Here is a 61,651-nt window from a genome sequence, read left to right as displayed (position 1 = left end):
AAAATGGCAGCCATATTATCAATGACACTCAGTTTAACTAACTATTTACATAGCCTTACATTGAAAACAAGTTAAATTGCTTATGACTTGGTAAAGATTATCTGTCATGCCCAGACAGTGTGGAGAGAGGAAAACAGAGAATGTATTTAGATCAGGTGAAGTTCAGTGTTGTGTCTCTACAAGACCACAGGACTGTCAAGGCTGTGTGAGGGTTTTATGGGCGATGCCTGGGTGAATAAGAATGCTCCCAACACTGAATTAAAAGATGACTCCTGCTCTCCAGAAGCTTGACAGGAGAGGAATTAGATGAGGATGCCAAACACACTGCAACAATCACATCCAGTGGTTTTTATAGGAGAGCTGGTGGTTTATTTTCTTTGACTGGAATCCTAGAACCCCCTCTGTCATAGAGCAGCTGTGAATAATCATCTAAAGGACAGAAGAAATCTCTACATTTTAACAAAAGAACACTGGTCCATCCAAAACATGTCATTAAAAATAAAGGAAAACTGAGGACAGTCCATATGTAGAACATAGAGCAGAGGTGTCACAGCAGGTTTTAATTAAAAGTTTTTTTTCAGTCTGGGGAGCTTTAAGGGGGCTGCTTCAATGTTCTGGACTGAATCCCATTTAACACATCACCTCTACCCACACAAAACCCACACCACACACTGAGCCACAACAGTCAATGTGGGTTAAATAACTCACTATTTACAAGACAAGAAGACAGACACTGCCCCTGTGGGAAGCCAACTCAGTCCCCAGAGTTCTTGGTCATAACAGAGCTATTTAAGCAGTTTGAATTTGAGTTTTTATGTCCAAGAAATGCTCAGCTAGACTGCAAAAATACAAAATGAAAACAGAAATGGTTACACCGAACAAACCAGGTACAGAAGGGAGCAGCCTCCAGGCAAAAATGTGTTGACATGTGAGTGGAGGCAAGTGAGATCAAAAGGTTCCCCATCAAAAAAAATGATTGTTCTCCTCAGTGAATGGTTGTAAATGTATACAATAACACTGAATGAGCTGAATACTATTGGTTAATTATTCAAACTGTTCAAACAAATTCATTTTTTTAAAGTGGGCTCTGCCTCATGTTTTGGTCCACAGCCTACTCCTCCTCCCCTCCTTTACTTTGCAAACGGTAAGACATTATTAACACTCAGTAAGTTAAGCGGCCTGACTAGTAAAGCCTTTACTAGTCCCTAAGGACCCCAAAGTGCTTTACACAACCAGTCATCCACCCACTCACACTGGTGACAGCAAGCTACATTGTAGCCACAGCCACCCTGGGGCGCACTGACAGAGGCAAGGCTGCCGGACACTGGCGCAACTGGGCCCTCTGACCACCACCAGTAGGCAATGGGTGAAGGACACAACGACTGAGACTGTCCAAGCCAGGGCTCGAACCAGCAACCTTCCGATTACAGGGCGACCGCCCAACTCTTGAGCCACGATCGCCTCTAACATCAGAATAAGTTAATCACATTTACTGTTCTAACTAGGCTGCATTTTAGCTTTGATAGGTCTCCATTAAATGTTGTGCTTCGGTTTAGGTGCCATGTTAATCTTAATGCACGTTTATGGCAGCAGTTGGTGTGTGCAAATACAACTCACTGAACTGATTTTATTTGGTTTTAACAGTTTCCTCAATGTCCCCCACGCCAGCCTTTTTTTAACAAGCCTGGAAACACTCCTGCTGCACACCTGCCAGCAATCCTGACTATTCATTACTTTGTGTCCCAACTGCCTGGTCCTCAGTGTTCCTATATTAGAGTCATCCCAAGAACACACATTTTTGAAATGTATTCAGTATTTAAATGAAGCCTCCTCCCTCAACACACAAACACCTCTAAGAAAGATAAAATCCTTCAGCGACCAGACAACAAAAACTCAAAGTGGCTGAAATCCCCAAATGACATCCTGACTGCACACGGAGCACTTTGTTTTCACAAGGAAACAAAAGGAGGAACATTTCCCAGTAAAAAAAACCACACAAAAACAAAGACGAATCCTCTGGGTAGACACCCAAGTATCTTTTACTCGAGTCGCACATACAGCAAAAAAGCCCAAAACAAACTCTGATACGATTCTTACCTGTTCCACCTGTTGCACTTTGACTGTAGGCTCTTTGTTTCTGCATTGACATCTGACTTTTTCATACACCACCACAGCAGACCACATTAAACACTGCAGGAGCTTGCTCTGCCATCTTTTTTGTAAATTTTCACTTTAATGTGAACACAAACTCACAGAAACACACACACAAAGGTTGTTACCCGACACTGCTGGATTCAGGTTTGGTAGTTTCTGCTCTGTAGGTGCAGAATCACATTTCGTTTTTGTTCTCTGAGTATGAGTCAAGGTTTCTGTTTGAAACAAACCCAGAACACAAAACACATTTTAATCACTGAGTTTTATTGGCACTGTAAAGCCGCTTTGGTTAAAATGTTTATTTGGATATTAAAAGTACATAACAATACTTTCAGTAGTTTTTCACAGTGAAACTATCACACAATAACAGAGTTGGTACAGTCACTTTATGAATGACATTATTGGCACAGTTAAGACAAATATTTAAACACATTTAGCCTCCAGTGATGATCAAAAGAAAGGATTTAAAGTTTAGGAAATACTTTCATTTTCACTTTTCACATATATTAAACCTTTAAAATATTGGAAACCGCAAAAATACATGATCATGTTTTTTCCTGGATGTTTCATTTTAATGCAATTTGAGCAAAGTCATCTATGACAGCATAACGGGAATAACATGCTGTGGCAGATAATTTCAAAAGAAACTTTTCTAACAGCTCAACAAATATCAACACAAACTGTTTGCGGGCAGTGTGTGTGCTAGCTAAAGCTGCCCAGAGATGGAGAACGACGTAAGAAAGACAGGACAGAATAGGAAGAACAGGGGTTATATTTAAAGGTAAGGACTGCTCAGTGATATTTGAAAATTGTAAACTGTTACTATCATGTTTTATAGTATCATTTTTAATCAAACAGTGGGTCTGTTTATGATGTGTTCTGATAAATTATACACTTTCATATTTTTTGAAACATCCTGCGAAACACACTGAGGTAAACTAACTAATTCAGATTTTTCAGTGTTACGCTGATGGATTTACAGTGAGGCAGTGTGTTGGACCAGTGTTGGACTGTTGTGTTCATGGTCAAATTGGGTTACATCCAGTGTAGCAAATTTGATTTTAGGCAGATGATGATGTGTCCTACATAACAGATTCAAGCTGACTACATTCATTAGAATTGGAATACAGATTGGAATTTTGTTTGTAGTCTCACATACTAACATAATTTTATGATGATGATGATTATTATTACTACAAGCTTCAGTTAGCTTTGCACAAAAATCGCTGGTAGAAATATCCTCTAAAAGTACTTTTAGTACATCTCAGAGCCTGCACTTTTACCGGAGTACTTTTTAAACACAGGTTTCTGTACTTCTATTTACATAAAGAATACTTTTGCCACCTGTGATGATACTGGAAAAAGAACATTTTATGTATATTATTTGCATAACTGGGTCTTAATTAATAATTTCTAAAAATATGTGAAAATCTTTCATGCTGCAGAACTAGGATATATCAGTAATTCCATTTTATTTTAGAAAATAGTGACGAGAAGTTGCATTAAAAATGGGTTGACCTTTTCAAAGACATTTTAAGAAAATTAAACTTCATGGATTTGATTTAAAGACTGAAAAGCACAACAAAGACCATCACAGTGCATCATTTTCTAAACTGACTGTAACCCTCAGAAGTGTGGAAGCAATTATAAATCTTTAGTCAGACTTATTTTAGTATTGAAGAAGAAGAATCTGGTCAGCCTTGTTCCAATACACTGACAATAACGTGTGATAATCTTGTGATGTCTTATTCATCACTGCTGATCACCACAACCCTAACCCTACGGTAGAAGAATATGCCATTTTTGCTTCTTTTTTCATATTCTTTGCAATCGTGGGAACAAAAAAGTAATTTTAAGTGATGTGTATAAACTATTATTATGTAAGACTATTATATAGGAAAGAAGATCTTTTTATATATCTCCAAAATACAGGTGTATGGTCACAGCTGGAGCCATTATTTAAACCTCACAGGGCTAAAATTAGCTGTGATTAAATAAAGTAAATAAAGAAAACAATAATTTGATCCACAGTCAGCTAATGCTTTATGAAACATTGCTTCCGTACTGATGCACTTTGGTTCATTTTTTGCGTTCCTCGATCTCCTCCACCTCGCTGGACTCATCGACTACTTTGCCATTGATCATTGTTTGAGTGACGACTTTCACAATCTTCCTAGTCCTCACATCGGGGTCTTCTGTAACACAGGAGCGAACAATGGTTAGTCACACTAATGCTGCTAATCTAAAGCCACAGAAAGTGTCATTAACAGTGTAACAACAGTGCTATACTCAGATAAGAAGTTTATATTGAGGCTACGAAGCCACACTGACCCCGAGAAAAGGGATTCCTACTTTCCCCGAGTGAGTCATGTACTATTTTGATTTTTTTATGATCCCGTGTGAGTATCAAGTGAACACATGTTCACAAAAGAGTTTGAATAGCAAAGGAAAGGATCAGATTTTCCTGCATTGTTGGCCTACTGGAAGAATTTAAGATGACTAAAATTACCCAGCTTTACAAGAGAAGACTGTAACAGACATAAAGGACAACAGCACTCAAGTTCTTTTTATACTGACTTCCTATAGAAGCCTGTACTGAAACATGGGACCCTTTTGCAGTAGTGATGAATTCTGGCCTCTGGTATGACACTGGATACCATTCAACAATGGTTTTCAAACTTTTTTTTGCCCAGAGCGCACCAAAGTTTCGAGGCACACCTGTATTCAAGTGTGTAAAAATAGATTCTGTGGCCTCGATCATGCCTGCTTGAGGATAAGCTGCAGAAACTGCTGATGAGTAAGCCTTCCTTTTTTACATTGGTTGCATTTGAGTGATGTACATTTCATCACCAATGAGGTGAAAACGAAGCTCCGAACTCTAATTATTTGTCCAAGCAAAGCTTTACTAAAATTTTACCAAATAAGAGTGTGTTGCTCAGAGGGACTCCATAATAGTGACAAGACGTCCCACCTCTGCAAGCGATAATATCCAGTTAAGTTGGCCTTAAAATGCATTGCGATTGGTGGATTGTAGTGTGACATTGTGCCGCAGTGAGTCACAAAACATTTTCAGAAACCCGAACATCTGCATCGAGCCTTGAATTTATGTCACTCTGTCCCAAGTCGCTTAAATTCTCAAATGTTTGGAGCACAGACAGCAGCAGACACCGTGGATAAATATCTATTCTATTCTCTTGTAAAGTTCTCTAGAGTTCTCTTGTAGATCACATTTTTAGTTGGTGCGTTGTATTAAATGACTGACAAGTGGACATCTGCAACGAGTGTCACGATCACTGTCTCGTGACAAGTGACATCCCCCTGACCCAAGCAGACCTTAGCACACCTCTGAATGCAAAAACTATAATTATAAAAACCATAACTGTAAGATTAAGGTACTTTTAGTAACTTATTGGTGCCATCCGCCTGTAGTATGATACCCACAATATTGTATTTATAACGGTTTCTTTTGCTCTACTAGCAAATAACTTCTGTTATGAAAGAATTTAACACAAACCGTCGACAGCCTTTATATCTCTGGTTTAAATTCAGCAGTTTTAAAGCATGTCAACTCTGGCTCGGAAAACTTGTTGGATTTCAAGTGCTTCTCCCAGACTAGCATTATCCAACCTAAACTTACAGATGACACGCTCAGATTTGCAACAGATTTGTTACATTTAATAATCTGAACTTACTTTTAAGAGGTGGAGGGGGAGTTTCTTTCACCCTGTAGGACAAAATTATAATCAGTGAAGGCAAAGCAGAAAGCACGTTCAAACAAATACAGTTCTGCATTGTGGGAAAAAACACTTTGTTCTCATGTTTTCTTTTGTCTAATTATTTATTGTATTTTATATCTATTCTTTTTTTCACTGTAGTTATGGGTATCATTTATTACACCTTGTCACTAATATTCATACCATTTAAGGTCATTAAGCTTGTTTATTAAAAAGTAAAGTACAAACTAAAAGTAAAAACATTTTAGTTAATGATTACATTTTTTTTAACTAACTGAAACATTTATGCTTAGTGTAGTAAAAATGTTATTACACCTTGCTTGATGAGGCATTGATGCACATTTTTATTGAGAGTCTGACCATCGGTCAGTTGCTTTTAAAAAGTTATGTGTTTTTATTAAATTACCTGCACTGATTTTTCTAAATTTGGTCTCAGAGACATGCCCTCCATACAGTAATTAAAAAGACTAAAACAAAACAATGAAACTAATAACAACTAAACAAAAACTAAACATTTTCAAATTCTGAAAACTAAACTGAAAATAAGTAAATCAACTCTGAAAACAAACTAAGAAGAAACTAGTTTAAAAACAAAAACTCAAATATGAAATAAAAATACTAACTAGAAAGCACAAAGCTATAATAACTCTGATATGAACAATCATAGTGAACTGAATATGATGCTACAGTTGCTTCTGGGTAGCTTAATTTTAACTCTGTCCAAAGTTTAGTCTATACAAACGTATGTGCAAAAGTAAATAACCAAATAAAATATAAGGTGTTAATAAACTTGAGATTCCTGGTACGCTGATTTTTCCGTGTAAATGCGACCCCTGTTTCTAATCTATGCTCATCTAAAACAAACTGTGGTTAAATTTACTGGACGGACATGATAATCTTATTTCTGCTAAAAACAAAATGCACATATGTCCCAAAATGGAGAACAAGTCCTTTAATTCGAAGACTAATAAATGTACAAATGCCTCCTTCTTGTAGAAAGTATGAATAACTACAAGAGTCATTTGTTTTTTTGATAATATTCAAGTAAAAAAATATGCATTTGAAAAGGAACTGGTCCTGTGACTGTTGTTATTTTGGGACTGTGCATCCCTTAGGCTTAGATTTGTTTTTCTACTTGCTTACATGTCCTCTCCTTCCAGCAGCCTCCTGTAGGTGGCGATCTCCATCTCCAGGTTCTGCTTGATGCGTAGTAGCTGCTCGTAGTCAGTCTTGTTGCGCTGCATGTCCAAACGCAGCTGAGACAGCTCATCCTCCAGCTGTGTCAGAATGGCCTGAAGACGGTCCATGTCCACAGAGTACTTGTGTCCCGATTCTCCGAGATTTCCCTCTAACACGCTAACCTGTAAACACAGCATACTGATGCTGAATAGCCACAACAGATAACATATTCTCCTCTGTGTTACATAATTACTAGAGATGGCACGATACCACTTTTTTATGTCCGATACCGATACCGATATCATAAATTTGGATATCTGCCGATACCGATATGAATCCGATATAGTGTTTTTTAATCAACAAAACTGTTTTTTTAAATATCTTGCTGCATTTTGTATAAGTTCATACTCAAGTTTAAAACAACAACTACACTAAAGCTATTCTGTTATACCTGTATGCAAAAAAAAATATTTCATAGTTCAGCAATACTGATCAATCTAATAAACTTAAACCTACACCATCCTCCCTATTCTGGTATTTTAAAGAGTACTTAGCGTAAATATTAAGCAACCTAACTAATAGAGTTCCAACTCCCAGCAACAATAAAAATAAATAAATAAAAAATAGGGAACCACCCCTCACGCTCCACCTCATGACGCTTAATCGACGTAATCAACCTTAATTTGATGCAGTGTGAAAAAAAAATGCACAGAAATCAATTATTTTTCAAGAAATATTAAATAGATTCAACATCTTTCTTCAACAAAATTGCAGACTGCACAGATGGTACCTTCCCAAAGGAAAAAGTACTATAGCTTACTAGGGTATATATATTAGACTTAATAGTTACTATATACAGTAATTGACTTCTATTCATTTTACATCAAATTAAAACTTTGGGTGTCAGATAATTATTTATTAAAAGCTAGACATTTTAAATGAGAATAAGAAAGAAAAGTATGTCTTTGTGCCCCCTTTTCCCTGTTCATGCCCTATCGGCCCCCCTGGGTAAACTTTGCTAGATCCGCCCCTGCACAGTTACCAGCGTCAGCTACGTAGAAAAAGATCCTGGAGTAGAAAGTAATATTAAATACATTCTAACAATAGCTTATCAAGCTTAAACGTGCTGCTGTTGTTCAGCCGCTGGTTTCCTCTTTCTGGTGCAAAGTGGGCCAAAAGCAAACTAGAGTCACGGACTCGCGACAGAAAAGCCAATCAGCTGATCGTTAAGCAGTTTCATGATTGAAGTAGCAGCCGGAGAGCGAGAGGCAGTCGTTTGTTAAGCTTAACGCGGGAATGCTTTACAAACATTCAGAGATGGACTTACACACTTGCTTTACTTCTCTCGGGATAACTTTATCGGAGATGAAATGCCGGGTTGCTAGCGAAGCTCCACATGCAGACCACCGACAGGTCCCGCATGCCACAGCCGCTCTATCACGTGATGCATACTGCTCCAACGTGCTAACGTTCTGAGGTGAGTTACGGCATGTTGCAAGTTTTGTGAGGTGCTTTCGTGATATTTAATGGATCGGATTACATTTTTTATTTTTCTCCGATATCCGATCCAGTAATTTAGGTCAGTATCGGACCGATACCGATACGTAATATCAGATCGGTCCATCTCTAATAATTACTAAAGCTGGCTTGAATATTCAGACAGGTCGCCTCCTTCGCTATATGTCATCAAGAACTGCGTTTAAGGAACAGCTTCATCCTGAGAAGCACAGATAACAGTCTGAGCATGCATGGTTAAAAACACATAATGTCTTTGGGAACAATAATCAAATTTTGAGTTAGTTGTCTAAAATGTCGTCCTTTGCTTACTTAAGATGGGACTGCTCACTCTGATATTAAAATATATATATTTTTTATTAAAGTGAAATAATTAATGCTCTAATGTCTGTGTGCTAAAGATGAAGCATCAATAATGAGGGTGCTGGCTTAGGGTGAAAGTAGAATAGACTTGCCTTTTGGGGAATTAATTACAGAGGAATCACAAATAACAAAATAACAAAACAGCCATTTAAATATTTAAAACTGCATGAACATTTTTTTTGTTGCTCTTAATGGCATTTAAATTGTCATCGATTGTGTACACAGTGATTTCCGACAGTCAGAAAATTTTAAAATGACACGTTATTCTTGATTTTCTGACTTTCTTTAAATCTTTAACTGCTAAATCTCATCAGTAGTGCAAATAGCTAAAATGAGGCACTGGCTATAAGAAGCTGAAATGAAGCCGTTACTGTAAAGGATGCTCAGCACCAGGAAGTAAATCTTTAGGAGACTAAAATGAATCAATTAAAACATAAAGAAGGATCAAAGCTGTGTTAAAGGTTTGGCTTTGTTAAAGGTTTTCACATTTCAAAAAGTAGTATAGCAGTCTTAATTTTGGGAATGGCTAAAAAAATATTAAGTTGTAAATTTATAGTCTGATACTCCTGCTCTAACGGGCTGTATGGTCTTCATGCAACAGTAGAAACTTTGAGGATGGAGGTAAACACAGTGAGGATGAAACGGTAAAGCCTCCATATTAACTCACTGTTCACACGGACCATAAAGAGTGTCACCACTGTCAGAAAATCAGTCAAAAACTGCTGCTTTGTAATTTTACCTATTAAGAAGTTTTCCTGTCAGCACTATAATACGTCTGCATTCATTACTGTGTGATCAGGCTGAGCAAATATCTGAAAGCTACATTTGCCTCCAGTGAACATGTCTGCATGCTGTACATTATTACTGAGTTCACTGGAAGTGGAGACAAAACACCAGGTTTTTGTGTCTTGTCACACTGATTGAATGTGGAAACATTATTAACCTGCTGTGTACATTGTATCTATACAGCAGCAGCTCTTAACTGACAAAAAGAAGGCAGCTGTTACCTATAGCTAGTCTCGACAAGTGTGCGGGGGAGGATGTGAGGATGGGGTGAGGACCAGTCATTCATGTGCCCTCATACAGGGTTTCTAATGTCTCCGTCTCACGGAAACCTCACCGCTGAAGAAGATAAGTAGTCATTCAAATGTATATGAACAAACTGTACTGTACCTGTTTACGAACGCTCTCAAGCTCAACTTCTAGAGCCTGAAGGAAACGCCGCCTCTCACTGAGCTCACTTTGGGCACAACGCAAAGCCTCGTTGCTTTCTTTGACCTCCGACTGTACTGCCTCTAACTGTAAACACATAAAAACATAACATTCAAAACAATTCAACACAGCACTCAACTCAGGGTGCTTCATACTGTAAAGTAAAGACCCGACAACATTAGGTAGAGAACCCCCAAAATCAGGCAATCCCTTATGACTTGGAGACCTTGAAGAGGACGAACGTGCTTTAACAGGAAGAAACCAGAACCAAGATCAGGGCGGAGCAGTTATCTGCTAAAACTGATTTGGTGATGACAGAGAAGGGAAGGGAAAAGAAAATTAATGTAGTAGCATAAAAATGCTCGATGAGTAACAAGAGGTGAAGTACTTGATTACTTTCTAGCTGCCTAAGCTGGTTAACTAAGCAATGTTTCAGGTCAACCTGATGCAGCGCTAACTATAAGCCAAAAGTGAAAGTTTGAAGCCTAATTAGTATATCATTGAACCTAGTTAGGGAGGTGGTTCTGGTAGCTGAAGGCTTTGCTTCCAGTTCTATTTTGAGAAACTCTGGGAACCAGACGTAGGCCTGCAGTCTGAGAGTGAAGCGCTCTGATGGGATAATATAATGCATTAAGGTCTTTAAGATGTTATGTGGACTGACCCTTCAAGACTTTCTATGCAAGAAGGAGGATTTTAAATTAAATGATGAGCTTAACAGGAAGCCGGTGAACAAACAAGGGACAAATATGATCCCTCGCTTTCTCTCTTTCTCTACTCGTTTGGACCAACTGACAGCTTTTCAGGGAGTTTTTAGGACATGCTGATAAAAAGGAATGGCAATAGTCCCGACTAGCTGTAACCAATGCATCTAGTTTGTTAGGATAGGATAAATTGTAATTTTTACAATATTGCAGAGATGAAAGAAAGCAGTCCTACATATTTATTTACTGTGGGGAAAAGACAGAAGAACAAGAGCTGGTTTGTGCAGTTACACACCTTCTTCAGGTACCAAGACTCGGCCTCCTCCTTGTTCTTGCGAACAATGCCCTCATATTGGACCCTGAGTTCAGCCAAGATGGCCCCAAGATCAGGACTTTGAGCCGCATCCACCTCCACGTTCACCTGCTCATTGTCCAAACGGGCCTTCAGGGAGTTCATTTCCTGCAGACATTTAAAGAAGGAATGGAGAGAAAAAGCAGCATCTTACTGTAGATGCACTGTAATGTAAATCATGGTTATAACAGAAATATTTTGATGTCCACCTATTAATCCACCAACTTCAACTTCAAGTGGTTTTACTACACTTAGTACTGCCTTTTGATAGAGACATTGAGCAAACAAAAAGAAGTTGTGTGCTAAAAGAGCTGCTATATTAAATGAAAACCATTAAATGCCTCTGGTGGATTAAGCTTGTAAACTGAGATGTTCAGGGACCAGAGCTGAAATTTAGAAAAAGGTCTGATGTTCAGATGGAAAAAACCTGTTGTCTGCTTGTTTTGTTTGTTTGTTTTAATAAAGGAAGAGCTTTTAGGCTTCCTTTTAACTGATGTGAGACTGTTTCAGCAGCGTGAGACTGAAGGTGAAAGTCATGCCATCAGCGCGAGAGCTGGTAAACCTGCTTTAACATCATCCATGTTGCCTAATTGGCTGTTTGTTTTCAATGAGCTAACCTATTGTTACAGCAGATGTAGGTTAGAGTCAATCAAAACTCTAATGTACTTTGTTAAATTAGCTTTACACGTCTCCCCTGTGTTCCCTGTGACTTCTTGTGAAGTCAGTCTTGTTTTGGTGCTTGTTTATCTTTCTGTCTTTGTGTCATGTCTGAGTTTCTCTTTCCGTGTTCCGTTTCTTCCTGTTTCATTTTGGTGGTTTGTCGTGTATTCAGTTCTATTTGCCTGTCACCTGTAATTAGATGCAGCTGTTCTCACACCTGTTGCTTGTTTCTCGTTATCCTCTGCATATATATGTGTTGTCTCATTCATCCCTTGCCCTTTATCACATCCTCTCTCATGGCCGTGTCCTTCCTCGTGCATTTCCCCAGATGAGTTGTACTTTCAGCACCTGACCTGCTGCTCTTTGTTTAGTTAAGAGTTGTGCAAAATAGTTGTTCTGGAATTTTAATTCTCGCCTTCCTACTTTGACACCCATAATAACATCAGCTACATGTGCAGGAGTAATCCCACAAAATCAGCTCAGCTTTCATATCACAGAAACTTCACAGCTCTCCGATAACTATTTTACGCTACCATTTCTCACTTCCTTTAAATCTTTACAGTAGTTGTAAAGTTTTTATTCACAACATATGAAGCCTCAAGAAAAAGCCAGTGCCAAGTGATAATCTTCAGAGGACTAGCCAAATATAATAAGGTTTTTTAAAGAAAGAATCCCACCGTGAATTAAAAGTTATTACTGTATTGTTCATAAAGCTCACAAGATAATTAAAGTTTAAATGAGTGATCACTGTAGCTGCCTAAAAGAGTGCAACCACAGGTTGTGTGTCAGAAGGCTTCATCTACTTCACCTTTGCTACAAATTAATTTCTGAGACATTTATATGGTAGCTGCATCAACACCTCTTGGGTTTTGTAGTTCTTACTGGCTGCAACAATTATGAATTTTGTTTTGTTTTTTAATTCTCGATTTAAGAAAAATTAGATGTGTTGAAAAATAACAAAATAAAAAAGCTGCACTGTACAGTTATGATAACACTCTAATTACAGTCAGTCAAATTTTATACATTTTTAAGACAAAATAAAAAATTCCCTCTGTGTAAAATTCAGTCTACATCCTGGACACCACACCTGACTGCCTAAACACACACAGACTGTTGCGATGACTGGGCTCAAACACTCCTGCTTTGTGTACATTGGAGTTACCTCGTTATCTTGAAGCAGTCTGGTTACAAAGATGAAGGGTGTGTCCCTGTACTTATATTATCGTATTTCAGACACCGGACACTGTTTAAACCTTGTGGGAGAAAACACAAACTGACCTGGCAGAGAACTAGTTTATATGAACTTGTGTCTTGTGAAGAAGATAATAATAATGGATATGTAAACACTGTTTAACCTCTTGTAACCTTCGTTTTGGCAGCAGTCTCACCTCCTGGTGATTCTTCTTGAGGAAGTAGAGCTCCTCCTTCAGGCTGTCCAGGTCTCCTCGGAGAGTGGCGATGATCTGGTCGTGGTCTGACTTTGCTCTCCTCAGAGCCTGACAGTCCCTCTCCACTGACTGGCACAAGGTGGCCTCTGCCTCCCATCTGCATTTAAAAAAAAAACAGCATTAAAGACAAGATTAAATCAAATAAATGAACTTTCACACTTGTGCTGTAGCTCTGCACTTGAGAACAGAAATATCTGATGTAGTCAGGTTGGATATGAGCAATCAACAGAATAACAGCTGTGACTTTATTTCCAAAAGACCCATGTGTTGTGTTGAAGAGATTTCATATATAGAAATATGTACCACAATTTTGTGGCAAGTCAGCCAGGCAAATCAGTAAGAATGCACACATACATTACCACAACATTCTGGGAAAAGCTAAAATTTCTTGAGGAAATGGGGGTAAATGCAGAAAGTAATCACAGAAATTACTTTTAACCTGCCAGCTCTTCCTGTACACTATATCCAAGTAACCACGTTACCTATGGTGCATAGAGCATTTCTAGTTGTGTCAATGTGTCTGAAGTGGCTACTTCCTGCTGTCTGTACATGTGGAAAATATCCCAACACGATTCCCTGTAAATTCTCACAAGTTCATGTTAAGAGAAAAGGAGGTCATCAGTAAACATGTGCAATTTTAGGCCAGGTTTGTACCTTTTGTGTACATTATTGAAAAATACTCATTTTCATGAGATCTGAAAATACTGCAGATTATTTAATACAATCTTTCTGTACCTATAGATCAAAAATATTCCTGCTTCTGCATAAAGAAAAAGACTTTTGAACAAGTACCAGAAGTGACACTTCCACGCTATTTTCATTTTTCCTCAAGTACCTCAGGAGGCAAGTAGCTCTTAAAGAAAATCAGTTCCCATGAACTTCTACATTAAAATATCCAACTTTACATCATTAAATAGCAGATTTACAGCCTGTTAACTCCTTCGTGTGGATACTGGTGTTAGGGGTGTTGACACTTTGATTAACAGGCACCTGATAAAGGCAGCTGGAGCTAATTAGTAACTCTTCTGTGAATTTGGCACTGAGGCCACTCAGGAATGGATGCACAAATGTGAAAAATCGCATGCAAACTCCTGCAAAGCTCAAAGTTATTAAGGTCCACACTCACTTTGCTGTAAATAACATGAATCACTGTCAGCTGACATATTACTCCCTCACATTAGACCACAAAACATACTATCAACACACTGTGAAAAACACCAGCAGCAGGTATTTCCTGACTCTGTCACCTTTAGCTTCACCTTACCAACTGTAGAATCTCCGTAAGGGGACGATTCTCTTTCTGGCCTGCACCATCTATCATATTCCCCTCTAACTGATGTTGCCATTGTTTGGTACTGGAGCACCCACCGTGGGAATAAGGCATTTATTTTGGCCCCTGACAGAAAGGTCATTTATTCATACTGTTTTGCAGTCTGGCGCTCCCATGTGAACACTCACAGCCAGGGAAAAGACTGCAGTGTGACACTCACTTGACCCTGAAGTCATCAGCCGCCAGCTTGGCATTATCAATCTCCAGCATTATACGGGCATTCTCCAGTGTCTTCTTTCTCACCTAAGTGAAAGAACACAATGCACAGCAAGTTAAAATTATGTGTAGTTTTAATGTGTCTAGTTAAATATTAATTTGTTAAGTTGAGTTCTTCCACCAAAACTGCACTTTAAATTAGAGAATTCATGACAGAACATCATGCACAAATATTATTATTTTTTTCTCAAGACAGGAAGTCTTAAAATGAATTGTATAGTCTAAAGCACTAGACACTGACCTCCTGTCCAATGGCATGGGCCTGTGCCATCATCCCCTCAATGTCGTACCCTTTTGGAGCTCTGTCCAGCATAAGCTGCTTGATCTTCACCTCCAGCTCAGCATTGGATTTCTCCAGTGACCGCACCTTGTCCAGGTAGTTGGCCAGCCTGTCGTTCAGGCCCTGCATGGTCTCCTTCTCGCTGACGCTGAGGCCATTGGAGAGGCTGGAGCCCAGCACGTTGAGGCCATTGCCCAGAGAGAGGGAGCGCGACAGAGTGGCGATCGAGGAAAGATTGGAGACAGAGGGTTTGGAGCGGATGCTGCGTCCACTGCCCCTCACAGAGATGTTGGAGAAGGAGGGCTGCCGCACTGAGCGCACAGAGAGAGCAGATGCCATGGTGTCCACTACACAGATAGTTAGATACATTCAATAAGGATCAATAAGGAAGACAAAAACACACCTAGAGGTTTTTTATGCCTATCATACACCAGGGCTAAAAGTCAAGGCACCCTGTCATATCTTAAGGTAGTATGTCATTAGGCATTGTTCAAAGAATGGAGTCACTATTTACTAGGTTATAACTAGTTTCCTTTTGAGATGATTTCCCATCAAGAAAATAAAATAAAAATATTAGTAGATTGATACATGAACAGGCTGTCATGGCCACTTCTGTCTTATTTTGTTCTCAAAATCACCCAAAAGGAAAAAACAGAAAGTACTTCAGAATAGACAACAATGGTTAGGAAAACAGACAGTGCACACCTATTGGTTCTTAAAGTCACATGATTAATCCAGCAAGATCAGCCATTTGATTTGTCTTGTTGGATTTGATAGATCTGAAACAACTCTGAGTTTTATGACTTTCTACTAAACGATTGCCAAAAATGTAACAATAAATGATTTTCTTGAGATCCTGAAAAACTTAAAAAGTCACTTGGATCACCCTGTAACATTTTTTGTCATCTTTTGTCTCCCTTTTCCAGGTTTCTGTTGAACATTCAAGCAGGAAATATTACCAATCATGTTTCTGTTCTACTAAAGAAACACTGTGTTTGAAATACAAGTGCTGGATACCAAGCATCATCACTCTTTCCTCGTCACAGAGTTATTTAAGAAGAACAGCAATGACGTTCTAGTAAATTTCAAGTCCTTGAGAGCTTTACATCATCCAGAAAATGTGTTCCCTATTCAGCTACTCTGAGCTGTAAATTGATGAACAGAAACAGAGGAAAGGGACAAAAACAGTATTTACCTGGAGCTCAGTTGTTCAGTTGGTCTCTTCTTGTCGCTGATGGTGAGAGTGATTGTTGTTGCTTTAGCAGCTTTCACAGGTGAGTCCGGCTGTAGAGGATCAGCTATCCTGGCTGGGGAGGAGCCAGTCAAGTAACCAATCCCACAACAACAAAGGAGAGGATGCAATATGACACCTTGTGGAGGACTGAAAAAATACAGAGGTGCACATGAGTTTAAATCAATGTGTCCTTTCATTTGAGGAAAAACTGTACTGCTACTGTCAGTATAGTTTATAGTTTAACCTGCTTTTTTCAGGTAATATAAGTATATCTAAGATGAATATGGCAGAAAAATCGTTCAAAAGAGAACAAATGTAATAGGTTGTTGGGGGAAAAAAGTTGCATTCACTCAATATTGTTACATAAAAAACAAGCCAGTCCTGCCCAGCAGAAAATTTGGCCTTTACTTCTATATTTGTCCTCACAATAGCTTCCTCAGACTTGAATCTGACCTGTCTCTTTCCACAGTGGTTGTATTGAGAGCAGACACAATGGCTTTAGAGTGATGTGAGAAGGCTTCACCTGAGGACGGCCAGCCAGGATGGGAAGAAACGAGAGGAAACGGGAACAATGAAGAGAAAGAATGAAAAGAAAGTGAAGACCCCTGAGAAATACACAAAGAAATGCAGGGCGTAGTTGTGGATGAACTGGAAACCTGGCTTATATTTACACACTCACAGACACACACACCCACATCAACACGCACAGGCACCATTTTATAAGGGTGAATTGTCTCTCAGCCCTCTATTTCCATCTTAGAGCATATAATCCCTTGTTACTGTTGAAAACATGTATGACTTTTGATTTCTTTGGGCTTTATCATGCCAAGAAGATCAGAGCTCTCAGTGACAGTGACCTGATTTAGTGCTGTATGAATTACATCTCACTGCAGCCATCCCCGCCCAGCGCTCGTCTGCATTGGCCAGCTACATTCTGGGACAGCTCACGGTGGAAACTTTCTTTTGTGCCGTTTCTAAGCTAACCGTAAAAGTCACCTATAACCTGTCTGTTTCTACAGGCTGCAGGCACAGTAACATTAATGACTTAAAGCTGTCCAACTTGGCCCAGAATGAATCAAACAAATGGATATTAACTTAAACTGAATGCAGTCTTAACTGCAGGACAAGTGTGTCTGTATTACAGTGTCACTACATTATAATGTAATACAACTGGATGCATACATGTTGTACAAATACACTTGTGTTGATATTCGTTACATTTTTCTGATGTATGTGTGGGATCTTTGTTCCTTAGTCAAAGGGGAAAAGCCATAAAACTGATTCTCACAAGCACAAAAGCAAGACATAGCAAGGATACAGCGACATCATGTGGCTTAAAACACATACTACAGCAGAGAACTTAAGTATTTTTAAAGCTCAAATTTTCAGACACAAGTTACTTGAATTATGAAGAGACATGGTATGAAAATGAAACGTTATATAGAAATAAAGATTTATATTCCAATAAAGTGCAAAACCCTTGAGCTACTCCTGATTTCTTTATGACCCAGACGTTCTTGTAATTTTTTAAAGCGGTCTTGAGCTGTAGGTCTCTAGGCTTTCTGAAAGGCACCGGCTGCTTGTTCACTCATTTTTCAGTCCAGTCTTTGTATTTGACCATTTTCAGGGGAATTATGTTTAAGTTACTTAGAAATGATTTATAAATCATTCAAGCACAAAAAGGGAACCTATAACTCAAGGGATGAACCAGTGATGTGTCTACACACAACAGACAACTTGAGGATAACTTTAAGTATTCTAAGGATATCTCAGCATGTTCAGTGTCTCCTTGAAAAATTAAGTAAATATGACAAATGGAGGTTGTAGGCTTCAAAAACGCTATCTACAGCAGATGAAAAGCATCTAAAAGTCCTTTCCTTGAGAAATATTGGGAGAAATACAGCAAATCCCTGACATAGGTCCAGTCCAGGTCAGGGGAGTGTCTAAAGCCATCTGTGAGCTAGCCTCTGTCATGGGTTGGGTCTGTATTTCAGACAGTGGTGTTGGAGGATCTTGTCAAATTTAATGGAATTATGAATAATCTGATCAGCATACTTTCGCAGTAAAAGCCGTGCTGGTGGCAATACTGTCAGTCATAGATCAGCGTCCCCAGAGCCCAGAGCGCAACATCCCTGAAGCAGTGTAGGATCAGCTTGACAGAAAACGGAACAAAAAGCAGTCGACATAAAAAAGCTTCTTCTTCAAGAGGCCTTCAAGACTAACTAGCAAAATTCCAAGAAGGCCTACCTGAGAGTGTCCATAAAAGTGAGCATACCAAATATTGACTTTCAAGCTTACTATAAATTGGCCTTATTTGCTTTATCCCATGTAGGTTTGCACAAGTTTAAATAAATCACTTAAACTATTTCCCATTTTCATGTCAAAATATACAAAAGTTCAAGACAAGTTTAAGCTCAAGACACAACATCTTTTGATAAGGGTAATGATTTATGTGATGTTTCTGTTTAGCTCACAATGCTGAAAAACTGGAGAAAAAATGGAAAAACTGGTTCTTAACTTGCAGACTTTAAATTAGACTACAGCCAATATAACCTATAAATAACGTATAAAGTGATTGCACATGTTGTCCTCATGCTTTTGATATCCCATGGCCTGGAATAAGGACAACTTTAGCCTTAGCAGGCATCTCATTCCAGTATGGCAGAAGCTCGAACTGGATACGAAACAAATATAACTTTTTCATGTTGTCTTTCCTATATCGTTATCAGGCCATTACCATGAGACTGATAAATTATTCTAACTGGTGATAGACTTTATATGATCAAACCTTTAAGTGTACTACTACAAGACACACAAATAAGTGTACTGGGTGTACTTTTGTAAAGTTTGGGTTTTTTTTGTTAAAGGGGAGGAAACAGCATTAAGCCCACTGGTCACTGTGGCCCATTTTAAAGTCTGAAAATTTCATGGTATCCAACAAAACCTTTCTCTGATCACCTCTGAGCTGAAAATGAAGCACTTTCTTCTTTGTGTTTTTATCAATTCACTTATTTGGGAATCTCCATTAAAACAATAATCTGTAATTTTAAAGTGCAGTACCTTCATCGCCCACAAGGGGCCGACAGACCACACTTGGGGAATCACTGCTCTAACAACTTTTAAACAGCCATCATTAGCAGCCATACGCCACATAACTGACATGGAAATGGTTGTGCAGAGATTAAAAACATTTAGATCTTTATTGTAATACACTAAAGTGACTTCTTCTTTACTTTATGTATTTAATATTTGTCCAGGACTGAATTATAGGAGAATTTGAAATTTCTGAATGTGTCTGTGAACCTGTGGAAATGGAGGAAGCTACATGATATACAGAATCATTTGATTTAAGCTAGTCTCCATCTGATAGGGTGAAATGTAGTAATTCAACAGCATTCTCAGCCTTCAGGTGTGCTTTAGTGCCACTGTCTTTATATGACATGCAACACCTAGGCATATCAGTCTCAGGAGATTGATTCAGAATCTGCTCCAGCTTCTCATAAATCAAACTTAAGTGCAGTGATGTTTCAAAACCAGTTGTCATTTCCCCAAAGTAAACACTATCTGGGAACCTGCTGTGGAGTCCTATGTTTATTTTTGCATGGTGCGTGGTTGGCCGTCAGCCTGGGTGAAGTGAATCATAAGTTTCAGCTATTTCCTTGCCTTTCGTCAGGGCCCCTGCTCTCATGTGCTACTGTAAGAGTTATCGGTTACACACACAAAAAAAGGTTCTTTGTTTATTTCTATGACTTTCTACAGCGCACTATGCAACGACCCAAAATCCAGAGTCAAATAAATTCCTGTTGCTTTGTTTTGACTTTGTTTGGAAACACGATACCAAATACAGTTGTGCAGTGCTTTTATAGCCAGGGTTAAATGGTAGGGCTGTGCAGTATCTATATTTAAACAAAACACTCTAAGCCATAAAGTAAATTCACTGTGGTCCAGTTTTCCTAAAGAAAGGACATTTCACCTAAAAATGCTCACTGGTGTAGTGTTAACCATCATGCTGTTTGTCGACGTGGTCTAGCTCTGAAGCCTCAAATAATCCACTTTTGAGGTACACATTTAGAGTCTTAGAATAAAAAAAGATGAAATTGTTGATGGTTGATGACATTACATTTACAAGTGAGGCCTCTGCAAATAAACACCTGTTTTTGGGAGGAAATTAGCAAAGTCATTGCTGTTTGGCTGACAGCTGGAGGACTGCAAAAGATGAGAAAAGAAAAGAAAAGAAAAGAAAGAAAGAGAAGGTTATTATAACCAGATCTAGGTTCTAGAAAGGCCTGTAAAATGTTTTCAAATTTTTAAATTCTTATATTTTTTCCCCGCCATAGCAGCCCTGGTTGCAGGTAATAAAAGCTAATCTAATCTAAAAGGTGATCATAAGTTTCAATCTTTAAAAGATATTGGGGCTCTTAGACACTCTGCAACACTTTTGATAACACCCAACTATGCTAAGGCTGAGCAGTATCAATAGGTTTACAACTGAAACTTTGCAATAAATGTAGCTAGCAGCGGAGTAGCTACCAAACCTGTTTTCCTTGTAACGCTATTGACAAAACTGATAATAAATAATAAGAATATAAACTGTTATTATATAAAAAATATAACAAAAAACCTAACATAATGCATAACTGAAAATAAATAAATACAAAAAAAGTCACATGATGAAGTATCTTCTCAATTATAGCTGATTAGCTGCTTAAGCTAACATTAGCTTAAAAGGAAAGTTTAAACATGATAATTGCTATATAAATAAAGTAAACTGTCAACATAATAGAAACTTAATTTGAAGCTTCTTATGCTAAAATGTAAGAAAGGCTACATTTTAGCATAGCAAAGGCTAGTTGACATAAATCAGTCAATCACCAGTCAATCTTCCAGTTGTAGAAGGAAACATTAAATTGAATAACCACTTGTTACAAAAGAGACATGAAGAACAGCATCTCCAAACAAACCTTGAAGCAGATCGGCTGCAGCAGCAGAAAACCACAGTATGTGCCACTCTTGTCAGCTAATAACAGGAAACTGAAGCTATTCACTGGGGCTTAACAAAATTGGACAATAGACGATTGGAAAAACACATGTTCTGGAGAGTCTTACGTTTGCTGTAACATCCAGATAGTCGCTCAGCGTTAACAAAATGAAAGCATGTGAGGGATGTGGAAGCATTCGTGGAGGGGGTATTTACTTGGAACTTTTTGAGCCTCTTGGTACCTATTGAGCATCATTTAAACTGTCCAGCCTAGTTGAGTGTTGTTGCTGTTATGTCCAGCTCTTTATGACCACAGTGTATCTGTCTTCTTATGTTTCCTTCCAGCACATCTCAATCTGGTCACCTTTGGGACGTTGTGGACCTGGAGATTCCTATCATGTAAGATGTGAACACTGGGAATCATCATTTACATTAAATTCGCAGTTGATATAGTCTGATTTTATTATGTCAGCATAGTCAAGAGTCTTGTAAGATGTTTGCAAGTAAGGAATTTAACTTATACTGAGTCAAAATTAAAAACAAAGGTTTTAAAAGCTTCATGTAAGAATCAAGAACATAATGAAAGCTCAAAGCTGTGATGCCCTGTCTTGCATCTCCTCAGTACCCCTGATCTGAATGGTGGAGAAGGAGAAGCAAAGTTAGAATGACTTTTAGAGCCAAAGTAGCAGCCTTAATGGGAAATACATCTGATTGAAATACACCAGAATGATCTTTTAATATGCTTAGCTGATGTTTTAACTGGGAGAGTCTCGTGCTGCTCCAAGCTGTAGATAGACATCAACTGTGAGTCACAGAAGACTTTCTGTGGGAAAAAATAATTGTCTTCCAGAATAAGGGACATCAGAAAAAAACACTCTTTGCTCATAGTAACTATGACTGGAAAAAATGTCCTTCTTCTGGGATTGAGTTAATAATTACATGACTAAGTACACGAAGAACAGAAAAAAAAAACATTAATAAAGATATTAGGGATACATGACTGAACAACTTAAGCAGAGAATCTGCATTCATGTGTAACTAAGGACAAGGGTTCAAAGAAGCAAAGAAGACCCTAATAAACTTTTGGGTACATTTTTCTTCCATGTTTTTACAAACTGATACACAAGGCTTAGCAAATAGCAGTAAATCAAAAGACAGCTGAACAAAACTGTACTGAATTTGTTTAGAGCCTGATCTGCCAGGCTACATCAAGAGGTTTTGTCAAGTTTGGATGCTCTGACATGGAGAAATGTCAGTTTCAGTTTTACCCAGAACATTACTGAATAGATGTGTTAGTTTCATCACTCTGTTTCATGTATGCACACGGATGTCTCCACAACCAAGTATTGGTTTACTCAGCGGGAACTTCATTAGGGACACTTTACTAGTACAACTGCATTAGTTCTTCATGCCACAGATTCAAGAGAGTGCTGGAAAGATTCCTCACACAGCTGCTGCATTTGGTTGGGTGTATATGAATTTCCCATTCCACCACATACCAAAGGTGCTCTACTCGATTGAGTTTGACTCTGGTGGTTGAGCACAATTAACTCAGTGACATGAGAAACCAGTTTTAGATGATTTGGGCTTTGTGATATGATGCGTTATCCTGCTGGAAGCAGCCATCAGAAGTGGGTACACTAATTACAAAGGTATAGGCGTGGTCAGGAAATCATTTAAACAAGCTTAGTTGATACTAAAAGACCTAAAGTGTGGCATGAAAAACCACCAGCATCCTGAACCACTGATACCGTGCTTTCATATTGTTTATGCCAAAACTGACCTTACGATGTCACTGCAGAAAGTGAGACTGATTTGATCAGGCAATGATTTTCTTGTATTGTTCAGTTTTGATGCAACTATATTGCAGCCTCAGTTTTCTGTACTTGGCAGACAAGAGTGGATCTAGGTATGTTTTTTTTTTTTTTTGCTGCTGCAGCCCATCTGCCTCAGGGTTTGATGTGTTGTTTATGCACTTCTGCATACCGTGCATGTAACCATTGGTTATTTGAGTTACTGTGCCTTCCTATCAGTTTAAAGCAGCCAGGCCTTTCCACTCTCTCCTCTGGCATAATTTTCCCCCAAAGAACTTCTACTCATGGGATATTTTCTCTTTTTCAGACCATTATTTGCAAAACCTAGAGATGGGTGTGCAGGAAAATCCCAGTTAATCAGCACACTCTGAAATACTCAGACCTGCCCACCTTGCATAAACAACCATCCCACGTTCAAATTAAATAAATAACCTTTGATCCCCATTCTGATGTTCAGTTTGAACTTCAGCAGGTCATATTTGCTGTAGCGAACGATTGAACAGCACTAAAAGAGACATATTACTGTGGTATTAGGTATTACTACTGTACCTAATGAAGTGGCCAGTAAGTGTACAATTTCATTGGTTCAGGTTTTGTACATTCAATGAGAACTATTATTAATGGGATATTTTAACATGCTTAAAAAAAAACATGGAACTTCCCAGTCAGATCCAGGGTCAAAGAGGAGGTCAAAAGGTCAAAAGTAGAGATAAATGTTGAAATTTGAAAATGCAGTTTTATACTTCATAGAGTTTTATTGAAATTGGATAAATAGTTAAGGAAGAATGATTAAATGAAAATTACCTTGACTTATGCTGGCAATTTTTTGGCCAAATTTCAGTGGTCAAAATGTATTTGAGTTTTTTCTGGTTTCAATTAAGAACTGACTCACTGACTTAGGTGCATGTCATGAAATCAGAGCCAACCAACAATTTTAAGCATCATTTTTAGTTTCTTGTAAAATTAGCAAAGTTTGACTACATTTATTTGTAATGCATTTGACTGTAGACCACTGAAGTAAGAAAAAAACACAAAACATCTAGCTTCTTTATTTAAACTGAACTGAGCTATTATCATGTTCATCAGCCTTTCAGTTACTTTGTATAACATCTTCAGTGCAATCAAATAATATAATCTAGTGAAGCAGGAAAAATAACACACACAAAAAAAGACCCTGCCAGCATATGGCAGTCTGATAAAAAAAAAACTAGAGGAGGAGGAGGGTGCTGATGAAGATGGCTCATGTTGCAATCTTCCACAGAGGTTTTGTTGACTGTTGCGCAGGGGAGCGCTCATCAGCGTGAAGGAGAGAAATGTGAATACGTGGAGACGAGGGGCACTGCAGTGTATCTGCTCATTAGGCGGCCGACGCTGTAATTCAGCGAGCGAGCAGCTCTGCAATCAGGGGCCTATTCATTAGCATGGGGGGCCCGCTTTCATCTGCAACCACTTGAGGCTGCCAATCACAGAGGCGGACGCATGACAGCATGACAAAAATGGGTCGACTTTAGCGTTCGGGGATGCTTGGCATGGAGAGAGACATGCCTAAACGCTGCCTTAAGCGCTCGCGTCTGAGAGGGGAAGAAATGTGCGTTTTTACAGTGTAGTGCTGGCAGGTGGCCCAAGCTGTGTCAGCCTGATAATCATCTCTGCTCAGCATGAAGACAGCTTTTGTTCTGAGATTTCACAAGGAGCAGCGTCGTGTCAGTGAAAAGGTTTCCTCCTGGATTGAATTGATTGGAAGCGATTGATTAGAGGAAAGTTTGATTTAAGCGCAAAGTTTAGGAAAGAACAAGAGCGCTGAGATAATACAGCACTTATATATACATTAAAATCAACCTAAATAGACACTCAAACACACCTGGCCCAGCCAACATATGGACATCTTTAATTAAATCTCTGAGGAGTATGAAGGAACCATTGTGTGTGTGTTTATCTGCTGTCTGCTTAAAGGCAGCAGGGGCTCAAATGGACTTTCCTGCTTCTTTTTTACAAGCAACAGGAGGAAGACTACCGTCAATGGAAAGTATGTCAGTTCACTGATCCCGGTGTTTCTGGATTTTTGTGCAAATAGCTATTTCATTTCATGAGATAAAATGCAAACTAGGAATCAAAATAAACAGTTATATACTGTGCATTTGTCCTTTAAATGGATCATTCTTTATGCACAGAAAATAGCTTTTCACTTTGGTTGTAAACAGCTAGCTCAATTTCCGTAGGTCTTCAAAACTTACTACTTATCTGAAAACGTGCTAATGCCATCCTAAATATATCTGTATCTATAAACCACATCAGAAAACTGGTTTAATACAATAAAAAAATCTCGAGTAAATCAATACGCACCCTATTCTTTTTAACTGTATACTGGTCACATGGTCACACATGTGATCTCTTATGTGGTTTGCTAAACTCTACAGAACCTGACAGGGGTCTTCCTTAGCAGGAATGTGAAATTGCACAGGTGCTGCACTCTTGGATTTGCTGTTAAAAAGCCCCCACATTGATCCGGTTTGGAAAAATACACATGTAACGATATGCTTTAGCTCGAAGTATCCCATTCACTCTTTGCCAATCACGGCGCCTTAAGTGCTGTCAATCAGTATAACAGCTGTAGATAATCTGTGCTAGAAGAGCTCATAAAAGCCGACAAACTGCCCAATCGATGGCCACGCTTTGAGTGAAAACGGTTATAATCGTTTTCGCAGTGGGATTGATCACAATTCCTGTAAAGTACAGCATGTAAATTGGAGATGATGTGCAGGTTTGTCGTGGGATATTGCTCTTAATAACAGGTTACTTTAGGTACTTAGCCTCTGACAGGTGACCTTTAGATTTAGTGGTTTTGAGTGTAAAAATAGTGTCCTCATACAATATCACATTTTTCTACTCCATCTTCGAGAAGCTGTTGCATTTTCAACCACACACACACACACACACACACACACACACACACACACACACACACACACACACACACACACACACACACACACGTATAAACACTTTACTCCTTGCTCTTCAAGTCAGCCTGATTGTCTATTATTCAAACACTAAAACCTTCATAAGGGATCTGATACATTTTATTAAACCATGACCGTATTTACAATGTACAGTAACTGAATTTTTCCATTTCAAGACACATTCAAAAGTGCGTTTTTAAAAGTGAAGTTTTGCTCTGAATAAATAAGAGTTTCCATTTTCTGACAACAATACAACAACAAACAACAATAAAGCTGCAAATGTGCTCATCACCAGTACAAAATGTAAAAAAGAAAAATGCTGAGGTTTTACTGTAACACTGCTACAACCACTCCTCTTTTCTTCTTTTCTTTAAGCTCATGTTGGAGCAATTAAAATATCTTGTTTGAAAGTGAAAACCATTTCCAACTTGATGCAATGTTTCATGTCCCGTGGAAAAAAAAGGAAAATAAAATAAAAGTGGTCTTCTGCATTATATAAAAAAAAAAAACAAGACAAAATTAAAAAGTTACTCCTGTGTTAGCCTGAAGGCTTCACCACAGTTTACTCAGCAGTCTCACAATGAGAAACCCGACTGATTAAAAAACGCGGTCCTGCCGTCACCCGAGGACTTGACTTCCAAACGGAGCAAATTGCTGACAGGGCGTCCCAAAGGATTTTTTTCCCTCCACAACATCATCAGCGTGTCGACGGTGGAAAAGTAGACACAGCAAGTCAGCGGCTGATGGGAAGCTGTGGTAAAGAGATGGACGGGTGGGTCAAGTGGCCCGGAGCAGCGAGGACAGAGAAGGGATGAGCTGCACAAAGAAAGAGAAACAACATGAGCTTGGCAAGCAACAGGACCACGTTATTATAATGAAGAAATATGCTACTGATGACTGACATAAATACTTAAAGCATCAAAATAATGAGATAAACCACAGAGAAGAAGGCTCAGAGTGAATGTGAATACTTCAAAATCACAAAATATTCCCATATAGGGTGTTAAAACCCATAAAGCACACCTTGTACTATTACAGCATTTTTATAAAAGTGTAACTTCACTGGATGTAATCTGTACCTATGAAATACCTACATAGTGTACAGTGAATGTTGCTGGTTTTGTCACCAGCAACGTTCTGCACAAGCTGTTCACAAATAACTTCCACCCACCAGCAAATTTGTCCTGTGGTCAGTCTGAAGAACCTGGACTGGGTGGAGATGAGGTGGGTGGATGTTTAAACTGTAAAATCCTCCCAGGAGTGATTAGTTATTTATAGCTTTCTTCTCCCAACCTACACTTTTGTAAACAACATGTTTCTAGACTTGAGTTTTGGCATCCAGTTTTTACATCACCATTCCTAAATGTTATTATTTCTAAACTTTATTTCTTTATTATTGCTATTGTTTTCTATTTTACATATGCAAATATAAAGAAATTTCAAAATCAGAAAGATTTTTTTTTAATTTTTACTCAAAACAAACATTTAAGTCTGTCATTGTTTTAAAATGCGAAGCTGTTTTGGGTGCAAATATTTATAGCTAGTGTTTTTTAACATTCACTTTAAGTTCAGTGCACAAATAGAGTAATACATATTAAAAATCAGTTGAACACGAAAGAAATTAGGCTCCTTGTTATTTTTTATGTAGTAATCTTTGTGACCACAAAGATGTGCAGGCTAAAAACTTTCTTTACTTTACAATGCTAAAAAACTAGCACAGTTTTCTCTTTTAACTTATTTTCTAGTACAAATGTTTAAACAATATTCTAAGCCACATATTATTTCATGGTGCTTGAACAGAAAGTTGTTTTTGTTTTGTTTTTTGCTCAGCTAGTTTAAAACTTGTGTACAAAGTGATTCCAGTGAACATTTAAGTACCATCAACACAAGTGGAATTTACCAGCAATGACTGAAAGTCTGATGAATACATTTTTCTGTTTTGTTGCCAGAAATCAAACCAAAATTCTGATGAGAAAAAACAAACGAAACAGACAGGGGATCCCTCCTTCACAGTCCTTCAAATTTCCATGTTAGCAGTCAAATGTTTCCATCATATTACTTTAAAGCTTCCCTTAGAGCTTCAACACTCTATGAAATTTTCAGCTTCCACCCCAGAATAAAGCACCGTTTATCTCTCATGTAAATACTCATATTGCAAACATGAAATTTGCCATTATTCACAAGAGGTCACCAGAGTGGATGGCTCCCCATATTTCATTTGGCACGATCCCAGAGTGATTTGTGTCTCCTCCAGGTCTCAGACCAGGAATTGTTTGTGTGTGGGTGATTGCGTAAACCACTAGAAATATTCTTCTTTTTATTCTTATTATTTATCAAACATGGACACATTTAACAATCCACTGCACTAATCACTGCACTAATCACTAATAAGTAATAGTTAAAATTAAGTCCTGCATTAAAAATAGTGTTAACTGAACTTAATGAGACACAAATATTATCGATCCATAACATGACACAGCTTCCTCTATGCAACATAATTTAATGATAATCACTGTTAAACTACTACTGGTGGTTTAACACTGCAAACTGCTATTTTTAATGCACAATCTGTTTCACATGTAAAATAATTACATCTTTCATGACTTTCCTTCCTTAAAGGAAGCACGAAGTAGCCTCCTTACATGCTTCAAGTTCCTACTTAAGCGCTGGACTTGAGTAAATTGGCTTCCACCTGTGCATAGTTTATGATATAAGAGAGAGAGATTGAGGTAAAATGTCACATTTAAGCATTGAAAGCTGAACGTTCACCTGCCAGCAGTGGAAAAAAGGGCCCTGCATTAAATGGCACTAGCAGACGATTAAAGACTTGACACTCACTGTCCAGGTATCCATGCAGGGCCAGCAGGTGTGGTCGGTCTGGGCTGCTGAACGGTGAATAGTGGATATCTTCTGGCAGCGACGGGGGCATCCTGGACAGCGGAGCGCTTTGAGAGAAGCTGCTCTGAGGCGGCTGCTTTTTGTGTCGCGCCCGGCAGTTCTGAAACCAAACCTGTAAAAAATATTACTGATAATGTGATCGTGCAAAAAGCAGGTGGATATGATCAAACACTACAACAACGCCGAGCAGGTCCTGGGTTCAGATTCCCCTCACCACACCCCATTAGTTTCTTCACCTAAGCCAGGTGATAACAGTTTGATGTGTGAGTGTTTTAGTCTGCAGCTTAATGGTGTTAGTGTTTAAACTGGCTTCTCTGTGAAGTACAACAATTGTAATTGTGTTTTATTGGTCTTAGAGTTGAAATGGAATCATTCCCAGAGGGGTCATGTTTTTAAAGCACTAACAGTGAAAAGAAAGGAAAGCTTTCTCAAAGATGTCTGCTTTTTCTTTTGGAAACCCTTAAAATCAAAAACGTTTGGATAAAAATTAAATCATAATAAGACAAAGCATCATCAGAGCAAATTGCAAGAAAAGTATTGTGAGGTATGAGTCTGTTAGCATGTGAAGTTTTAATGTAAGAATAATGGGATCACCCTTTTAAAACTCTGGATACTAAACAGATAATATTATACCCTGATTCCTCAGTTTCTTTAACTTATGATCCCAAAAGATCAAGTTACAATCACAACTTTGTGTTATTAAGTGTGATTATTAACCAGTTTCCAGGAGCCTGAAAAAGAAAAACCATCCTTCTGATCTTTTCTATCATGCTAATATTACACGAAAACTTTTTTTTTTAGTTTGATATAAAGTAGAACTTGAACTATATAGTGTATCACCAGATTTGACCATTGCCTACCTGTATGACTCGCCTGCTCAGTCCCGTCATTTCTGCCAGTTTCTGCAGCGTCTGAGCATCGGGGTTGTTGTCCTGGGCAAACTGAGTCTGCATCACCTGCAAACACACAAAGCCAGACACAGAGGGCATGAAATGCCAAGTAACACTGTGCTGTAGACACACACGTATTAGAATGGTGCTAACCTGCAGCTGCTCTGCAGTGAATGATGTCCGTGCCCTCTTGGCTGGTTTTGGTTGGCAGTCCTGATCAGAAGGTAGCGCTCCTTCCAGAGTCAGTCCTGTGCCTTAAGATAGACACAGTAATCATTCACTAATTAAAATGCAGTCATCAGAGTGCAAAGTTACACAAAGCGAGTTAAAGGAAAAGAAAATCTTATTACAGTGTCACAAAATGGAAGATTTACTCAGTAACATAATTAAAATGTTTTCTTGCCAGCAGCCGCACTATCCAAAGTATTTACACCACTATGGGATACGTTTGAATCACTGAGAGCACAGCAGAGTGAGAAATGAAGGAATTATTCCTCTATTTGTCTTTCATGTAAAGTCTCTTCCTTCTTTCCAGGCTCTCTTAACCTCTACACTCGCTCTGTTTTCAGACCCTCGCAACTTAATTTTAGTCCAACAAATTAACAGGAGGGAATTTAGATAGTCAAAGTAAAGCAAAAGCAATTCGGAAACTTTACACCAGTTAAAATGGTGCATCCAAAATCCAAAAACATCAAGAAAAACGTTCCTTCCAACTGATTATTTGCATTATATCACTGTTAAAAGGGGCTGAATAGCTTGAGAGCAACTGAAGTAGAAGAGCTTTAGAGCTTGAACTACTCCTTCTGTTACTTAGGCTTAAACCAAGGCTGGGTTACAAAACAAGTGAAGTCATAACTGCACAGGGGCCTCAAAAGCCCACTTGGTTTACTCCAAATTATTTAATTAATGACAAATATGTTCGAAATCTGAACCACTGAACCAGCATGTCAGCTATGTTGGTTCTCCAGTCTTGCAGCCCGATTCTTAACGATGTTTGGACCCATTAACACTCCAAAAGACCTGTGTGATCTTATTCCACAAACGGATCGATGATGACTAACTATCAGTAAGACTGATTTTTCTCTCTAATTACAGATTGTTTAGTTTACAAAAAGTCAGAAAAGGTCCATCATTAAGCCGTGCAGACCGAATAAAAATCTTCTTATATGTTGTTGTGTTTGACCAACAGTCAAAAACCACAAAAATGTTTCATTAACAAAAAACAAATCCCTCAGAATTGCACACGTGGACATCATGTATGATTAAAGTTTTGCCATTCATCAGTCATCAAACATCTGCATTTCTAGTGTGCCTAAATACTAACAGGTACTTTCCCCCCAGAGTTTTTAGCTGGTAATCCAACCTCAGACATTCATCTTCGGTGTCTGTGAGATTAACTCTCACTGGTTGGGTTACCGTTCTCTGCAGCTCTGCGTAGATTGTCCAGCATGATGTCGTAGTGGCTGCGGCAAAGCACCCTGCCCTCCACCAGGCCGAACTCCTCCCCGGTCGACAGCTGCCTCTTGCAGGAGAAACAGGCGAAACAGGCCAGGTGGTACACGCTGCCCCGAGCCCTTCGCACCCAGTCACTGGCGTACACCTGTCGGCCACACTGGGCGCACTTAGTGCCGAACCTACTGTGAAGAAGAAAGGCACGAGCAGGTGAAGGCTGGCTGCAGGTTACAGAGTTCAAGAAGGGATATTCTGGTGTCCAACCAAACTATTATATATTTGTTAAATTTTTTAACACACAGAAAGACTAAAAAAACTGTTGGACTAAATAGAACAGCAAAATATGAAATAATTAGTTTTACTGTTTTGTGTAACATCTGTGCAGAGGAGTCGTATTACTGATATGATCTTGCATCATCTGCTCTCAATAAAGCTTTAGGTTTTGAACATGACTTATCTTAGCATGATCCAACATCTCTGTTTGGGGTAATTAAACATTGCACACACAATACAAATTGCTTCTCCACCAAATACAGTCTGCATTTAGCCTGAAAGGTACAATCTGGGACAAAAACAGTGATTCAACATGATCTCACTGAGTGTATGAACATTTCTGGTGCAGAAAGAAAAGCCAGTGAGATTTTGGAAAACTGGAACCGTGAAAAGTGAAAGGTGGAGGCATTCCTCCCACCACTGGAAACTAAATGTCCTACGCAGAGATTTCTGTGAGTCACACGGTTTATAGTAACTGGACTGAAGAATAAGTGAGTGTAAGATAATAAGTGTCCTCTTTATCGTTGAGTGATTTGTGTGAGATGCTGGGTAAGAGAATGTGGGAGAGCAGGCAGTGGCAATGGACTGCTACATCTCAAGATGATTGAATTTTTAAAAAAGTCAATAAAAAGAAGTTCAAATTAAAGTAATAGCCACTGCTTCCATTAGAAAGAACCACAAAATCAGTCAGTAAAACTGTTGATTTTGCACATTTCTCCAGTTTTCTATCAAATTTTCAAATAGTCAAAAGGCCAAAACTAACTGAAATGGAAAGGGACATTTAGGGCAGCCGGCTGGTAATCAAGCTCTTTCCTCTGGAGGCTTTTGGTCATTAGGTTTTATGAGAGTAAGCAGATAGAAACACAAGAAGTTATTTTAAAAACATTGTTTTACTGGTGATTTATTCTGTTTTTTTTTTTTTTTTTTTTCCAATTATGACTTTGAAGCCAAATCATAGTGAGACCAAAAGATCAACTTGGAGAGCAAAGATCAATGAGCTGTAAAAACAGCTAGAACTTAATTTAATTTAGGTGCAATAATTTATCACATAAGCACAATAATGTTTTATGGGAAGTTTTTTCTACTCTATTAAATGAAGGATTAAATGTAAAACATTTAGGGAAAACTTTCCACCCTTTGAGCATTTTAAAAGATTATTTTTTGTATTTTTTCCCCAAATAATTGAAGATATGTAGATGCCCAACGAGTCTGGCTGTGTAGATTTCTATTGATATGATAAGACAGGCGGGTACTGTTAAAAATGGCAAGATAAATAATCTGTATCAGCATTATGCTTTTAGTGAAATACACATTTTTCATTTGTGTATTCTTTTCCGTAAAGAGGAAATATTGCCCCGTGTTGTTCATTAATAATACACGTTTTTGGATATTCTCAGTTAAATCGTCGTATTAATTTTTCTGAATGATTTTCATCGACCAGGCAAAAAAGCGACCTACACTTCACTAAATGTTATTTTATTATCATACATCATTCTTCAATAATTGCCAAATTTAATATAAATCCCATATAAACGATAACTGATGATTAATAAGTTTCAGTTCGGGCCTTATAGAAAAATAAACACATTTCAGTGCTGTGACTGTTATCAAATTACATATCGGAGTTTTTATTTTTTTTAACGGTCGAAAAAGCTCTAAGAAAAAATAGTAAGAAAATATTAAGAAAAATATTAAAATGTTAAGTAAATCTTATAAGACTCTTACAGGCAGCTTTGGAAAACTACAGTCGTTGTAAAACATCAGAGCTCTTACCTGAAATAATCGAGCTTGCAGTAGATTTCTTTGTTTTTAACGTAGCAGCTGCTGTGTTGGCGCAGAGACGCTCTGCACACTGAACACTCCAGACAGCCCAGGTGCCAGTTCAGGTTGTTGACCTGAGTAGATTCAAACACACACACACACACACACACACACACACACACACACACACACACACACACACACACACACACACACTGACATATCACACTCCGATAGCTCTCTTAATCGAGATGCTCAACTAGAAATTAAACAGCGTTAGAAAAAACTAAAACTAAAAGCATTTGACCAGTTCTGTACAGTCTTCTGTGGAATTCTACACTAACTGGGATTTTTTTCGAAAAGAAAGCAGACATGAAGAAAAATGGACAGCAACCTCAGGAAACGTTTGCAGGATGATCATTTCTGTCATTATCAGTGATTTCCTGAAGACAGGGATGTGAAGAGAAGCTTACGCTTTAAATAAAGAAAACAAAAACAAAACAAATCTTACTTCTCACTGTAGGATTTATTATGGGTTAATTTCGCACCTTCAGCAGGTAGCGGTCTTGGATCTCCATGCCGCAGCTCGCGCACTGGTTCTTTGCCGCCGGAGGAGGGCAGAGGCAGGCGGCCTCCGACGGGCTGGACTCCCCAGACTCCTTCTTCACCTCCGATTTAGACTGCGCAGACAACAAAATAAAATAAAATAAATTAAAATAAAATAAAATAAATCACTTTTATAGCAAATACAATTTCATTGCATCTTGTAGATTTAAAAATAAAATAAAACGTCAGTGAAATATGTAAATCCTAACCAGAGACGTGGTGCCAACATGAAGATCCAGTCCAGGAAAAAACATTGATATAAAAAAACAAAAACAAAAAAAAAAAAAACTCGATCTGGTAGCTAGTGAGTGCTAACTATTTCTGTGTATATTTACTAATAATTTACCCGTATATGTTGTATACAACATGCAATTTCAAGTTTCATAAAATTACATGAATCTGTATCTCAGCCCAGAACCGTTGCAATGTGTGAACTCCAACCGCAAAAGGAAAGTGAATAAACTGAGTTTTGGCGTCTTTACGCTTCATCTCCTCCCGATTAAACCTGCGCTTCCCCCAAATTAACTCTATCCCGTTACGAAAATAAATAAATAAAATGTGGAGAGTGAATGAAAGACAAAGAAATGAAAAGGTTGAAAACCAAACTCGTCCAGATGTTTGTGACTCACCATTTTCGGATCTTGAAGGCTGCCTATTTGGAGAAGAGATGGAGCTTGCTCTGCGCATTACGCATCTCTGCCCCAACCCACACTATATCCGGTCCAAAACAAGGAATAACAGTTTCTCCTGCATTTAAACCCTGGCAACAAAAGAAATTTTGATGCAATTAGGAGGGGAAAAACTATATATGATCGATCATTCCTCTTGTGCACGATAGGAGGCTGTATTCCCATGCAATCAAACGCAGTGAAAAGAAAGGATGGCACTATATCTGCAATTAGCGGTAGATTGAAATGCTTCGCTTGATAAGAGGCAACCCGAGTGTCAATTTCATCTGTCAATCAAAAAAAAGGCAACCAAGCCACCAAGCTAAGAGAGAGAAAAAAGCGGCACATCCTAATTTCAATAGCCGTATAATCGAAAATCGAAAAATCTCAAAGTGAAGAGGCTCAATTGGAGATCGGTCTATTCATAACAGACAATGTGCCGAAACTGCAGCTGATCTTGAGACATAAAGGAGCTTGATTGTCTCTTTCTCATGATGGACCCATTTAAGTACTTGAGGCTCCCCTGCGTGATTACAGCTGCATTCATAAACTGCCAAAAAATCTGCGTTTGGGTGGCAATCCGGACTTCGTGTTGTCCTTCATTCCTCGAAATTAACACGAATGCAAGATTATGTTAATTACCAGCTACGGTATAAATATTGGAGGCAGTAAAATGAGGCGAGAGGGCCTATGGGAACATAAAAACATATACTTCATACATAGAAAACCTCCCAAAAGCAGAGAAAACATCGTCCGATGAAAGTTTTTCCAAAACATCACAGGTAAAATATCCAAATAATTCCGGGGACCATGTTTCTTTTGTTCTCCCAAGGGTTTCCTTCTGTTTTTCTGCATTCAACACAAAATAATAATAATAATAATCCAACTTCATTCACTCTGCAGGACAAACCAGTGGCTCTAGTGACCCTCCCATACAGTCTCACAGTTCTGCCGTTCCTCCCCGCCTCGACTCGGAGTTTACACCCAGTTTAGTCAGACAGGATGTGATGCTGCACGCTGGACCAGCAGACCTCCTTTCTCACAGGAAAATGTAGATTTAGCGCATTAATTCAAGAAAAAAAGAAAAAAAAAAACAGCGAATACCGGCTAATTAACTGAATTTCTTCGTTTGGATATAAAGGTCACAGCTTTGAGGCCACTTCATCAATCAGCTCTTATACATGGAAGTGATTTCACACTTCCATGTATAAGAGTTGATTGCAACGTAAGGAGTTTAATGACGTCTGCAGTGGTAATAATTAGTCATGTAGAAATTCTCTTAATTTTTCTAAAATGGTTTAAGTGGTATACTTTTTTTTGCATTATCAGAATGGGAAAAAAAATCTATTTGTGATCCTATAGGATATAGGAAATGCTGCTCTACAGAAATTTAAGGTCTATTTAGAGTTTAAAGCATATAATTAGCCCCAGAAGATTTCTATTCATACTTTTAGAGAGTGCATGTTCAGCGCTTTAGCAAATAAGTGAATACTGTTCATAAAAATATACAGTTGGGGTACAAAAGTATTATTATTATGTGAGTTAAAAAGTTTCAGTGAAAAGATGAAGTCCTTCTGCTTAATGACAGACTTAAGTGACGCCATACATTTTGGGGATATTCTAACAAACATGATTTCCTCCAGAAATAGTTCAGTGAGGTTAACAACTACTCTTCAAGTTGTATTAAAACTGTTTTGGGGGTATCTTATATTTGCACTAATATGAATCATGTTTTGCAGTAATGCAAAGCAGAAGGCGGAGGATGTCATCATAGAATAGACCACTTGATCGTGATGAAGGAGACTTTGTAAAAATGTCTAAGCAAAGCACTGAGAAAATACCCCCAGACTTAAACAGTCCCACCACAAAGTTTCACTCATACCCTGCAGGATAGTAATTCTCCAGCTCTTTCTTGGACACCTTTCTATTGCCTGTCAGAAAAGAAACATGCTGATATAACTTTGTTCACCTCAAGCATTTGGCACTGGTCTCCTCCAAAGAAGGGGTTTTGTGATGCTTCTCCTCCACCGATACCAACGATAGAAAATGATCCAATAATCTACACAGTATTTTTACAGCGCCTTGCAGTGAACCCATGATTTGGTGCTGAGAAAGCCCCTCATTGCTTAGAATAACAGTTTTACTTCCAACACTTAAACTTAGTACTGATGACATGTTTCCCAGCATCACAGTGCTACTTAGTAAACTAGAGAGGCAGCTCTTTCTTGACTTTTTTTTATCCCTGACTGATGGTTTCTGTTGATCTGCTGCCATGTTTGTCACCTGCACTGACATTTTTAGGCTGAGAAATACCACAGGAAATTAAATATAATGTTACTGGCCCAATTGGCAGTAGTTTAGAGACAATATTAAAGTTTGATTGAATCTCAGCAACTCTGAGGTAATTTAATCAAACTGAATGACAGACAAAAACACTTGAATTTAAGGGACTCTGCAGTACTGTACTCGTTGTGGAAAAGATTGAAAAGCATCGGTAGTCAGATACCTATTCTTATGCTTACTTACACATTTGAACAATGAAGGGACGTGCAGAGCACATCCTCTACCAAGTCCACTTTAAAGAAAGTGAACTGAAGCAGTGCCAACATTTTATGGTTTCTTCCTTTGGCTATGCTCCACCTCTTCTGTAAGTTTCATGAAATTTAGCTTGGTCGTTTTTACGTAATCTTACTGACAAACAGACAACCAGCACCGATCACACACCTCATTCTGCTTGCATCTCCACAGGGATACTTAAGAGGCTTTATTGTTTAACTGCAGTCATTTATATGATGTTTTATGTTGTTTCTAAATATGTTAAAATGGCAACATGTTACGACTGCCACGTTCACTTCAGGGTTCCCTGAGGTCATGGAGGACGATTAACGCCTTGGCTGTTGTGTGAATATGATGATGTAAACATTCATGTTTGATTGGCTAAGCTGATAAGTAAATGTGGTTTACGAATAGCTCCCCTGATACATGGCAATATAAAATTGAGTTTCTGTAGAAAGAAAGTTTTGTTGACAGATGTTTAACTACCATTTGGGTACTTGTACTCTTTATGTATGTTCATAACAAAATATACTTTTAAATGTTTGAAATGCTTTTTATCTTTCTTTCTGTGCTTGAAGTAATGTGTTCCCTAGAGATTTCACAGCATCGACGTCAAAAATATATCCCTTTGTCTATGTGTGTGTATATATATATATATATATATATATATATATATATATATATATATATAAAAGATTTTACTCCAAACACCTTCAGAGAGGGGAACAAACAGAACAAAAGTAAAGGTTTCCACAAAATCAATGACTCTTAATTTTTATTGATCACTTAAAAAGCAACCCTGGTTGTCTCAGTTTGTATTGTCAGTGTAATGCACTTCAGAAGCTCTCTGCATTAACTGTAATTACTAGATGGAGCAGGGTCAGCTTGAAGTGGGCTGGTCAAGCTGTAAGAGAAAAGAGGTTCTTTAATGATAATGTGACCGTGTTTTTGGAGGGTTTTGACCAGTTTCTGACCATGTGAACACTATGAGGTTTTTATCAAAGACAGTGATGTTTGACAGATGATCTGAAAGGACCATTTTCATCCTCGAAATGAGAAGTGGCAAACAATGATGCTTCCTGGAGTGTTTACTTAGTGTGAAGCCAAAAACTGAATTCTGTATATCACCCAACTGAAACAGTGTCGCGATAAAAGAAAAGAGATGTTGTAAACTAGCAATAAATGAGGCAATACTTCATAAAAAAATATATTACTTATAATATTATAAGCCTGTATATGAATAAAGGTGCACTCCAGAATTCTGATTGCCAACATCTGTTTGTCCTGATGTGTGGTATATCTTACTTCTCTTGAAATTTTCAGCATCGCCAGTGTTGATAATCTACTCAGCAGCTGTGTGTTTTATCGTCATTTTTGCTAATATTTTACTAATATTTCTACAATAACTCATTAATGAATTTCAAACATTTAAAATGTCAATATTTTGAGCAATCAGATGAACGCTGTGATTCAAAAGCAATAAAGTGGGTCTTTTAGTTTAGATGACAGATTTTGTCTAGTTTGCTGTTCAAGAACTAAAGTCAACATATAGACCAAAAAAAAGTCATCAGGGGTTAATGACAGATTTGTTACCTGCATTTCCAAAAAGGTATGTTTTCCAGCAACTAAGAAACCATCGAATACCTATATGAAAGTAGACTGTAATGACAACAAAGTCAATCTGGTGACAAAACTGTCAGCATTAGCTTGCCTACATGCTGTGCAGCTAACTGGCTTTTTATTTAGCTATCTGGCTCACAACACCACCTTTGTATTGCTTGTAGACGGCAAGCTTACATGATATATGAACCGTTAAAATGTTTTTTTGTAACAGTCTCAATATAAATAACATTTGTTTTATTTAGTCCTTATTTACTAGTAATTTTCTACGCTAGCCACTTGTCTAAACTAAAAGGCAAACTACTTTTACTTTTAATTAGCCAGAAGAAAAGTGTCACAGAGTTGTTTGAATGCACTGACAATACTAACTTTTGTTTCTTCTGCCATTTGGCCGAATATGATTTACTGGAAAAAGTCATGCACAGTATAAACGAAGCACAAACCTACTATTTCTGAAAACTGAAGCCAACACTAAAGTCCCTTAAACCTGCAGTGTTTTCAGTGGCCACCAGGGGGTGAGCCCTGTGGCTGCAGAAAACCTTTTGTTTATATAGAGCTTTTGCAGACATGTGAGCGCCAACCATTTGACATAAACATGTCAGCCATTTTGGGCATGACAAATATAATGACAGTGTAGAATCAAAGCTGGTCAATGGTCATTTGGCAGGATGCAATGAGGAAAAAACAAGAACTACCTCGCCAGTTGCAAGTGGTTGCTGGAAGCTGATGGCAGCTGTTGGCACTGGCCTAAAGATGGTCAGTGACCCATATCTTTCCCTAGTGACCCAACTATCACAAGCATAAACCTCCTTGTGACTGTATTGGTTCTCCATTTCCGGTTTTACTACCAATCAGCTATTACTTAGTGAGTGTTAGCAGACAAACATGAAAAACTACAGGAAAGAGTGTAAATTTGCTATCACTCAAAGCCAAGGAGGTTTTTGGTCCAGGAGCTACTTTGCAATTGATTTCGCCCAGCGAATGCAGTGAACCACTGTTGGGATTCACTGGGAAGTTACTTTTTTCCTGGCAACCAGTGGCTATATCATGTCCATTATCATGGAAAAATCTCAATAATGTGCGCATGACATCACATGAGAAACCTTTGAAAATATTTGAAAATGCTTGCTCTCTGAACTCAGCAAACACTCTAGTTGCTAGTCATACTGAATAGAGCATTAAGACCATTTGGCAAATTATGAACATTTTTTGAGTCAGAACTCATCTCATTTCAAGGCTTCTTATTGGGATTTCACTATTGCCACTAACATGGGTGACATCATGCTGAGCATGCTGTATATGCTGTATATGCTGTATATGCTTAAAACTGGCTTTCTTCTGTTAGATAACATGTGCTAGTCACCTCACATTACAGCTCACTAGCAAACCTTGGCTTGCATCCTTGATCATGTGTGTGGCGAGCAAAAAATCAGAACCCACATTAGTGGTCAGTGTTGCTGGGAGATGGTTTTTCTTTTCAGCAATAAGTGGGTCACATTTCCAAGTTAGTATTTTGCATGTTTGGCACTGCAGGAGAGCAAAACAGAGGCATTTCATCAAGGCGCTGTGGAGCGACCATACACGTCAGACTGGATTGGATTTCTGCTGATGATCTTCTACTACTTCTTTCCATAGAAATTAGTCCACAGGCTGTTAGAGGCAACCTGAGAGAGAAAAGGAAGTGAGCGTTAAAATAATTTGCACTATGCAACAAGTTTATTTTACACATGTGACTTCTCATTTCTTTGTCCTCGCCTCCCCCCACCCCCCGCTCACTGTACAGAATTTCCTCCTTGAAGATCTGGCAAAAAGAAATGCACAGCAGCCTCTTGACAATGCAAACATCTGATGATGGGTCACCTGTTGCATCCTGTGCAGCTTTGTGGATGTAATGATTTCACACCACTGCTACTATACAAACAATAAGAAATCGGCGTAATGCCATAACAAAAAAAAAACTGCAGCACATGCTAAAGTCATTAGACTCGGTAGGCCCCAGAGGATTGTTTTATAGCTAGTATGTCAACAACGTATGACGTCTGTTGTCCACTCGCAGTGGACGTGCAGCAAGGTTCACATGAGGGCAAAGTCTAATTTAAAGTGAGGAACGCTGGGAAGCACCCGATATTGAGGTGGGGTCCTTTTGTCATAACCCAATAACAATGCTTGTGTAACGTACTGGCCTGTAGTCAATGAAGTTATGAAAGATAGACAATTCTCACACACTTGGCACATAAATCATTTTTTTCCAAGTTTTCCACACAAGATCTAGTTGTGCTCTCAACAGTTTTTTTTTAAAGGAAACTGTAATGTATATTTTCTCTCAGTTTCCAACTTTTCTAATATCAAAACAAATGTATGAAACCCCTGATTGGTCTATTGAACAGAATAATTTATTAATGTACAATGCACAGCTGTCTGCCATATGTCTGGTTTTGCCCTTTTTTCTCTATTCTTAATACTATTACACATTGTTTTGCCTATTGAAGTTTTGTTTATCTGATACGATTCACTAAAAGGTCATCTCAGTCTCCAAAATATGAGTCTTAGTGCATTTTTAGTATGAGTCATTCTTCTTGTCGAAGGACGAATGTGCACATGCAAGTTTATGAGTGAGGAATGCTTTTTACTGTCTCAGAGTCTGAGGAAAGGAGTCCTGCAGTACCCGAACAAAATATATTGTGCTAATCTTACGCCCTGTGGTAATTTCACATGAGAGATATTTGTTTTTGCAGTTTTGTCTGCGGTCTTTATACATTGGTTTGAAGTGGGCGAGTCTCACTTTTGCAAAGGGCAAATACTCTTGTGCACCAATAAGGATTCAGCAGCATTTGACTCAGGATCAGAGGACGGTTCTGGGTAGTTTGCTTATGTTGTCCATGAATTCTGATTAAATTAAACCCGTATGATGGAGAATATGTTTTTTCACTGTAAAACTCCTATTTAATACTTTTCCCTGCAAAAGTTTCACTTTACTGGTAGATTGTTTAGTGAAACACATTAAACAGAAGATCTGAAATAAAGTTTTAATTTGTTATGATGATTTTCTTTTAGTTATTATCGGTGAAATTCCCAATTTTATATTGTAGCGTTTATGTAGTAGAGTAAAATGTTATGAGATACACTAAATTAAATGACTTTTCTTTAATCTCACTAAAGATGTGGTTGCAGTCTCACACAAAGCTGTAAAACCCCACAAAATTTGTCACCTTAAACCAAAGTTATCTTGTTGTACATCGACCATCTTTCTTATACAGAGCCCGATTTTTGAAGAAGAACCTAATTACAACTGTTTGTCACAACATTAAGATTTTTTTAATGACATGAAACTGAAGTAGAAAATTGATAATGATCATGTGGTTCATCTCTTGCATGCACACTGTTTTGTTTTTGTTATTTTCTTCCTAAATCGATTTCATTTATTTGTTTGCTGGCAGCACAGTTTAAAGACTAAACACAGACAGTCAGTATTACATGTTGCATCACTTCTTTTGTATTTCTCCTGCCATTGTTGAAACAGCAAGGATATACATTTTGATTATAGGATTAACCAGTTAAACATGCAAACTTTCTTCTTTAGGAGACAGTTATCTGTGCTTAATGATTTTGTCTGTTTTCTGTGATTCTTTTGGGGTGAGCTGCAGTCACAATGCAGTGAGCATGATTCGTGACTCTCTGTATCTGGATATTACAGAGAACAGGGCCAAAGTCACATTACAGGGATGATTGATGCTCTGCTTGGCATGTTGGCCGAATTTAAAATGTTTGGAGAAGGGTGGAGTGAGCCCTAAATGCAACAGTAGGTTCTTATCTTGTTTCTGTAGAAACTCTGCTACTCTGTGTGAGTATTGTTACATATCCGAAGTTTGAGTGAGAGCAGGGCTCTAAAATGTTGTTGGAAAAAGATTTATCTGCTCTACTAACCAGTTCAACAGGGTTACTTGTGTAGTCACCAGAGTGACCCCCGAGTAAATGTGGAAAGCCCTAATTTCTCAACCGAACAGAGAAGTTGTGAAATGTAGTTTATATGTTTACTTATGGCTGCTAAAGATAAAAACGTGGTTAAAAAATGGCTTAATAATCATCTATGTTAAAATTTCAATAATTACAAGCATTCGTCAACATATTTAACAAATTAACATCATGTATTGAACTAAAAGACTTGGAAAAACGTAAAATATTGATTGTCCACTTCAGGGTGACATGGGAGTTGGAGCCTGTCCCAACTGTTATAAGGTGAGAGGCAGGGCACATCCTGGACAGGTCACCAATCTGTCGAAGTGCTAACATAGAAAACAGGCAACAATTCACGGTCACTTTTACACCTACAGCCAATTTAGGCCATTACTGTTACCCTGTGCATGTCTTTGAACTATGGGAGGAAGCTGGAGCACCTGGAAAGAACATGGAGACAGGAAGAACATGCAAACTACAGGCAAAAAGCACAGTGCTAACCACCAAACCACCCCCACTGTTAAAGGAAGAAGCCACAGACTGATAGAAAGAGTTTGAAAACTGACCAAGAAGAGATATCTATGGCACAATGATTTCCTCAGTTTATGAATTCAAGCATTTCTAACAGGCTGATAGGCTCAATAAATAGTTTAAATCTTCTTTAGTGCAGCACAAAAAGCTGTTCTGTGGCATGTTGGTGCCCTATATGAGGTGGCCAGTCATCTGTAAGATGCACACTGGCCACACTAAGGCATCCATCTACTGTCACCAACACTATGCTGACCCTTTTTTAAGAAAAAGAAAGAATACAAATAAAGAACATGAAGTAATATAACGCATAAATATGACACCACTCATAACATCCTGTTTAGTGCAGCAATATCTGACTAAGCAGGGTATATTTTAGGGAGTGCCTACCATGTGATTTAAAGTCAAGCGTGCCAAATTTGGGTCAAAGACTAGGATGCTGAAGTGAAGTGTTCAGAACAGTTCAGTGGTGGATTTGCCTTTATTCGTACAACTGCAAGAAGTCACCTATGTAAACATTGCTCATTTTAACCCCCAGTTGCTCTCCTAATGAGGTCGGGCAGCGTTTGGAACGTGATAAATTAGTTCAAATTGAAAACTGGGAACCAGTGCTAGAAGTCTCCTTATATGTTTGTTTAAATGTGAGAAAAATTATGTTTTGGGATTTTTTTTTTTTTACACAATGAGTAGTGAAAATGTGACGATGCATGAATAAAACAAGAAAGACCAAGACAATACTCCATCCAGCTAGTGAATGTTGCAGGTCAGTTTTATGTTTAAAGACTTAACATCCAGCAGCAACCATTGTTCAACAGGCTGTGTCTACTCTAAGATCAAACCCATCTAGATTACAGTCCTGCAGCCAAGCTTTCAACAAACAAAGGAAATGGCACATTACACCATCCCTCTCTCTGAAAAGTTGCACTGGGGAGGAAAAAACCCTCTCCAGTTATTTAACAAATACAAGTTTATTTGAAGTACAGACAAGGAAAAATGAAGGGCTTTTTTCAGGCCTTGCACTCCATATGACAGCAATTTGGGAGTATTGTGTATTTTGGCCCAAGCGTGTGGTCTATGATAGATGACAGGAGAGAAAATCACGAGCCGCTGGCTTGAGCACAGACATGCAAATTGCTTTCAGCTGATTGCCGTATTCTCCTTGATATTTATCAAGTGGGTTACAGTATGCCTCTTTATTTACAGACAGGAAGCAGCTGATCAATTCCACTACAGGAGGGAGGAAAGAGACCAAAGCCTTTTCCTCTGCTAGGTGAAAGTAGAAACCCCTCTAGTAGCCAGTGAGCACCTGGTTTACCCGACTAACAGGGACAAAAGGCAGAGATATACACATCACAAGTTTATCCCAAACTCATATTGGTTTGTGGTGAAATTTCATTTACAACCAAGAGATCTTATAGCATTAGTAAAAGTAGCAATTTAAACTTTTTTTCTTTTAACTCATTCACTGCCAGCCAATGGCAGTGAATGAGTTAATTTTGTGACGTCTTTGCAGCTGTGCAACAAGCTGTGACTACAATTCATGCTGATTGATGCAAGACTGCCCAAGGCTTACACCTACAGCTCTACTGTCATTCAGATTATATTCGTGAAAATATATATGTTGAGTATTAGTAGTACAGGCTAGAATTTGCTGGATTTACTGTACATGAAATCTTCTGTTAAAAATAAAAGTTTATTTTATTCATTATGGACAGTGTGCCATGATGCTGGAATCCTTTCAATTAATTTCCTGTTTTATATTATTATTATTGGGCTTCGTGTATCCAAGTTGGTTTTGCTTCCTGTCTCCATAGCGTTTTCCCTCCTTTGTGACCGTAGGCCTAACTAATCTTACCTGTGTTGTCCTTCACACCTGTGTTCAATTAGCCTAACATGTTCTGTTCATGCTACATATCCTCCTATGTGTTCAATTAACACTTTGTTCTTTCTACCATTGAGTCATCTGTGGTACTTCTCTTGTGTACTTATTTTACTGTCAAGATCAGTCATTTTCAGGGTGTAGGAACTGATCTTCTCTCACTCTGGTGAAGCTTTTCAAATTTTGTGAAAGAAACAGTGTTGATGTCATCAGGCTTTGGGTTCACATTTCAAACGGTTTGACTAACTATTAGCATGATGCTGTGGATTTTTAATCTTTTGATGATTCTGACCTGGATCCAACTTCTCCACTTCGTGAATTTGACCCCTCTCCTCCCTGAAGGGTTTGTTTTTTATTTGTTGTCTTCTCTGCTGACAATAACAAACATATGTACAGCTACTCATGACAAAAAACAACTCACTGAGAACAAACAGGAGAAAAGTATTTTAATGTAGTTCAGTTAAATTGCTTCAGGTGCAATAATTCCATAGTTCTCTAAAATAACAGGAAAAATATGACAATTATCTACAAAATCTTTAATTTTATGAGCACAACATATTAATCTACCCCAAATCTTGCCTCTAAACAGGCTCCAGCTCAGCTCTAGATATGTTAGAGGACTTGGGTCAGTGTCAGAGATCAGCTACTTACCCAATCAGGTAACCAGCTCCAGAAGGAAAATTACTTCCTTCCGACCACTTGTACTCACCTGCAGTGACCCGCAGCAATCAGAGGTGTACGAGACTCCTAATCACGAAAACCCCTTTAGGTCAGCATATGCACACCCCACCACAGCCCACCCAGCCTCCTTCAACACCACCACCCCCGAAAGGGGAGCTTTGAGTTCAAGTGTTTAAACTGTCGCATCAAATAGACTCAGCGTGGAGATTACTTGTGCAGGATGCATTGTGTGTTTAGTTTGATGCCGACTGCAATATCCTGAAGCTCTATTGATCCCAGCAGCCCCGGGTGCAGGGCAGCACTTTTGAGCCATGTCAAGTGGGGGTGACTGGCAGCGGGCACGCTCATGCTCTGATGAACAGGGTGAGGTGGGCAGGAAACAGAGGGGTGTTTTAGCAGAGAGCATTGGAAAGGATCTATGACCCGAAGCACAAGCAGGACTGCCAAAGAGTTTGTTTTCATATGAGTGCGAATAAAGAGCAGAAGAGCGTGGTAAAGCAGAGGGTGCCAGGGATGAGATAGTTTAGACAAAAAGATGGTTGGCACATTATAGATTTACCAGTTCTGAGACAGTTTCTGGTAGAGTGGCAAATTTGCACGCAAGCTTTTATTTTCTCGACCATGTGTGCCTCTAAGTGTAAACACTTAAAATGTGGTCTAACTACAGAGTGGCTGCATTACAGAGGGGGCACACTGTGTTTTTCTATGGTGAACTGTGCCAGCTCGTCGACAGCTGATGAATGACTCCAAATCTGGCCCCTCCCACAGATCCCAGATCATTTGTAACAAGTAGTGTAAAGGCCTCGGCACTATGACCACCTAAACAGTACTTACGAGAAACTATGCTGACCCAGTTAGAGATGATCTCTACAGTATAGCGCTATTTTTAAAAGGAGACAGGCTCTTTCTATTTATCTCGAGTACCATTAGGTAGTAATAATGTTGATATGTTTTGTATGCATATAAAATCCTTATATAGGAAAGAAATATAGCATTTCTATTTCAATCAATTTGCAGCTTTACATGAAAATATATCAAAGCAGCTGCTTTGAACCACTTGATAGCAGTAGAGCAAAACACAAAACTTCCATCATCATTTGGTTATTACATATTATTAATATATATTATACAAGACAATGAGCAAAATTATTATCCCTTTGTAGACCTAATATTTGTACCTCTTTGTGCTCCGAGTGAAGACACCATTATCGAGTTTTTGTCCAAATTCAAACTTTTCAACATGTCCCTTTTCAAATGAAACATTTTTACTTTGGTGATCACCTGACTTTTCATCTTGTCGGGGGATAGCTTGAATATAGCGTGCACAAATAATGACATTTCCATCAGTTTCACTTGTAAATTGTTTTCTCATGCCAACTGCATCCAACTGTCTGCAGGACAGTGGTATGACTACAATACACGCTTTACAAGTAATACCTGGTAGCCATGCATGTATTAGTCTAATCCAGCAACCTAGGCAGAGCTAATCTGGAGGAACACTGAGCTGTTCCCAGATCTCTGCTGAGTGTCTACTCCGGGTCTACCCTGGGGCCTCCTCCCTGTAGGACATGCCCAAACCACCAAAGCTGGCTACTTTCAGTGTGGAGGAGTTGTGGCTGTACTGTGAATCCCTAATAAATGAATGAGTTCCTCACCCTGTCTCTAAGGGAGAGCCCAGTCACCCTCTGAAGAATGCTCATTTCGAACACTTCCATCCATGATCTTATTTGTTCGTGGCTATAAATGAGACATAGCTCGACCAGAAAATTGACAGTTTGGCTTATATGCTCAGGTCTTTCATTACCAAAAGGAAAGTTCAAATTATGAGAGCTCATAAGAACAGCAGCTGAATGTAATGTAAAAAAGTAAGGGTTTTTTGGGGGGGGGTTTGCCCTATATGAAGAACTGTTTGAAGCCAAGTGTTGTTTAAATGCCCAAACCTTTGGAATAACAGACTGACATTAGCTGTTTGTTTGTTTTTTTCATTTCAATCTGCTCTTTGTACCTGATCATTTAAACTTTTTGACCATATAAAGAAATTACACGTTGGCACTTAAACCAGCTAGATCCTCACAGGATGCTGGCAAACAATATTTTTTTAATTTTTGAAATTTATTCTTTTAACACAATTTGGCTAGTGACTAGCTAATGTCAGCCCATTTGGTCCAATGAGTAATGTACTGTACTGTACTGTTTGTACTGTACACAAAATGTTACTAGTACAGCTGGACGACTTAAGTAATGTAGTAACTTAATATGGACCACCACCTGACTCCAGAGGAGGTCTGCCCTCCTTTGCAATCAGCTGCTTCTTCTAATAAGTTGATACTTTCAGGATCCATGCTGTGTGGCTCTGTCAGAAATCCCATTTGAGATAACACATGATGCCATTGCCCATACACCTATTGCCTCTCCATCAGTTGGTTTGGCTTATTCCACAACTGGACAGGAAGTCTGCTAATCTGTAACCCGAACCAGGGGAAGGAAGAAGTCAGGAACCAGCCTTCACTGCTTTCACCAATCGTATTCATCACCAGAGCTGGGCCGAGGCTCATTTAGAGCGGGAGCAAGGCTTAACTAAACATCTTCTCCATAAAATAAATGCTTCCAGGTTACTCCCAGTCCAGGTTCCACTGAGAGGAGCATCTGATCTCAATTACCAGGAATGCTGTAGGAAGCAGCGAGCCTCGGTTGCAGCCTGCGCCAACATCTCCATGGCAACCTGCGCAGATAGGTCCTTTTCAGGCACTTGTAAGGCGGGAAAAGATGATTTGATAATTAGTTCCTGATGCGTCTCATTCTTCTTCATATCGATCATGTCTAGGAAACAGAATGGAACCCAAATACAGTTTGAAGCCTCGGACGTTGGTTGGTTGGTTTGTACGCTTAATGCTGGCTGAAGAGTGATCCTCAGTTTTCACTTACAAAGCATCAAGATGCTAAACTCTGAAAAACTGTGAAAAACCCTGCTCAGACAACTGTAAACAATAGGTGCGCTGATTTCCTCTAAACAATAAGTTGTTTTAAATTGTGCATTTTTTTCAGAAAGCACCACATATAGGCAGCAGAATGAGCTGGATTAAATTATTTCATATAAAATTAGTGTTTTCATTTTGGTTACAGAACAGTGCTGTTTTTGATGAACTCGGGAAGAATATAAAGCAACCGAATGCAGAGAAGACAACAAACTATATATGGAAATCTAGCATGTGTGCCATTTTTGAGGTAATCAAAACAACAGTGGAAAATAGATTCTACATGAAGTGGACTTTTTACAGCACTCATAACATTTTAAATTGAAATGGGAGATTTTAGCTAGAGCAAAGAAGGCAGAAGTTTAAATTCCTGGGGAATAATAGTTTAAACACCTTATTTTGGGCATAGTCAGCAAAAGTTTCAATTTGTGACTCTATACATTTTTATTCTCCAGTGCCCATTAATTAATTTAATAATAATAATATAATAACTGTCCAAATTGGCATACAGTCGCTACAAGTAACTAAGTTCGTGAAGGAAAACCAGCTTTGAAGACTTTAAAATGTCATCTTTTGTTGTTGTTTTGAATTATTTTGTTGCAACTTTTAGAAGTCTGATTCTCTGGTCATTTTAAAGTAGACCTTCAGGAATCTTTTTGGAAACACAAATATATCACTAGAAAACAGTAATATTCTTCTAACTTAACAAGTTAAATCAATAAGTTAGATTAATGCAATCACAATATAACAAATTAAAAAGCGACATTAATTTCACTGAGGATTTTGGAGAAAATGGATAAAGTATCTGTATGATTTTAGCAGGCATTTACAGCTACAGAGCACATGTTAGATATAAGGCTAACAAATAGCTTATATCGTTATCATTTTACAACAGATTTGATTAACTTCCTTCCGAGACACCACAATTAGAGAAGTATGCAAAGTGTAAAAGACTTAGCTGAATTCTTCAGTCTAGATCAAACTTATCTGAATAAGGACACTACAAACAGGTTAGCTCTAAAATTGCTACAGTATGCAGGGAATTATACAAAAGTGCTTTCAAAAGGCTAAAATCTCACAAAGGTTTGGCTCAAATGGCATCTCAACTGGAAGGTATCCGAGATCGGAAAATGGAAACTCAGCTGCATTTGTTTCTTTCCTTCCTTTTCCCCAGTGATTCAAACCTGGCTACACCAGTGACAGTGTTCCTATCTTTATGGTAAAACTGGTGACCTCAGCCTTACAAAAAATAAACACAGCTCTTACTTTCTAAGGTCGCAGCCTTTTGTTTCATGCACATGAAAAAATTTGGCAGAACCCAAAAGGTTTTGACCTTCATCCAAATAAAAATTACCAGGACTGTGATTTTTGACACATTTGTTTTATAAGTGTGATTTAATTTACTCTGACTTTAAAAATAAGTTTTTGATTAGAAAATGACAAAAAATGTAATATTAACGTTTATGGAATTCAGTAAAGTCAGTGAAGTCTTTCCTTTAATTATATGCAGACTACTTGTACTTATGGCAGTTATATTTTGTATTGTCAATACATATGTTTATCCAATAGTAGATCCTTATAATCATTTCTTACTTCTCGGACAACTAAAGTATTCACAATAATTAAAAAGAAACACAAACTTTATCTAAACACAAGGGCCAATAATAAGTTTAGGAGAAGCCCATATTCTGGTATTTTATTTTTATGTATGATGATTAGGCAGTCTTAAAGTCTTTACTGGTAATACAAGTGAAAACAACTGAAGAATCAACTTTTTACCTGAGTAAACTACTTTATTTATGTTTGGGGCTGTACTGTACGTATGTATTAATGTATTTGGTTTTTGGTTAAAAACCTGCCTGAATGGATGTTGATGTTTACCATAATATATATAAAATAAAATAAATACAGTGTGTCATTGCCTTTAAGCTCCTTAAGAGCAAACAATACCAAATTATGCACCAAATAAACCAAATAATACAAATTTATCCAGCAAAGATATGGTTCTAACTTTGTTATGAAAATGTTTGTCTTATCTTTCTAAAAGATTGTTGTGTGGGTGCAGTTTCAGAAGACGTGTACCACTGTTTCATTATGAGTTTTATGAAGCACACGAACCACTCCACAAACTACACCCCTGTGACTCCACTGTTTCCTAGTCATACTTCAGTGAGTGAAACATCCTGGGTTAGGATTAGGGTTGCTTAAGCTAACAAAGTAACTATGCACCCAAATTCAAGTTTTTAGAAAAAACAAAACAAAACAAACTATTTTGCTGTCAAATTCTAGCAGGCTATTTATGTTTTGATAGGTGCAATTAGACTACAGAACATACAACAGGAAGTGCAAATAATTGTGTATGCTAATTAAAAAAAACAATGGCGGCTTGACTACAGTTTTGCATCATAATTGTCACTGAAATGAAACGTAATGCGGTGTTAAGGTTGTATACACAGTATGCGTTGATTTTACAGAGCTAATGTCCCCTGTTAGTTCACACAATGCGGTGCTAAATAAAATTTACCAGCAGGTGGGGATATAACACCTTGAAACTTTCTCAAAGCGGTTTGGTTTCACGGCATTGATCTGAACGGTATATATATATACATATGTGTGTGTATATATACACACACATATGTATATATATAAAGGGTCTATTTCAGTTTTTGAAGTTAGAATTTCTGCCAGTCTGTGTAAGACTGTCCAATCAGAAAGCTTTGAAGCCAGTGGTACACTGTGGGTTTTCTATGAAATTCTAAATAGAGGAAGTGGAGGATGCTTTGTTACCGCCCATTTCCCGATAGTTAATTATAAAGCCAGTGAAGCTGCATCAGCATGGTCTCAATGGCACGTTATGAAGACAGCAACCTATCTCTGTTTCTCAAACATATTAGAAAGAGCAGAATAACACTGTAATAGAACATTTAGACTCTTATTTAGCTCAGCATGAAAGGTAAGTTCTAAAATTATCTAAACTTAATGCTCGTTTTTAAAACATCAACTCAGTGTCATTATTATTATTATCTTCTGTAGCATTTAGCATCTTCATCTGGGTGTTCATCACCCTGCTGCTGTTGCTGCTGCTGGAGAGTTCATCATGTGCTGGTGACTCAAGTGTTGGTAAGCAGTTTCTTTAATTACAACATGGGACATGATGATTGATTATCCTGATGACCTTTTGATTTTCAGTAAACAATCATTTCTCCCATATCGTTTCTTGTTGTGTTAGTCTGTTCATTTTCTACATGAAGGTTAATCAAGCATATTAGCAACCACCAAACCAACTCTAATATTTGCTGATTAAACATTTAGCACATAAAGAGTCAAAGCTGGGGCCTGAGGGACCCAAAATTAGCTTTTCCATTCATTCCTCTGCAGGGCTCTGGAAAGTTCACATTGGAAAGTGCACTGATACTCCTGGTATTCCTGCCAGAAAGTAACACCTCACAAAACTTCAGCTGTTCACAAACATCTCAAGCTGCCCGTATTGTGTTCTCTCTGCCAGTGGTTTGCTTATTAAACAATATTTATGAAAGTATCTCAGCATTTCTGAGTAACATCCATTCTTCTATCATGACTTTTAATTGATGTGCTGCAGAGCACAGTTGCATGGTAACAGTCATTACCCACACATGATGGTTAGCAAATTATCTGTTTCCTTTTTCATTCATCATTCATTCAACAGCAGAAGACGATGGGTGCAGAGAGAGCTTCAGATCAGGAGGAACTATTGAGAGCTTGACAATGCTTTAAGTTCCACTGTTTAGTATGTTTCATATATGGTTGAGAAGGGTTTTGTATGCACATGTGAAATTTGGCAGGGTACTCTGCACAAAGAAAGAAAGAAAAAATGGTTTAGAAAGCCAAGATAAGGGAAGGTATTTGGGAAGGAAGTCAACAAAGGCATACAGATTTAAACTTCTTGCAACATAGTTACTATAGTCAGCAACAGTAAACAGGGAATCTCCAAATGTTCTTATCTTGAATGTGCTTCCATGCATAAGAAAAAACGAATTATTTAATAACCCATCATGAATTAGGTCAACTTTGGATCAGAGGGATGAAAAGAAGGCTTTTTCCTAAACTCACAAATGTTGACCCCTGTTGGTTTCAGACAAGGGCATTTTCTTTACAGACGTACACAGGGCAAATTACTGACTATTCGGACATGAATTTATTGATCGTGGGGAGACCTTGCTTTTTTCCTCCAGTACACTGGGGAAAAGGGTGACATTTAGAGCGATGGCACTAACAAAACGCATTTCGCTATCATTGTGTGCACATTTAATGTTGTTGCCACTGTGTAGATTTTTACAACTCATAGCATTAGAATTTACATGGTACAACCTCCTTGTGACCTAAGGGGAAGTTCTTTGTGCTGCCAAACTCATGCGGGAGTAATGCGTTATACTTCCTGTGCAGTATTTTTGTAAATTGTTAAAGTATTTTAATAACTTTATTGTTAAAAATAGTGTAGAGCCACCTCACACTTTTTTGACAAAGTCACACTGATACGCCTAAGTCTATCTGTTGTTCATTCAAGGGTAGACATGCTTAACTATCCACTCATTTCCAACTAATGAGGAAAAAATGCTTCAGTGTCACATTATCTCATTGAACTTCTGCAAGCAGGAAGGGGGGGGAGGAAGCGATATTACAGCAAGCGTTAAAGTCACAGTGAGGTTGCTGGGTTTATTCGTAGACATTATATGCTTAGAAACCATTAAGTCAAACTTTAGTTTCACAGTTCATACATGGGATGTTTTCTATGTTAAAAGCTAAATGCAAACTCTGTCCTTTATTAATTGTCCTAGGACACCCCAATTCACTGATGTTTTGTTTTTGGTTCTTTTGCTGTATGCCTCTGGTTACATTTTTGGGGAAGTGAGTTCAGCAAATGTTTAGCTTAAGGACTGTGAAAAGCTTAGTGAGACATGCATACATTAACAAGCACAAATGCAGCTGTATTTGAATTCATCCTGCACTTTCACACTGTCTGTGCCTAATTAAAATGGGCTTTTAAAATCATATTCAGTGGGTTTTCTGAAGCTATTTGAATGTAGGTGCAGATAAAGCTCAAGTCTAGTTCCGTTTCTCAGAATTAATTAACCGTAATTTAAAGACTTTTGTTTAGTGTAATAAAAAAACATCCAAATATTGTAACTCCATGTCTTCTACAGACATACCTACAGTACATGTACAAAACTGCTCACTACTAAGATCTGAGACGCACCAACCCTGATATTAATTGCTGGTTTATTTGTAAGTTTCAGTGGTATTTTTACTCTACAGTGAAGTAATTACAGTAATTAGTAGCATCTTACTGTTACCTTTTAATGCACTTAATTTTCCCCATCTGTATAGAGTCATGCAAAAACTTTATCTTTCACAACACTGTATATGCATTTAATTGTTTGAATGTCAACCGTTGCTTCATATAGATATCCTCATGTTAATAAGCCAAGTATCCCTCACACTCTCACCCCACGAATCATTTAGCTTAGCTTTTTTTTTTTTATTTCAAGTTATTCATTGATTTTTTTTCTTGTTTGCAGTGAATCCCTGTTGCTACTACCCTTGTCAACATGCAGGAGTGTGTGTGCGATTTGGTACAGACAGTTTCAAATGTGACTGCACTCGCACTGGCTTTTATGGAGACAACTGCACTATTCGTGAGCACAACATTTTTTTTACAAACTGAGCAAGTTGATCTGGAGTACACAGCTAACCCTTTATCTTAGTTTTGTTTAGATAATCCTATCTGTGCACAGCTATGATAGATAAGTCAAAAGGAAACACTCATGAGTAACTAGATAAAAGAGCTGATGTTTTGCATTTAGAAACCATCTTCTCAATATTTGTTTTTGGTTGAGATGAGTAGGTTTAGGTTTTGTGTGAAGGGAGGAAGTCAGAGTCACTGAAAGAAACAAAATGCAAAACCTGTTTGTTAAGCGATTCTTACTGATATTTATCAACGTTTTTAGTTGGCATGCATGTGTCACATTCGGAAACATCAATTTTCAAAATGTCAACCCCATTGCTTAGATTTTATGAAAGTTGTTTTAGAGATAGATTTTTGGCTAAACCTGCTACATGTGATGAATAAAGAAAACGAATGTTACAAAAGTTATACATATACATTTATTTGTTTCCCATTAATACAGGCATTAGTGATATATTTATAAATGGCTTACAATTGGCATTTAAAGGATGAAAAACAGTTTTGTTTTTGTTTTTTTTTATTTTTACTTTTATTTTTTTATGCGTAGCGGAGTTTTGGACCAGAATTCGACTCATGCTGAAACCCAGTCCTTCCGTGACTCACTTCATCCTTACTCACTTCCCGTGGTTTTGGAGCCTGATAAACAACTCTTTCCTACGAGACACCTTCATGAGATTAGTGTTGACAGGTAGGTGAAATAAACGTTCTTAAATGAGTTACTCAGTCAGCAGACTATAAAATGTTTAGATAATTCCTTTACCAATGAGGAGGTCCCAGAAAATCTCATGACACATAAAACTCATTCAAAATTCACGTTATAGGGATTTGACAATTTCCTATTTCCAGATAAACAGCTGCAAATAACAAAGCCTGCAAGATATAAGAAGAGTTCATAAAGCTAAATTTATGTATCTAATAAAGACATTTTACCTATGACTTTGACATTTATTCCTAAAGTCAGGAGTGACCTTATTCCAAGCCCTCCCACCTACAATACCAAATATGGATACATTAACTGGGAGTCCTACTCTAATATCTCCTACTACACTCGGATCCTTCCTCCTATACCTGAAGACTGCCCTTTGCCTATGGGTGCTAAAGGTGAGACCTACACAGCTAAAGAGACATAACTGTGTTTCTGTGGAAAGCTTCAAGAGTTTCTTTCTCTGCAGGTAAACCTGTTCTTCCTGATGCCAAAGTCTTAGTTGAGAGGTTTTTCAAGAGACAGAAGTTTAGGCCAAATCCTCAGGGAACCAATTTGATGTTTGCTTTTATGGCTCAACACTTCACGCACCAGTTCTTCAAGACAGACCATAAAGTTCAGGGGGGCTTCACCAAGGGTTTGGGGCATGGTGTGAGTTTCTGACATTCTACATAACAAAGATGTGTGTTGTACATCATTTCATTACACCAAATGTAAGCCTTTTTTCCTCTTTCTTTTTCTTTTACCCACACAGGTAGACGCAAGCAACATCTATGGAGAAGATCTTGTGAGACAACATCAACTTCGGCTTCATAAAGATGGAAAGCTGAAGTATCAGGTGTGTCTGACATAGCTGCATATAAACACTAAAGGGAGAACCTTATAAAAAGTTAGAGAGAAAAAAGAAAGTGCTTGAGCTTTCTTGCATACATAATTAGTATGACTAGCTAAACGCATACACCTATCTACAAACCTGTAAACACTGTCATATACATTCATAGTTATATACTCACAGTTAAATACTTAATTTCATTTAGAAAAAAGATTTTTTTAAAAACTTGAATGAAAACAAAAACCTATTTAGCTTAGTTTTTTAATTAACTTCCAATAATACTTGAACAGGAATACCATTGTTTCCATATTGTGGAACATCTCTGTGTTCATAGTTTCATCAATTTTCATGAAATCTCCAAAACCACTGGTTGAGCCCCAGACCATGAAAGAGCATCCACCATGCTTTACAGAGGGGTGTAGATACTTGTTGTATCTCTCATCTGACCTCCTCCATACATATTGGTGAAGGTTTGAACCAAAAACTTCTAATTAGCAGTAACTGCTCCATACGACCTGTTGCCACAGATATTCCGTCCAGTTCTTTGGCAGTTTGGCATAGATCAGCCTTTCCTCCCTTTAAGAATGGCTTCTTGACAGCCACACACTGAGACTAGTTCTGATGAGGCTTCAGCAAACAGTGGATAGTCCTGTATTAGATCTTTGTTGGATTTTTTTTCCTTTCTTTTTCCCCCTAGTTTTTAAAGGACATGACTTTTGTTTTTTGAGCCTGACACTTCTTCTGTTTTCCACTTGCCCAGTTTCCTCAGATTTTTAAGGATAATGACCTTCAGAAAGCATGAGGAATATAATGCTCACTTGGTGTTCTCACCAGAAAATGAAGCTTTGTCCACACATACACGTGTATTTTTTTTAAAGAAAATTTCTTCACCCACATGAAAAAGCAGAAAAATTATAAGTGCTATCAAGACCATGCCACAGCAACAAGATGGCAATATAACCGAAATGTTGGCCTAACCTAAATTAGCTGAGCTGTCTAACATGTCAAGCTTTATCTTTTTATGTCTTTAGGTCTTTCAGACATTTTTTAGATTTCTGAGTCTCGTCCTTTTTAAGGTGAAAATCTGTCAGCCTTATATGTTAGAAAATTAGACATTGGGTTTTGAGTCTTACACTTTTGAATTTAGGTGGTTAGAGTGAGCATAACATCACAGATGAGATTTACACTGTCACCGTGAGAACCATGACCACCGACAGTCTTGGAAGTTAATCTGATCTAATGTACCAGACAAGCAAAAAATTTCTTCCAAATGCTGAACTTATTAACTCCAGTCAGTCATATTTATTTTTCAAGTAAAATGTTTAAAAAAGTAATACCTGTAAGTTTCAGCAATATCTTGTAAGGGTTGGTACCTAATACGGGTAACATACTACATTCAAATTTACCTCCTCATCTTTAAGAAAACTCTCCAGAGCTCTGTGTTGTATATGTTCACTGAGTCAGATATAGATTGCTTGCACTTCCTTTAGCATGTTAACTTGTGAGAACATCGTGTTGGATTTTCTAGATGCCTGTGGTAAGTGGTTAAAACAAAATTTCAATCGGTGACCATTTTTTCACTGCCACCTTATCAGCATGTCTTCAGAACAGTTTAAGAAGCCTCTTTATTTTACCCATCTTCATCTAACAGCTTGATGTTGTTGCTTTACAAATATAGTCCATCAGATTTTTGTTTTTGTTTTTTAATTTTATTTTACATGAATTCCACTAGTATATGTTAATTTCTATAATATAGTCGGTAAACATAGTAAAGAAATCACTGGAATTAACTCTTCTTCCACCCACAGCTGGTAAATGGTGAGGTGTACCCTCCTACAGTGTCTGAGGTCCCAGTGCACATGGTGTATCCTGAAAACATCCCAGCAGACAAGCGTCTGGCCATCGGTCAGGAGGTATTTGGCATTCTGCCGGGTCTAACCATGTATGCCACCATATGGCTGCGGGAACATAACAGAGTCTGTGACATCCTAAAGGCAGAACATCCCACCTGGGATGATGAGCAGCTTTTCCAGACAGCCAGACTCATCATTATTGGTGAGTAAAAGTAAATATTTAATCAGAGAATGATTGAAACACACAAAGTAAGTGAAACACAGTAAATTCAAAACACTAGTCTTTTCACTTTTTGTACATCTTTATCAGCTACTTGTCTGTGAGTTGATATCTTTTGTTTTTTTGTTTCCTTTTTGGCTACAGCGGTAATTGGCTACAGTTTGTGACTATTGTTGAACCGCTGCTGGTAAAACAGACTGATATGAAGTTTTCTGCAGACATTCATAGCTAAATGTCCTAAATGGCTCTGCTTGAATATGATTGAATCAGTTGAATAGTATGCAATTCTGTACAGCCTGGATGAAGCACTTGAATGAAAGGTTATATTTTAGCTTGTCATTTTAGGGACTATGCAAAGTAATTATCACTTGTCTACATTAAGTCAAAATGTTAAGTCAAACCTAATTTATACCTTAAATTATGTATATAAATATTATTGTGTCATCAATTTTATCACCTGAGCAGGATTATGATTTTACTTGAGTGAAAGGGCCACACACCAAAACAGTTACTCAGCACAAAACATATTTCAGGCTCTTGGCCAGTACATTTTTCATATGATACACATATATTAAGATAAAAGGCCACATATGAGCTTGGGTGTTTTCTGATTCAATTCTGAGGCATAAATCAGAAAAATGTCCATATACTCTCAGTATACAACAAAAGGCAGGTCTAAGAGTTATTTTAATGTTTATTAAAGTCATTTGCTGTGTCCTGTTTATGGCAGTGCTTCAGCCTTAGAGCTGTGAGATTTGAAGTTTGAAGTTGTAAATTTAAAGGTTTGTGCTCTGCTTTGAGAAGGTGATGCCACGATCACTACATGTGCACGGTTGCTGTTCTTTTTCTGGCTTTGTTTGATGTGTCTGCCGATCACTGTTTTGTTGTTCAAACCACAAGAAGACGCCATTTATTCACCAACAAACCACTTATGAATTTGACACTGTTCACTGTTTCAGTGTTTCGTTAATTACTAAACATGAAGATAAATAATATTATTTTTCCACAAATCTAAGCTAATTTTTGTATTTCTCCCTCAGGTGAGATCATCAACATTATAATAGAAGAGTATGTGCAGCACCTGAGTGGCTACATGCTGGACTTGAAGTTTGACCCAGAGCTGCTCTTCAATACACGTTTCCAGTACAGCAATCGAATCGCCCTGGAGTTCTGCCACCTGTACCACTGGCACCCTCTGATGCCCGACAGCATTGTCATAGAGGGAGAAGAAATACCATACTCTCAGTTTTTATACAACACCTCCCTCCTGATGCATTACGGGGTGGAAAGGCTGGTGGATGCATTCTCTCGACAGATTGCAGGACAGGTAACAGAATTATAGAAGTCAGAAAACGGGAAACGGGTCATGTATATTTTTATCATTGCTGCTGTCAATCAGTTAACAGAAAGCAGCACCATCAGCCTCATACACTTTATCGTTTTATAAATAAAGATAAATCACAATAATCATCGGTTCTCACTGTGTTATGAAACTGCAGCTACTTATGACAGATGATGCAGTGCAATACATTTTCACAAACACTGAACGTCTACATTTCATAACTCTCAATTACTTCCTAAATTGAGATTAGTGATAATGCTATCAAGTTATGTCTTTTAGCAGCATTAGATTAATGCAAAGTGGTATAGTACTTCTGTGTGTTGCAAGGCTGAGAATGTGTTGCAAGCTGTCATGGAACAGCAGAGTTTGTCACTCACTGCTCATGAAAAAACATTTTTGTGGCTTATATTCACACTTTTAGATAGGAGGAGGTCACAACTCTCATCAAGTGGTGCTTAAAGTTGCAGAAATGGTCATCAGAGAATCCAGAGCTACACGTGTGCAGCCTTTCAATGAATATAGGAAGAGGTTTAACCTGAAGCCTTACACGTCCTTTGGTGAATTAACTGGTAAGTTAAAGAAATATGAACACATGCATGCCCCCTTTGTTACTCATTACACATATGTGACACAAAATGCAATATACAGTATGCATGCATTTTCGTCAACCACACAGCAGCATAGCACATATGTGTAAACAGCACTGGACTGTGCTTTTCAAGGCACTGTCTGCATTTTCACACAGCATTACTAGATATATTTATTTTTCCTGTGTTGAACATATGATCAGTAAATTCACACATCCCATATAGAATGATAATTTGATTCTATTGTGATACTTAGTAGTTGGGGTGGCTGTACTTCAGGAGGTAGAGCAGCTCATCTAATAATTAGAAGGTTGGTTGTTTGATCCCTGGCTGCTCCACTCTCCAGTTTGCATGCCAAAGTGTCCTTGGGAAAGAAACCTGCATTCACTGAAGTGTAAATGTGGGTGTTAGATAAAAAACACTTTAGAAGAAAGTGCTTATAAAAGGATATAGTGCTCAACTAGAGTAGAAAAGTGTTATATAAGCAAATACTCACTTTTGAAACTTCTTTAATAAAACCTTTTGCAGTAGTCCCAGCTGAGTGAGAGGCAGGATACACTTTTTGACAAGAAAAATATAAATTATAAACCAAAGCAGCAGAAATATTCAGCTGATAGTGCTGGATGAAAAAATTATTTAAACTAACTTAAATGTGTGCCTGAAATTTTACAGTACAACCATTTAGTGTATGTTGAGTAATTTGAGTTGCCTCATGTAGATTGCTGGAGAATCAGTGGATTTTGAGGGTTTCGTGCTTGTATGAATGTTTATATACAATTAAATGAACGCACCAGTAGCTAATGAAATCAGTGTTTGACTAGTTTCGAACTGTTGGCATTAAGACTATGGTAAGTGTACATAAAATTGGTTCAGCAACAGAAAATCACTCTTTTTATTTTACATTTATAGCAACACAAGAATTAAATGAAACCACTGCAGTAATTTCCTGCCATTTTTCTGTTTCCAAACAGACAACACTGAAATAGCCCGAGGTTTAGAAGAGCTCTATGGTGACATAGACGCCCTGGAGTTTTACCCAGGCATAATGCTAGAGAAAATCCGTCCTAATGCCATTTTTGGAGAGAGCATGGTGGAGATGGGTGCTCCCTTTTCACTGAAAGGCCTGCTTGGAAACCCAATCTGCTCGCCTGAATACTGGAAGCCCAGCACCTTTGGAGGAGAAACCGGCTTTAATATCGTCAAGACGGCCACTCTGAAAAAACTGGTGTGTCTCAACAGCAAATGGTGTCCATATGTGGACTTCCATGTGCCGCGCAATGAGGACGAGGCAAAACCGAGGAAACCGTCCACTGAACTTTGAATTCCGACCTGAATTATTATCCTACTCAGGCAGAGTTTTTTGGCTTTTACTGAGAAAGGATGATTTTAATACTCAGTAGGTGTAACCCTGCCAGCAGTGAATGATGTGCCAAAAATTTAGGGAGGTCTACCTCATAGAAATAAAGATGACAAACCATCGAATCGGATCTGGTGACCCATATATGACTTGATACTCAGCAC

The 61,651-nt window shown here is 38.1% G+C and overlaps 3 protein-coding genes across 6 annotated transcripts in view; 1 reads left to right on the top strand and 2 right to left on the bottom strand.

The window, feature by feature from the left end:
- Nucleotides 1-2,281: 2,281 nt before the first annotated feature.
- krt1-c5 (keratin, type 1, gene c5) lies at nt 2,282-21,423 on the bottom strand. Of its 2 annotated transcripts, XM_082554391.1 has the most exons (11): nt 21,340-21,363; nt 16,832-16,901; nt 16,340-16,525; nt 15,106-15,491; nt 14,809-14,891; nt 13,259-13,415; nt 11,154-11,318; nt 10,119-10,244; nt 7,032-7,249; nt 5,847-5,878; nt 2,282-4,349 (listed from the first exon to the last, which is right to left on the bottom strand). In XM_082554391.1, the coding sequence occupies exons 4-11, from the start codon at nt 15,481-15,483 to the stop codon at nt 4,234-4,236; spliced, it is 1,275 nt and encodes a 424-aa protein (XP_082410517.1). In that variant the 5' UTR covers nt 15,484-15,491; nt 16,340-16,525; nt 16,832-16,901; nt 21,340-21,363; the 3' UTR covers nt 2,282-4,233. The 2 variants fall into 2 exon arrangements, with proteins under 2 accessions (XP_082410517.1, XP_082410516.1); XM_082554390.1 differs by lacking the exon at nt 16,832-16,901 and having other exon boundaries at nt 21,340-21,423.
- Nucleotides 21,424-26,270: 4,847 nt separating this feature from the next.
- lhx6b (LIM homeobox 6b) lies at nt 26,271-40,514 on the bottom strand. 3 transcript variants are annotated; one of them, XM_082553230.1, is made up of 9 exons: nt 40,218-40,514; nt 34,640-34,770; nt 33,953-34,084; nt 33,417-33,538; nt 31,335-31,555; nt 30,072-30,172; nt 29,889-29,984; nt 28,969-29,140; nt 26,271-26,946 (listed from the first exon to the last, which is right to left on the bottom strand). In XM_082553230.1, exons 2-9 carry the CDS (start codon nt 34,640-34,642, stop codon nt 26,864-26,866), a joined length of 930 nt encoding a protein of 309 aa, XP_082409356.1. In that variant the 5' UTR covers nt 34,643-34,770; nt 40,218-40,514; the 3' UTR covers nt 26,271-26,863. The 3 variants fall into 3 exon arrangements, with proteins under 3 accessions (XP_082409356.1, XP_082409358.1, XP_082409357.1); XM_082553232.1 differs by having other exon boundaries at nt 40,295-40,514; XM_082553231.1 differs by lacking the exon at nt 40,218-40,514 and adding an exon at nt 35,398-36,011.
- Nucleotides 40,515-51,701: 11,187 nt separating this feature from the next.
- Nucleotides 51,702-61,651, top strand: part of ptgs1 (prostaglandin-endoperoxide synthase 1) — a 10,197-nt gene continuing 247 nt past the window's right edge. Inside the window, exons 1-11 of the mRNA XM_082553229.1 lie at nt 51,702-51,824; nt 51,905-51,991; nt 54,427-54,543; nt 55,141-55,281; nt 55,551-55,694; nt 55,766-55,947; nt 56,051-56,134; nt 57,937-58,183; nt 59,242-59,528; nt 59,965-60,112; nt 61,102-61,651. The exon at nt 61,102-61,651 is cut by the window's right edge and continues 247 nt beyond it. Of these exons, the coding sequence (XP_082409355.1) occupies nt 51,818-51,824; nt 51,905-51,991; nt 54,427-54,543; nt 55,141-55,281; nt 55,551-55,694; nt 55,766-55,947; nt 56,051-56,134; nt 57,937-58,183; nt 59,242-59,528; nt 59,965-60,112; nt 61,102-61,451 (1,794 nt within the window). The 5' untranslated portion in view covers nt 51,702-51,817 and the 3' untranslated portion in view covers nt 61,452-61,651. The remainder of the gene's footprint in view (nt 51,825-51,904; nt 51,992-54,426; nt 54,544-55,140; nt 55,282-55,550; nt 55,695-55,765; nt 55,948-56,050; nt 56,135-57,936; nt 58,184-59,241; nt 59,529-59,964; nt 60,113-61,101) is intronic.

Source organism: Aulonocara stuartgranti (assembly GCF_965226115.1).
Source record: "Aulonocara stuartgranti genome assembly, chromosome: 12".
Taxonomy (NCBI): Eukaryota; Metazoa; Chordata; class Actinopteri; order Cichliformes; family Cichlidae; genus Aulonocara; species Aulonocara stuartgranti.
Note: the sequence above shows the minus strand (reverse complement) of the source record. Positions and strands in the feature narration are given on the sequence as shown.

What these genes read in the sequence shown, in the direction of transcription:
- lhx6b (XM_082553230.1), bottom strand. An exon ending in AAGACCGCTACCTGCTGAAG is followed by an intron (nt 33,539 to 33,952) that starts GTGCGAAATTAA and finishes GAATCTACTCAG; the next exon opens with GTCAACAACCTGAACTGGCA. An exon ending in CCTGCATGGATACCTGGACA is followed by an intron (nt 26,947 to 28,968) that starts GTGAGTGTCAAG and finishes TTCTTTGTGCAG; the next exon opens with CTCATCCCTTCTCTGTCCTC.
- krt1-c5 (XM_082554390.1), bottom strand. Translation starts at nt 15,483, where the DNA reads ATGGCATCTGCTCTCTCTGTGCGCTCAGTGCGGCAGCCCTCCTTCTCC. An exon ending in GCTGATGACTTCAGGGTCAA is followed by an intron (nt 13,416 to 14,808) that starts GTGAGTGTCACA and finishes TTTTAAATGCAG; the next exon opens with ATGGGAGGCAGAGGCCACCT. An exon ending in AGTCTTGGTACCTGAAGAAG is followed by an intron (nt 10,245 to 11,153) that starts GTGTGTAACTGC and finishes ATGTGTTTACAG; the next exon opens with TTAGAGGCAGTACAGTCGGA.